The sequence below is a fragment of the Phyllobates terribilis genome, unplaced genomic scaffold (assembly GCF_046119375.1).
Source record: "Phyllobates terribilis strain yellow unplaced genomic scaffold, ASM4611937v1 Scaffold_9__5_contigs__length_417890890, whole genome shotgun sequence".
Taxonomy (NCBI): Eukaryota; Metazoa; Chordata; class Amphibia; order Anura; family Dendrobatidae; genus Phyllobates; species Phyllobates terribilis.
In genome coordinates, this window is record NW_027362769.1 from 302,288,262 (window position 1) to 302,356,475 (window position 68,214).

The following is a 68,214-nucleotide window of genomic DNA, read 5'->3' on the forward strand; positions in this document are numbered from 1 at the left end:
TATAAACAGAAGATCTTGAGCTCAAATCTCAGCACTGCCTTCTTTTCCGAGTAAAGCTTTTAAACCTCAAAATGCTGACTTCAATTGTGTACAACATCGATCTCTACGATAGTGCAATAGTGGGATTAAGAATCTGCTCTAAGTGCTAAAAAGGAAGAAAGATGGGATGAACATTTAAAAAAGTTACAACAGTGTTTTTTTTAACTATTCTACAAATTTCTCATTGTCCTTTTAAATAATGCTCTTCAAAAATTACTTGGTTTCTCAATTGCCAAGACTGAGAGCGACATCTTATTCCATGATTATGCTCTGCATGGAATGGAACTCAAGCTTTATGTTGTTTTGCTCAGTTAAACGCTTGAAATTTTTAATTAGTGATTAAATCCTCACTGCCTTTCCTGTTCTGCTCATCAGTTTGTGGTGCTGTGGCTTAGTTAGTTAAAGCGCCTGTATTGTAAACAGGAGATCTTGAGTTCAAATCTCAGCACTGCCTTCTTTTCCAAGTAAAGCTTTTAAACCTCAAAATGTGGACTTCAATTGTGTACAACATCGATCTCTACGATAGTGCAATAGTGGGATTAATAATCTGCTCTAAGTGCTAAAAAGGAAGAAATATGGGATGAAGCTTTACAAAAGTTACAGCAGTGTTTTTTTTTACTATTCTACAAATTTGTCATTGTCCTTTTAAATAATGCTCTTCAAAAATTAATTGGTTTCTCAACTGCCAAGACTGAGAGCGACATCTTATTCCATGATTATGCTTTGCATGGAATACTACACAAGCTTAATGTTGTTTTGCTCAGTTAACCACTTGAAATTATTGATTAGTTGTTAAATCCTCCCTGGCTTTCCTGTCTGCCTCATCAGCTTGTGGTGGTGTGGCTTAGTTGGTTAAAGCGCCTGTCTTGTAAACAGAAGATCCTGAGCTCGAATCTCAGCACTGCCTTCTTTTCCAAGTAAAGCTTCTAAACCTCAAAATGCTGACTTCAATTGTGTACAACATTGATCTCTTCGATAGTGGGATTAAGAATCTGCTTTAAGTGCTAAAAAGGAAGAAAGACAGGATGAACATTTAAAAAAGTTACAGCAGTGTTTTTTTAAACTATTCTACAAATTTCTCATTGTCCTTTTAAATAATGCTCTTCAAAAATTACTTGGTTTCTCAAGTGCCAAGATTGAGAGCGACATCTTATTCCATGATTATGCTCTGCATGGAATGGAACTCAATCTTTATGTTGTTTTGCTCAGTTAAACGCTTGAAATTTTTAATTAGTGATTAAATCATCACTGGCTTTCCTGTCCTTCTCATCAGCTTGTGGTGGTGTGGCTTAGTTAGTTAAAGTACCTTTCTTATAAACAGGAGATCCTGAATTCAAATCTCAGCACTGTCTTCTTTTCCGAGTAAAGCTTTTAAATCTCAAAATGTGGACTTCAATTGTGTACAACATCGATCTCTACGATAGTGCAATAGTGGGATTAAGAATCTGCTCTAAGTGCTAAAAAGGAAGAAATATGGGATGAAGCTTTACAAAAGTTACAGCAGTGTTTTTTTTTACTATTCTACAAATTTGTCATTGTCCTTTTAAACAATGCTCTTCAAAAATTACTTGGTTTCTGAATTGCCAAGACTGAGATCGACATCTTATTCCATTATTATGCTTTGCATGGAATACTACACAAGCTTAATGTTGTTTTGCTCAGTTAACCACTTGAAATTATTGATTAGTTGTTAAATCCTCCCTGGCTTTCCTGTCCTCCTCATCAGCTTGTGGTGCTGTGGCTTAGTTGGTTAAAGCGCCTGTCTTGTAAACAGAAGATCCTGAGCTCAAATTTCAGCACTGCCTTCTTTTCCAAGTAAAGCTTTTAAACCTCAAAATGCTGACTTCAATTGTGTACAACATCGATCTCTACGATAGTGCAATAGTGGGATTAAGAATCTGCTCTAAGTGCTAAAAAGGAAGAAAGACGGGATGAACATTTAAAAAAGTTACAGCAGTGTTTTTTTAAACTATTCTACAAATTTCTCATTGTCCTTTTAAATAATGCTCTTCAAAAATTACTTGGTTTCTCAATTGCCAAGACTGAGAGCGACATCTTATTCCATGATTATGTTTTGCATGGAATACTTCTCAAGCTTTATGTTGTTTTGCTCAGTTAACCACTTGAAATTTTTAATTAGTGATTAAATCCTTACTGGCTTTCCTATCTTCCTCATCAGCTTGTGGTGCTGTGGCTTAGTTAGTTAAAACACCTTTCTTGTTAACAGGAGATCCTGAATTCAAATCTCAGCACTGTCTTCTTTTCCGAGTAAAGCTTTTAAACCTCAAAATGTGGACTTCAATTGTGTACAACATCGATCTCTACGATAGTGCAATAGTGGGATTAAGAATCTGCTCTAAGTGCTAAAAAGGAAGAAATATGGGATGAAGCTTTACAAAAGTTACAGCAGTGTTTTTTTTTACTATTCTACAAATTTGTCATTGTCCTTTTAAATAATGCTCTTCAAAAATTACTTGGTTTCTCAATTGCCAAGACTGAGATCGACATCTTATTCCATGATTATGCTTTGCATGGAATACTACACAAGCTTAATATTGTTTTGCTCAGTTAACCACTTGAAATTATTGATTAGTTGTTAAATCCTCCCTGGCTTTCCTGTCCTCCTCATCAGCTTGTGGTGCTGTGGCTTAGTTGGTTAAAGCTCCTGTGTTTTAAACAGAAGATCCTGAGCTCAAATCTCAGCAATGCCTTTTTTTGCGAGAAAAGTTTTTAAAACTCAAAATGCTAACTTCAATTGTGTACAACATCGATGTCTACGATAGTGCAATAGTGGGATTAACAATCTGCTCTAAGTGCTAAAAAGGAAGAAAGACGTGATGAACATTTAAAAAAGTTACAGCAGTGTTTTTTTTTACTATTCCACGAATTTCTCATTGTCCTTTTAAATAATGCTCTTCAAAAATTACTTGGTTTCTCAATTGCCAAGACTGAGAGCAACATCTTATTCCATGATTATGCTCTGCATGGAATGGAACTCAAGCTTTATGTTGTTTTGCTCAGTTAAACGCTTGAAATTTTTAATTAGTGATTAAATCCTCACTGGCTCTCCTGTCCTACTCAGCAGCTTGTGGTGCTGTGGCTTATTTAGTTAAAGCGCCTCTCTTGTAAACAGGAGATCCTGAGTTCAAATCTCAGCACTGTCTTCTTTTCCGAGTAAAGCTTTTAAACCTCAAAATGTGGACTTCAATTGTGTACAACATCGATCTCTACGATAGTGCAATAGTGGGAATAAGAATCTGCTCTAAGTGCTAAAAAGGAAGAAATATGGGATGAAGATTTAAAAAAGTTACAGAAGTATTTTTTTTTACTATTCCACAAATTTCTCATTGTCCTTTTAAATAATGCTCTTCAAAAATTACTTGGTTTCTCAATTGCCACGACTGAGAGCGACATCTTATTCCATGATTATGATCTGCATGGAATACTACACAAGCTTAATGTTGTTTTGCTCAGTTAACCACTTGAAATTATTGATTATTTGTTAAATCCTCCCTGGCTTTCCTGTCCTCCTCATCAGCTTGTGGTGCTGTGGCTTACTTGGTTAAAGCACCTGTCTTGTAAATAGGAGATCCTGAGTTCAAATCTCAGCACTGCCTTCTTTTCCGATTAAACCTTTTAAACCTCAAAATGTGGACTTCAATTGTGTACAACATCGGTCTCTACGATAGTGCAATAGTGGGATTAAGAATCTGCTCTAAGTGCTAAAAAGGAAGAAAGACGGGATCAACATGTAAAAAAGTTACAGCAGTGTTTTTTTTAACTATTCTACAAATTTCTCATTGTCCTTTTAAATAATGCTCTTCAAAAATTACTTGGTTTCCCAAGTGCCAAGACTGAGAGCGACATCTTATTCCATGATTATGCTTTGCATGGAATACTACTCAAGCTTAATGTTGTTTTGCTCAGTTAACCACTTGAAATTTTTAATTAGTGATTAAATCCTCACTGGCTTTCCTGTCCTCCTCATCAGCTTGTGGTGCTGTGGCTTAGTTAGTTAAAGCACCTGTCTTGTAAACAGGAGATCCTGAGTTCTTATCTCAGCACTGCCTTCTTTTCCGAGTATATCTTTTAAACCTCAAAATTTGGACTTCAATTGTGTACAACATCGATCTCTACGATAGTGCAATAGTGGGATTAAGAATCTGCTCTAAGTGCTAAAAAGGAAGAAAGATGGGATGAAGCTTTAAAAAAGTTACAGCAGTGTTTTTTTTTTACTATTCTACAAACTTGTCATTGTCCTTTTAAATAATGCTCTTCAAAAATTACTTGGTTTCTCAATTGCCAAGACTGAGAGCGACATCTTATTCCATGATTATGCTCTGCATGGAATGGAACTCAAGCTTTATGTTGTTTTGCTCAGTTAAACGCTTGAAATTTTTAATTAGTGATTAAATCATCACTGGCTTTCCTGTCCTACTCATCAGCTTGTGGTGCTGTGGCTTAGTTGGTTAAAGTGCCTTTCTTGTAAACAAGAGATCCTGAGTTCTAATCTCAGCACTGCCTTCTATTCCGAGTTAAGCTTCTAAACCTCAAAATGTGGATTTCAATTGTGTATAACATTGATCTCTACAATATTGGGATTAAGAATCTGCTCTAAGTGCTAAAAAGGAAGAAATATGGGATGAAGCTTTAAAAAAGTTACAGCAGTGTTTTTTTTACTATGCCACAAATTTCTCATTGTCCTTTTAAATAATGCTCTTCAAAAATTACTTGGTTTCTCAATTGCCAAGACTGAGAGCAACATCTTATTCCATGATTATGCTTTGCATGGAATACTACACAAGCTTAGTGTTGTTTTGCTCAGTTAACCACTTGAAATTATTGATTAGTTGTTAAATCCTCCCTGGCTTTCCTGTCCTCCTCATCAGCTTGTGGTGCTGTGGCTTAGTTGGTTAAAGCGCCTGTGTTTTAAACAGAAGATCCTGAGCTCAAATCTCAGCAATGCCTTTTTTTGCGAGAAAAGTTTTTAAAACTCAAAATGCTAACTTCAATTGTGTACAACATCGATCTCTACGATAGTGCAATAGTGGGATTAACAATCTGCTCTAAGTGCTAAAAAGGAAGAAAGACGTGATGAACATTTAAAAAAGTTACAGCAGTGGTTTTTTTTACTATTCCACAAATTTTTCATTGTCCTTTTAAATAATGCTCTTCAAAAATTACTTGGTTTCTCAATTGCCAAGACTGAGAGCGACATCTTATTCCATGATTATGCTCTGCATGGAATGGAACTCAAGCTTTATGTTGTTTTGCTCAGTTAAACGCTTGAAATTTTTAATTAGTGATTAAATCCTCACTGGCTCTCCTGTCCTACTCATCAGCTTGTGGTGCTGTGGCTTAGTTGGTTAAAGCGCTTGTCTTGTAAACAGGAGATCCTCAGTTCAAATCTCAGCACTGCCTTCTTTTCCGAGTAAAGCTTTTAAACCTCAAAATGTGGACTTCAATTGTGTACAACATCGATCTCTACGATAGTGGGATTAAGAATCTGCTCTAAGTGCCAAAAAGGAAGAAATATGGGATGAAGCTTTAAAAAAGTTACAGCAGTGGTTTTTTTTTACTATTCCACAAATTTCTCATTGTCCTTTTAAATAATGCTCTTCAAAAATTACTTGGTTTCTCAATTGCCAAGACTGAGAGCGACATCTTATTCCATGATTATGCTTTGCATGGAATACTACACAAGCTTAATGTTGTTTTGCTCAGTTAACCACTTGAAATTATTGATTAGTTATTAAATCCTCCCTGGCTTTCCTGTCCTCCTCATCAGCTTGTGGTGCTGTGGCTTAGTTGGTTAAAGCGCCTGTCTTGTAAACAGAAGATCCTGAGCTCAAATCTCAGCACTGCTTTCTTTTCCAAGTAAAGCTTTTAAACCTCAAAATGCTGACTTCAATTGTGTACAACATCGATCTCTACGAAAGTGCAATAGTGGGATTAAGAATCTGCTCTAAGTGCTAAAAAGGAAGAAAAACGGGATGAACCTTTAAAAAAGTTACAGCAGTGTTTTTTTTAACTATTCTACAAATTTCTCATTGTCCTTTTAAATAATGCTCTTCAAAAATTACTTGGTTTCTCAAGTGCCAAGACTGAGAGCGACATCTTATTCCATGATTATGCTTTGCATAGAATACTACTCAAGCTTAATGTTGTTTTGCTCTGTTAATAACTTGAAATTTTATTTAGTGATTAAATCCTCACTGGCTTTCCTGTCCTCTTCATCAGCTTGTGGTGCTGTGGCTTAGTTGGTTAAAGCGCCTATCTTGTAAACAGGAGATCCTGAGTTCAAATCTCAGCACTGCCTTCTTTTCCGAGTAAATCTTTTAAACCTCAAAATTTGGACTTCAATTGTGTACAACATCGATCTCTACGATAGTGCAATAGTGAGATTAAGAATCTGCTCTAAGTCCTAAAAAGGAAGAAAGATGGGATGAAGCTTTAAAAAAGTTACAGCAGTGTTTTTTTTTTACTATTCCACAAATTTCTCATTGTCCTTTTAAATAATGCTCTTCAAAAATTACTTGGTTTCTCAAGTGCCAAGACTGAGAGCGACATCTTATTCCATGATTATGCTTTGCATGGAATACTACTCAAGCTTAATGTTGTTTTGCTCAGTTAACCACTTGAAATTTTTAATTAGTGATTAAATCCTCACTGGCTTTCCTGTACTCCTCATCAGCATGTGGTGCTGTGGCTTAATTGGTTAAAGCTTTTGTCTTGTAAGCAGAAGATCTTGAGTTCAAATCTCAGAACTGATTTCTTTTCCGAGTAAAGCTTTTAAACCTCAAAATGTGGACTTCAATTATGTACAACATCGATCTCTACGATAGTGCAATAGTGGGATTAAGAATCTGCTGTAAGTGCTAAAAAGGTAGAAAGATGGGATGAAGCATTAAAAAAGTTAAAGCAGGATTTTTTTTTTACTATTCTACAAATTTGTCATTGTCCTTTTAAATAATGCTCTTCAAAAATTACTTGGTTACTCAATTGACAAGACTGAGAGCGTCATCTTATTCCATGATTATGCTCTGCATGGAATGAAACTCAAGCCTAATGTAGCTTTGCTCAGTTAACCACTTGAAATTATTGATTAGTTATTAAATCCTCCCTGGCTTTCCTGTCTTCCTCATCAGCTTGTGGTGCTGTGGCTTAGTTGGTTAAAGCGCTTGTCTTGTAAACAGAAGATCCTGAGCTCAAATCTCAGCACTGCCTTCTTTTCCAAGTAAAGCTTTTAAACCGCAAAATGCTGACTTCAATTGTCTACAACATCGATCTCTACGATAGTGTAATAGTGGGATTAAGAATCTGCTCTAAGTGCTAAAAAGGAAGAAAGATGGGATGAAGCTTTAAAAAAGTTACAGCAGTGTTTTTTTTACTATTCTACAAATTTCTCATTGTCATTTTAAATAATGCTCTTCAAAAATTACTTGGTTTCTCAAGTGCCAAGACTGAGAGCGACATCTTATTCCATGATTATGCTTTCCATGGAATATTACTCAAGCTTAATTTTGTTTTGCTCAGTTAACCACTTGAAATTTTTAATTAGTGATTAAATCCTCACTAGCTTTCCTGTACTCCTCATCAGCTTGTGGTGCTGTGGCTTAATTGGTTAAAGTGCCTGTCTTGTAAACAGGAGATCCTGAGTTCAAATCTCAGAGCTGATTTCTTTTCCGAGTAAAGCTTTTCAACCTCAAAATGTGGACTTCAATTGTGTACAACATCGATCTCTATGATAGTGCAATAGTGGGATTAAGAATCTGTTGTAAGGGCTAAAAAGGAAGAAAGATGGGATGAAGCTTTAAAAAAGTTACAGCAGGGTTTTTTTTACTATTCTACAAATTTCTCATTGTCATTTTAAATAATGCTCTTCAAAAATTACTTGGTTTCTCAAGTGCCAAGACTGAGAGCGACATCTTATTCCATGATTATGCTTTCCATGGAATATTACTCAAGCTTAATTTTGTTTTGCTCAGTTAACCACTTGAAATTTTTAATTAGTGATTAAATCCTCACTAGCTTTCCTGTACTCCTCATCAGCTTGTGGTGCTGTGGCTTAATTGGTTAAAGTGCCTGTCTTGTAAACAGGAGATCCTGAGTTCAAATCTCAGAGCTGATTTCTTTTCCGAGTAAAGCTTTTCAACCTCAAAATGTGGACTTCAATTGTGTACAACATCGATCTCTATGATAGTGCAATAGTGGGATTAAGAATCTGTTGTAAGGGCTAAAAAGGAAGAAAGATGGGATGAAGCTTTAAAAAAGTTACAGCAGGGTTTTTTTTGTTACTATTCTACAAATTTGTCATTGTCCTTTTAAATAATGCTCTTCAAAAATTACTTGGTTACTCAATTGACAAGACTGAGAGCGACATCTTAATCCATGATTATGCTCTGCATGGAATGGAACACAAGCTTAATGTAGCTTTGCTCAGTTAACCACTTGAAATTATTGATTAGTTATTAAATCCTCCCTGGCTTTCCTGTCCTCTTCATCAGCCTGTGGTGCTGTGGCTTAGTTGGTTGAAGCGCCTGTCTTGTAAACAGAAGATCCTGAGCTCAAATCTCAGCACTGCTTTCTTTTCTGAGTAAATCTTTTAAACCTCAAAATGCTGACTTCAATTTTTGTAGAACATCGATCTGTACGATAGTGCAATAGTGGGATTAAGTATCTGCTCTAAGTGCTAAAAAGGAAGAAAGATGGGATGAAGCTTTAAAAAAGTTACAGCAGTGTTTTTTTAATATTCTACAAATTTCTCATTGTCCTTTTAAATAATGCTCTTCAAAAATTACTTGGTTTCTCAAGTGCCAAGACTGAGAGCGACATCTTATTCCATGATTATGCTTTGCATGAAATACTACTCAAGCTTAATGTTGTTTTGCTCAGTTAACCACTTGAAATTATTGATTAGTTATTAAATTCTCCCTGGCTTTCCTGTCCTCCTCTTCAGCTTGTGGTGCTGTGGCTTAGTTGGTTAAAGCACCTGTCTTGTAAGCAGAAGATCCTGAGCTCAAATCTCAACACTGCCTTCCTTTCCGAGTTAAGCTTTTAAACCTCAAAATGTTGACTGCAATTGTGTACAACATCGATCTCTACTATAGTGCAATAGTGGGATTAAGAATCTGCTCTAAGTGCTAAGAAGGAAGAAAGATGGGATGAAGCTTTAAAAAAGTTACAGCAGTGTTTTTTTTTTACTAATCTACAAATTTGTCATTGTCCTTTTAAATAATGCTCTTCAAAAATTACTTGGTTTCTCAATTGCCAAGACTGAGAGCGACATCTTATTCCATGATTATGCTCTGCATGGAATGGAACTCAAGCTTTATGTTGTTTTGCTCAGTTAAATGCTTGAAATTTTTAATTAGTGATTAAATCATCACTGGCTTTCCTGTCCTTCTCACCAGCTTTTGGTGCTGTGGCTTAGTTGGTTAAAGTGCCTGTCTTATAAATAGGAGATCCTGATTTCTAATCTCAGCACTTCCTTCTTTTCCGAGTAAAGCTTATAAACCTCAAAATGTGGATTTCAATTGTGTACAACATCGATCTCTACTATAGTGCAATAGTGGGATTAAGAATCTGCTCTAAGTGCTGATAAGGAAGAAATATGGGATGAAGCTTTAAAAAAGTTACAGCAGTGTTTTTTTTTTACTATTCCACAAATTTCTCAATGTCCTTTTAAATAATGCTCTTCAAGAATTACTTGGTTTCTCAATTGCCAAGACTGAGAGCGACATCTTATTCCATGATTATGCTTTGCATGGAATACTACACAAGCTTAATGTTGTTTTGCTCAGTTAACCACTTGAAATTATTCTTTAGTTATTAAATCCTCCCTGGCTTTCCTGTCCTCATCATCAGCTTGTGGTGCTGTGGCTTAGCTGGTTAAAGCAGCTGGTTCAAGCTTTATGTTGTTTTGCTCAGTTAAACGCTTGAAATTTTTAATTAGTGATTAAATCGTCACTGGCTTTCCTGTCCTTCTCGCAAGTTTTGGTGTTGTGGCTTAGTTGGTTAAAGTGCCTGTCTTGCAAACAGGAGATCCTGAGTTCTAATCTCAGCACTGCCTTCTTTTCCGAGTAAAGCTTTTAAACCTCAAAATGTGGATTTCAATTGTGTACAACATCGATCTCTACTATAGTGCAATAGTGAGATTAAGAATCTGCTCTAAGTGCTGATAAGGAAGAAATATGGGATGAAGCTTTAAAAAAGTTACAGCAGTGTTTTTTTTTTACTATTCCACAAATTTCTCATTGTCCTTTTAAATAATGCTCTTCAAGAATTACTTGGTTTCTCAATTGCCAAGACTGAGAGCGACATCTTATTCCATGATTATGCTTTGCATGGAATACTACACATGCTTAATGTTGTTTTGCTCTGTTAACCACTTGAAATTATTGATTAGTTATTAAATCCTCCCTGGCTTTCCTGTCCTCATCAGCTTGTGGTGCTGTGGCTTAGTTAGTTAAAGTGCCTGTCTTGTAAACAGAATATCCTGAGCTCAAATCTCAGCACTGCCTTCTTTTCCAAGTACAGCTTTTAAACCTCAAAATGTGGACTTCAATTGTGTACAACATTGATCTCTACGATAGTGCAATAGTGGGATTAAGAATCTGCTCTAAGTGCTAAAAAGGAAGAAAGATGGGATGAAGATTTAAAAAAGTTACATCAGTGTTTTTTTTTTACTATTCTACAAATTTGTCATTGTCCTTTTAAATAATGCTCTTCAAAAATTACTTGGTTTCTCAATTGCCAAGACTGAGAGCGACATCTTATTCCATGATTATGCTTTGCATGGAATACTACTCAAGCTTAATGTTGTTTTGCTCAGTTAACCACTTGAAATTTTTAATTAGTGATTAAATCCTCACTGGCTTTCCTGTGCTCCTCATCAGTTTGTGGTGCTGTGGCTTAGTTAGTTAAAGCGCCTGTCTTGTAAATAGGAGATTCTGAGTTCAAATCTCAGCACTGCCTTCTTTTCCGAGTAAAGCTTTTAAACCTCAAAATGTGGATTTCAATTGTGTACAACATCGATCTCTACGATAGTGCAATAGTGGGATTAAGAATCTGCTCTAAGTGCTAAAAAGGAAGAAAGATGGGATGAAGCTTTAAAAAAGTTACAGCAGTGTTTTTTTTACTATTCTACAAATTTCTCATTATCCTTTTAAATAATGCTCTTGAAAAATTACTTGGTTACTCAATTGACAAGACTGAGAGCGACATCTTATTCCATGATTATGCTCTGCATGGAATGGAACTCAAGCTTAATGTTGTTTTGCTCAGTTAACCACTTGAAATTTTTAATTAGTGATTAAATCCTCACGGGCTTCCTGTCCTCCTCATCAGCTTGTGGTGCTGTGGCTTAGTTGGTTAAAGTACCTGTCTTGTAAACAGGAGATCCTGAGTTCAGATCTCAGCAGTGCCATCTGTTCCAAATAAAGCTTTTAAACATCAAAATGTGGATTTCAATTGTATACAACATCGATCTCTACGATAGTGCAATAGTGGGATTAAGAATCTGCTCTAAGTGCTAAAAAGGAAGAAATATGGGATGAAGCTTTAAAAAAGTTACAGCAGCGTTTTTTTTTTTACTATTCCACAAATTTCTCGTTTTCCTTTTAAATAATGCTCTTCAAAAATTACTTGGTTTCTCAATTGCCAAGACTGAGAGCGACATCTTATTCCATGATTATGCTTTGCATGGAATACTACACAAGCTTAATTTTGTTTTGCTCAGTTAACCACTTGAAATTATTGATTAGTTATTAAATCCTCCCTGGCTTTCCTGTCCCCCTCATCAGCTTGTGGTGCTGTGGCTTAGTTGGTTAAAGCGCCTGTCTTGTAAACAGAAGATACTGAGCTCAAATCTCAGCAATGCCTTCTTTTCCGAGTAAAGCTTTTAAACCTCAAAATGTGGACTTCAATTGTGTACAACATCGATCTCTACGATAGTGCAATAGTGGGATTAAGAATCTGCTCTAAGTGCTAAAAATGAAGAAATATGGCATGAAGCTTTAAAAAAGTTACAGCAGTGTTTTTTTAGCTATTCTACAAATTTCTCATTGTCCTTTTAAATAATGCTCTTCAAAACTTACTTGCTTTCTCAAGTTCCAAGACTGAGAGCGACATCTTACTCCATGATTATGCTTTGCATGGAATACTACTCAAGCTTAATGTTGTTTTGCTCAGTTAACCACTTGAAATTTTTAATTAGTGATTAAATCCTCACTGGCTTTCCTGTCCTCCTCATCAGCTTGTGGTGCTGTGGCTTAGTTAGTTAAAGCGCCTGTCTTGTAAACAGGAGATCTTGAGTTTAAATCTCAGCACTGCCTTCTTTTCCAAATAAAGCTTTTAAACATCAAAATGTGGATTTCAATTGTATATACCATCGATCTCTATGATAGTGCAATAGTGAGATTAAGAATCTGCTCTAAGTGCTAAAAAGGAAGAAATATGTGATGAAGTTTTAAAAAAGTTACAGCAGTGTTTTTTTTTTACTATTCCACAAATTTCTCGTCCTTTTAAATAATGCTATTCAAAAATTCCTTGATTTCTCAATTGCCAAGACTGAGAGCGACATCTTATTCCATGATTATGCTTTGCATGGAATACTACACAAGATTAATGTTGTTTTGCTCAGTTAAGCACTTGAAATTATTGATTAGTTTTTAAGTCCTCCCTGGCTTTCATGTCCTCCTCGTCAGCTTGTGGTGCTGTGGCTTAGTTGGTTAAAGTGCCTGTCTTGTAAACAGGAGATCCTGAGTTCAAATCTCAGCAGTGCCAACTGTTCCAAATAAATCTTTTAAACATCAAAATGTGGATTTCAATTGTGTACAACATCGATCTCTACGATAGTGTAATAATGGGATTAAGAATCTCCTCTAAGTGCTAAAAAGGAAGAAATATGGGATGAAGCTTTAAAAAAGTTACAGCAGTGTTTTTTTTTTTACGATTCCACAAATTTCTCATTATCCTTTTAAATAATGCTCTTGAAAAATTACTTGGTTACTCAATTGACAAGACTGAGAGCGACATCTTATTCCATGATTATGCTCTGCATGGAATGGAACTCAAGCTTAATGTTGTTTTGCTCAGTTAAACGCTTGAAATTTTTAATTAGTGATTAAATCGTCACTGGCCTTCCTGTCCTACTCATCAGCTTGTGGTGCTGTGGCTTAGTTGGTTAAAGCACCTGTCTTGTAAACAGGAGATCCTGAGTTCAAATCTCAGCAGTGCCATCTGTTCCAAATAAAGCTTTTAAACATCAAAATGTGGATTTCAATTGTATACAACAACGATCTCTACGATAGTGCAATAGTGGGATTAAGAATCTGCTCTAAGTGCTAAAAAGGAAGAAAGATGGGATGAAGCTTTAAAAAAGTTACAGCAGGGTTTTTTTTACTATTCTACAAATTTCTCATTATCCTTTTAAATAATGCTCTTGAAAAATTACTTGGTTACTCAATTGACAAGACTGAGAGCGACATCTTATTCCATGATTATGCTCTGCATGGAATGGAACTCAAGCTTAATGTTGTTTTGCTCAGTTAACCACTTAAAATTTTTAATTAGTGATTAAATCCTCCCTGGCTTTCCTGTCCTCCTCATCAGCTTGTGGTGCTGTGGCTTAGTTGGTTAAAGCGCCTGTCTTGTAAACAGAAGATACTGAGCTCAAATCTCAGCAATGCCTTCTTTTCCGAGTAAAGCTTTTAAACCTCAAAATGTGGACTTCAATTGTGTACAACATCGATCTCTACGATAGTGCAATAGTGGGATTAAGAATCTGCTCTAAGTGCTAAAAAGGAAGAAAGATGGGATGAAGCTTTAAAAAAGTTACAGCAGTGTTTTTTTTTTTACTATTCTACAAATTTGTCATTGTCCTTTTAAATAATGCTCTTCAAAAATTACTTGGTTTCTCAATTGCCAAGACTGAGAGTGACATCTTATTCCATGATTATGCTTTGCATGGAATACTACACAAGCCTAATGTTGTTTTGCTCAGTTAACCACTTGAAATTATTGATTAGTTATTAAATCCTCCCTGGCTTTCCTGTCCCCCTCATCAGCTTGTGGTGCTGTGGCTTAGTTGGTTAAAGCGCCTGTCTTGTAAACAGTAGATCCTGAGTTCAAATCTCAGCAGTGCCAACTGTTCCAAATAAATCTTTTAAACCTCAAAATATGGACTTCAATTGTGTACAACATTGATCTCTACGATAGTGCAATAGTGGGATTAAGAATCTGCTCTAAGTGCTAAAAAGGAAGAAAGATGGGATGAAGTTTTAAAAAAGTTACAGCGGTTTTTTTTTTTAACTATTCTACAAATTTCTCATTGTCCTTTTAAATAATGCTCTTCAAAAATTACTTGAGTTCTCAAGTGCCAAGACTGAGAGCGACATCTTACTCCATAATTATGCTTTGCGTGGAATACTACTCAAGCTTAATGTTGTTTTGCTCAGTTAACCACTTGAAATTTTTAATTAGTGATTAAATCCTCACTGGCTTTCCTGTTCTCCTCATCAGCTTGTGGTGTTGTGGCTTAGTTAGTTAAAGCGCCTGTCTTGTAAACAGGAGATCTTGAGTTTAAATCTCAGCACTGCCTTCTTTTCCGAGTAAAGTTTTTAAACCTCAAAATGTGGACTTCAATTGTGTACAACATCGATCTCTACGATAGTGCAATAGTGGGATTAAGATTCTGCTCTAAGTGCTAAAAAGGAAGAAAGATGGGATGAAGCTTTAAAAAAGTTACAGCAGTGTTTTTTTTACTATTCTACAAATTTCTCATTATACTTTTAAATAATGCTCTTGAAAAATTACTTGATTACTCAATTGACAAGACTGAGAGCGACATCTTATTCCATGATTATGCTCTGCATGGAATGGAACACAAGCTTAATGTTGTTTTGCTCAGTTAACCACTTGAAATTTTTAATTAGTGATTAAATCCTCACTGGCTTTCCTGTCCTTTTCATCAGCTTGTGGTGTTGTGGCTTAGTTGGTTAAAGCGCCTGTCTTGTAAACAAGAGATCCTGAGTTCAAATCTCAGCAGTACCATCTGTTCCAAATAAAGCTTTTAAACATCAAAATGTGGATTTCAATTGTGTACTACATCGATCTCTACGATAGTGCAATAGTGGGATTAAGAATCTGCTCTAAGTGCTAAAAAGGAAGAAAGATGGGATGAAGCTTTAAAAAAGTTATAGCAGTGTTTTTTTTACTATTCTACAAATTTCTCATTATCCTTTTAAATAATGCTCTTGAAAAATTACTTGGTTACTCAATTGACAATACTGAGAGCGACATCTTATTCCATGATTATGCTCTGCATGGAATGGAACTCAAGCTTAATGTTGTTTTGCTCAGTTAACCACTTAAAATTTTTAATTAGTGATTAAATCCTCACTGGCTTTCCTGTCCTCCTCATCAGCTTGTGGTGCTGTAGCTTATTTGGTTAAAGTGCCTGTCTTGTAAACAGGAGAACCTGAGTTCAAATCTCAGCAGTGCCATCTGTTCCAAATAAAGCTTTTAAACATCAAAATGTGGATTTCAATTGTATACACCATCGATCTCTACGATAGTGCAATAGTGGGATTAAGAATCTGCTCTAAGTGCTAAAAAGGAAGAAAGATGGGATGAAGCTTTAAAAAAGTTACAGCAGTGTTTTTTTTTTTACTATTCCACAAATTTCTCGTTGTCCTTTTAAATAATGCTCTTCAAAAATTACTTGGTTTCTCAATTGCCAAGACTGAGAGCGACATCTTATTCCATGATTATGCTCTGCATGGAATGGAACTCAAGCTTTATGTTGTTTTGCTCAGTTAAACGCTTGAAATTTTTAATTAGTGATTAAATCATCACTGGCTTTCCTGTCCTACTCATCAGCTTGTGGTGCTGTGGCTTAGTTGGTTAAAGTGCCTTTCTTGTAAACAAGAGATCCTGAGTTCTAATCTCAGCACTGCCTTCTATTCCGAGTTAAGCTTCTAAACCTCAAAATGTGGATTTCAATTGTGTATAACATTGATCTCTACAATATTGGGATTAAGAATCTGCTCTAAGTGCTAAAAAGGAAGAAATATGGGATGAAGCTTTAAAAAAGTTACAGCAGTGTTTTTTTTACTATGCCACAAATTTCTCATTGTCCTTTTAAATAATGCTCTTCAAAAATTACTTGGTTTCTCAATTGCCAAGACTGAGAGCAACATCTTATTCCATGATTATGCTTTGCATGGAATACTACACAAGCTTAGTGTTGTTTTGCTCAGTTAACCACTTGAAATTATTGATTAGTTGTTAAATCCTCCCTGGCTTTCCTGTCCTCCTCATCAGCTTGTGGTGCTGTGGCTTAGTTGGTTAAAGCGCCTGTGTTTTAAACAGAAGATCCTGAGCTCAAATCTCAGCAATGCCTTTTTTTGCGAGAAAAGTTTTTAAAACTCAAAATGCTAACTTCAATTGTGTACAACATCGATCTCTACGATAGTGCAATAGTGGGATTAACAATCTGCTCTAAGTGCTAAAAAGGAAGAAAGACGTGATGAACATTTAAAAAAGTTACAGCAGTGTTTTTTTTTACTATTCCACAAATTTTTCATTGTCCTTTTAAATAATGCTCTTCAAAAATTACTTGGTTTCTCAATTGCCAAGACTGAGAGCGACATCTTATTCCATGATTATGCTCTGCATGGAATGGAACTCAAGCTTTATGTTGTTTTGCTCAGTTAAACGCTTGAAATTTTTAATTAGTGATTAAATCCTCACTGGCTCTCCTGTCCTACTCATCAGCTTGTGGTGCTGTGGCTTAGTTGGTTAAAGCGCTTGTCTTGTAAACAGGAGATCCTCAGTTCAAATCTCAGCACTGCCTTCTTTTCCGAGTAAAGCTTTTAAACCTCAAAATGTGGACTTCAATTGTGTACAACATCGATCTCTACGATAGTGGGATTAAGAATCTGCTCTAAGTGCCAAAAAGGAAGAAATATGGGATGAAGCTTTAAAAAAGTTACAGCAGTGGTTTTTTTTTACTATTCCACAAATTTCTCATTGTCCTTTTAAATAATGCTCTTCAAAAATTACTTGGTTTCTCAATTGCCAAGACTGAGAGCGACATCTTATTCCATGATTATGCTTTGCATGGAATACTACACAAGCTTAATGTTGTTTTGCTCAGTTAACCACTTGAAATTATTGATTAGTTATTAAATCCTCCCTGGCTTTCCTGTCCTCCTCATCAGCTTGTGGTGCTGTGGCTTAGTTGGTTAAAGCGCCTGTCTTGTAAACAGAAGATCCTGAGCTCAAATCTCAGCACTGCTTTCTTTTCCAAGTAAAGCTTTTAAACCTCAAAATGCTGACTTCAATTGTGTACAACATCGATCTCTACGAAAGTGCAATAGTGGGATTAAGAATCTGCTCTAAGTGCTAAAAAGGAAGAAAAACGGGATGAACCTTTAAAAAAGTTACAGCAGTGTTTTTTTTAACTATTCTACAAATTTCTCATTGTCCTTTTAAATAATGCTCTTCAAAAATTACTTGGTTTCTCAAGTGCCAAGACTGAGAGCGACATCTTATTCCATGATTATGCTTTGCATAGAATACTACTCAAGCTTAATGTTGTTTTGCTCTGTTAATAACTTGAAATTTTATTTAGTGATTAAATCCTCACTGGCTTTCCTGTCCTCTTCATCAGCTTGTGGTGCTGTGGCTTAGTTGGTTAAAGCGCCTATCTTGTAAACAGGAGATCCTGAGTTCAAATCTCAGCACTGCCTTCTTTTCCGAGTAAATCTTTTAAACCTCAAAATTTGGACTTCAATTGTGTACAACATCGATCTCTACGATAGTGCAATAGTGAGATTAAGAATCTGCTCTAAGTCCTAAAAAGGAAGAAAGATGGGATGAAGCTTTAAAAAAGTTACAGCAGTGTTTTTTTTTTACTATTCCACAAATTTCTCATTGTCCTTTTAAATAATGCTCTTCAAAAATTACTTGGTTTCTCAAGTGCCAAGACTGAGAGCGACATCTTATTCCATGATTATGCTTTGCATGGAATACTACTCAAGCTTAATGTTGTTTTGCTCAGTTAACCACTTGAAATTTTTAATTAGTGATTAAATCCTCACTGGCTTTCCTGTACTCCTCATCAGCATGTGGTGCTGTGGCTTAATTGGTTAAAGCTTTTGTCTTGTAAGCAGAAGATCTTGAGTTCAAATCTCAGAACTGATTTCTTTTCCGAGTAAAGCTTTTAAACCTCAAAATGTGGACTTCAATTATGTACAACATCGATCTCTACGATAGTGCAATAGTGGGATTAAGAATCTGCTGTAAGTGCTAAAAAGGTAGAAAGATGGGATGAAGCATTAAAAAAGTTAAAGCAGGATTTTTTTTTTACTATTCTACAAATTTGTCATTGTCCTTTTAAATAATGCTCTTCAAAAATTACTTGGTTACTCAATTGACAAGACTGAGAGCGTCATCTTATTCCATGATTATGCTCTGCATGGAATGAAACTCAAGCCTAATGTAGCTTTGCTCAGTTAACCACTTGAAATTATTGATTAGTTATTAAATCCTCCCTGGCTTTCCTGTCTTCCTCATCAGCTTGTGGTGCTGTGGCTTAGTTGGTTAAAGCGCTTGTCTTGTAAACAGAAGATCCTGAGCTCAAATCTCAGCACTGCCTTCTTTTCCAAGTAAAGCTTTTAAACCGCAAAATGCTGACTTCAATTGTCTACAACATCGATCTCTACGATAGTGTAATAGTGGGATTAAGAATCTGCTCTAAGTGCTAAAAAGGAAGAAAGATGGGATGAAGCTTTAAAAAAGTTACAGCAGTGTTTTTTTTACTATTCTACAAATTTCTCATTGTCATTTTAAATAATGCTCTTCAAAAATTACTTGGTTTCTCAAGTGCCAAGACTGAGAGCGACATCTTATTCCATGATTATGCTTTCCATGGAATATTACTCAAGCTTAATTTTGTTTTGCTCAGTTAACCACTTGAAATTTTTAATTAGTGATTAAATCCTCACTAGCTTTCCTGTACTCCTCATCAGCTTGTGGTGCTGTGGCTTAATTGGTTAAAGTGCCTGTCTTGTAAACAGGAGATCCTGAGTTCAAATCTCAGAGCTGATTTCTTTTCCGAGTAAAGCTTTTCAACCTCAAAATGTGGACTTCAATTGTGTACAACATCGATCTCTATGATAGTGCAATAGTGGGATTAAGAATCTGTTGTAAGGGCTAAAAAGGAAGAAAGATGGGATGAAGCTTTAAAAAAGTTACAGCAGGGTTTTTTTTACTATTCTACAAATTTCTCATTGTCATTTTAAATAATGCTCTTCAAAAATTACTTGGTTTCTCAAGTGCCAAGACTGAGAGCGACATCTTATTCCATGATTATGCTTTCCATGGAATATTACTCAAGCTTAATTTTGTTTTGCTCAGTTAACCACTTGAAATTTTTAATTAGTGATTAAATCCTCACTAGCTTTCCTGTACTCCTCATCAGCTTGTGGTGCTGTGGCTTAATTGGTTAAAGTGCCTGTCTTGTAAACAGGAGATCCTGAGTTCAAATCTCAGAGCTGATTTCTTTTCCGAGTAAAGCTTTTCAACCTCAAAATGTGGACTTCAATTGTGTACAACATCGATCTCTATGATAGTGCAATAGTGGGATTAAGAATCTGTTGTAAGGGCTAAAAAGGAAGAAAGATGGGATGAAGCTTTAAAAAAGTTACAGCAGGGTTTTTTTTGTTACTATTCTACAAATTTGTCATTGTCCTTTTAAATAATGCTCTTCAAAAATTACTTGGTTACTCAATTGACAAGACTGAGAGCGACATCTTAATCCATGATTATGCTCTGCATGGAATGGAACACAAGCTTAATGTAGCTTTGCTCAGTTAACCACTTGAAATTATTGATTAGTTATTAAATCCTCCCTGGCTTTCCTGTCCTCTTCATCAGCCTGTGGTGCTGTGGCTTAGTTGGTTGAAGCGCCTGTCTTGTAAACAGAAGATCCTGAGCTCAAATCTCAGCACTGCTTTCTTTTCTGAGTAAATCTTTTAAACCTCAAAATGCTGACTTCAATTTTTGTAGAACATCGATCTGTACGATAGTGCAATAGTGGGATTAAGTATCTGCTCTAAGTGCTAAAAAGGAAGAAAGATGGGATGAAGCTTTAAAAAAGTTACAGCAGTGTTTTTTTAATATTCTACAAATTTCTCATTGTCCTTTTAAATAATGCTCTTCAAAAATTACTTGGTTTCTCAAGTGCCAAGACTGAGAGCGACATCTTATTCCATGATTATGCTTTGCATGAAATACTACTCAAGCTTTATGTTGTTTTGCTCAGTTAAATGCTTGAAATTTTTAATTAGTGATTAAATCATCACTGGCTTTCCTGTCCTTCTCACCAGCTTTTGGTGCTGTGGCTTAGTTGGTTAAAGTGCCTGTCTTATAAATAGGAGATCCTGATTTCTAATCTCAGCACTTCCTTCTTTTCCGAGTAAAGCTTATAAACCTCAAAATGTGGATTTCAATTGTGTACAACATCGATCTCTACTATAGTGCAATAGTGGGATTAAGAATCTGCTCTAAGTGCTGATAAGGAAGAAATATGGGATGAAGCTTTAAAAAAGTTACAGCAGTGTTTTTTTTTTACTATTCCACAAATTTCTCAATGTCCTTTTAAATAATGCTCTTCAAGAATTACTTGGTTTCTCAATTGCCAAGACTGAGAGCGACATCTTATTCCATGATTATGCTTTGCATGGAATACTACACAAGCTTAATGTTGTTTTGCTCAGTTAACCACTTGAAATTATTCTTTAGTTATTAAATCCTCCCTGGCTTTCCTGTCCTCATCATCAGCTTGTGGTGCTGTGGCTTAGCTGGTTAAAGCAGCTGGTTCAAGCTTTATGTTGTTTTGCTCAGTTAAACGCTTGAAATTTTTAATTAGTGATTAAATCGTCACTGGCTTTCCTGTCCTTCTCGCAAGTTTTGGTGTTGTGGCTTAGTTGGTTAAAGTGCCTGTCTTGCAAACAGGAGATCCTGAGTTCTAATCTCAGCACTGCCTTCTTTTCCGAGTAAAGCTTTTAAACCTCAAAATGTGGATTTCAATTGTGTACAACATCGATCTCTACTATAGTGCAATAGTGAGATTAAGAATCTGCTCTAAGTGCTGATAAGGAAGAAATATGGGATGAAGCTTTAAAAAAGTTACAGCAGTGTTTTTTTTTTACTATTCCACAAATTTCTCATTGTCCTTTTAAATAATGCTCTTCAAGAATTACTTGGTTTCTCAATTGCCAAGACTGAGAGCGACATCTTATTCCATGATTATGCTTTGCATGGAATACTACACATGCTTAATGTTGTTTTGCTCTGTTAACCACTTGAAATTATTGATTAGTTATTAAATCCTCCCTGGCTTTCCTGTCCTCATCAGCTTGTGGTGCTGTGGCTTAGTTAGTTAAAGTGCCTGTCTTGTAAACAGAATATCCTGAGCTCAAATCTCAGCACTGCCTTCTTTTCCAAGTACAGCTTTTAAACCTCAAAATGTGGACTTCAATTGTGTACAACATTGATCTCTACGATAGTGCAATAGTGGGATTAAGAATCTGCTCTAAGTGCTAAAAAGGAAGAAAGATGGGATGAAGATTTAAAAAAGTTACATCAGTGTTTTTTTTTTACTATTCTACAAATTTGTCATTGTCCTTTTAAATAATGCTCTTCAAAAATTACTTGGTTTCTCAATTGCCAAGACTGAGAGCGACATCTTATTCCATGATTATGCTTTGCATGGAATACTACTCAAGCTTAATGTTGTTTTGCTCAGTTAACCACTTGAAATTTTTAATTAGTGATTAAATCCTCACTGGCTTTCCTGTGCTCCTCATCAGTTTGTGGTGCTGTGGCTTAGTTAGTTAAAGCGCCTGTCTTGTAAATAGGAGATTCTGAGTTCAAATCTCAGCACTGCCTTCTTTTCCGAGTAAAGCTTTTAAACCTCAAAATGTGGATTTCAATTGTGTACAACATCGATCTCTACGATAGTGCAATAGTGGGATTAAGAATCTGCTCTAAGTGCTAAAAAGGAAGAAAGATGGGATGAAGCTTTAAAAAAGTTACAGCAGTGTTTTTTTTACTATTCTACAAATTTCTCATTATCCTTTTAAATAATGCTCTTGAAAAATTACTTGGTTACTCAATTGACAAGACTGAGAGCGACATCTTATTCCATGATTATGCTCTGCATGGAATGGAACTCAAGCTTAATGTTGTTTTGCTCAGTTAACCACTTGAAATTTTTAATTAGTGATTAAATCCTCACGGGCTTCCTGTCCTCCTCATCAGCTTGTGGTGCTGTGGCTTAGTTGGTTAAAGTACCTGTCTTGTAAACAGGAGATCCTGAGTTCAGATCTCAGCAGTGCCATCTGTTCCAAATAAAGCTTTTAAACATCAAAATGTGGATTTCAATTGTATACAACATCGATCTCTACGATAGTGCAATAGTGGGATTAAGAATCTGCTCTAAGTGCTAAAAAGGAAGAAATATGGGATGAAGCTTTAAAAAAGTTACAGCAGCGTTTTTTTTTTTACTATTCCACAAATTTCTCGTTTTCCTTTTAAATAATGCTCTTCAAAAATTACTTGGTTTCTCAATTGCCAAGACTGAGAGCGACATCTTATTCCATGATTATGCTTTGCATGGAATACTACACAAGCTTAATTTTGTTTTGCTCAGTTAACCACTTGAAATTATTGATTAGTTATTAAATCCTCCCTGGCTTTCCTGTCCCCCTCATCAGCTTGTGGTGCTGTGGCTTAGTTGGTTAAAGCGCCTGTCTTGTAAACAGAAGATACTGAGCTCAAATCTCAGCAATGCCTTCTTTTCCGAGTAAAGCTTTTAAACCTCAAAATGTGGACTTCAATTGTGTACAACATCGATCTCTACGATAGTGCAATAGTGGGATTAAGAATCTGCTCTAAGTGCTAAAAATGAAGAAATATGGCATGAAGCTTTAAAAAAGTTACAGCAGTGTTTTTTTAGCTATTCTACAAATTTCTCATTGTCCTTTTAAATAATGCTCTTCAAAACTTACTTGCTTTCTCAAGTTCCAAGACTGAGAGCGACATCTTACTCCATGATTATGCTTTGCATGGAATACTACTCAAGCTTAATGTTGTTTTGCTCAGTTAACCACTTGAAATTTTTAATTAGTGATTAAATCCTCACTGGCTTTCCTGTCCTCCTCATCAGCTTGTGGTGCTGTGGCTTAGTTAGTTAAAGCGCCTGTCTTGTAAACAGGAGATCTTGAGTTTAAATCTCAGCACTGCCTTCTTTTCCAAATAAAGCTTTTAAACATCAAAATGTGGATTTCAATTGTATATACCATCGATCTCTATGATAGTGCAATAGTGAGATTAAGAATCTGCTCTAAGTGCTAAAAAGGAAGAAATATGTGATGAAGTTTTAAAAAAGTTACAGCAGTGTTTTTTTTTTACTATTCCACAAATTTCTCGTCCTTTTAAATAATGCTATTCAAAAATTCCTTGATTTCTCAATTGCCAAGACTGAGAGCGACATCTTATTCCATGATTATGCTTTGCATGGAATACTACACAAGATTAATGTTGTTTTGCTCAGTTAAGCACTTGAAATTATTGATTAGTTTTTAAGTCCTCCCTGGCTTTCATGTCCTCCTCGTCAGCTTGTGGTGCTGTGGCTTAGTTGGTTAAAGCGCCTGTCTTGTAAACAGGAGATCCTGAGTTCAAATCTCAGCAGTGCCAACTGTTCCAAATAAATCTTTTAAACATCAAAATGTGGATTTCAATTGTGTACAACATCGATCTCTACGATAGTGTAATAATGGGATTAAGAATCTCCTCTAAGTGCTAAAAAGGAAGAAATATGGGATGAAGCTTTAAAAAAGTTACAGCAGTGTTTTTTTTTTTACGATTCCACAAATTTCTCATTATCCTTTTAAATAATGCTCTTGAAAAATTACTTGGTTACTCAATTGACAAGACTGAGAGCGACATCTTATTCCATGATTATGCTCTGCATGGAATGGAACTCAAGCTTAATGTTGTTTTGCTCAGTTAAACGCTTGAAATTTTTAATTAGTGATTAAATCGTCACTGGCCTTCCTGTCCTACTCATCAGCGTGTGGTGCTGTGGCTTAGTTGGTTAAAGCACCTGTCTTGTAAACAGGAGATCCTGAGTTCAAATCTCAGCAGTGCCATCTGTTCCAAATAAAGCTTTTAAACATCAAAATGTGGATTTCAATTGTATACAACAACGATCTCTACGATAGTGCAATAGTGGGATTAAGAATCTGCTCTAAGTGCTAAAAAGGAAGAAAGATGGGATGAAGCTTTAAAAAAGTTACAGCAGGGTTTTTTTTACTATTCTACAAATTTCTCATTATCCTTTTAAATAATGCTCTTGAAAAATTACTTGGTTACTCAATTGACAAGACTGAGAGCGACATCTTATTCCATGATTATGCTCTGCATGGAATGGAACTCAAGCTTAATGTTGTTTTGCTCAGTTAACCACTTAAAATTTTTAATTAGTGATTAAATCCTCCCTGGCTTTCCTGTCCTCCTCATCAGCTTGTGGTGCTGTGGCTTAGTTGGTTAAAGCGCCTGTCTTGTAAACAGAAGATACTGAGCTCAAATCTCAGCAATGCCTTCTTTTCCGAGTAAAGCTTTTAAACCTCAAAATGTGGACTTCAATTGTGTACAACATCGATCTCTACGATAGTGCAATAGTGGGATTAAGAATCTGCTCTAAGTGCTAAAAAGGAAGAAAGATGGGATGAAGCTTTAAAAAAGTTACAGCAGTGTTTTTTTTTTTACTATTCTACAAATTTGTCATTGTCCTTTTAAATAATGCTCTTCAAAAATTACTTGGTTTCTCAATTGCCAAGACTGAGAGTGACATCTTATTCCATGATTATGCTTTGCATGGAATACTACACAAGCCTAATGTTGTTTTGCTCAGTTAACCACTTGAAATTATTGATTAGTTATTAAATCCTCCCTGGCTTTCCTGTCCCCCTCATCAGCTTGTGGTGCTGTGGCTTAGTTGGTTAAAGCGCCTGTCTTGTAAACAGGAGATCCTGAGTTCAAATCTCAGCAGTGCCAACTGTTCCAAATAAATCTTTTAAACCTCAAAATATGGACTTCAATTGTGTACAACATTGATCTCTACGATAGTGCAATAGTGGGATTAAGAATCTGCTCTAAGTGCTAAAAAGGAAGAAAGATGGGATGAAGTTTTAAAAAAGTTACAGCGGTTTTTTTTTTTAACTATTCTACAAATTTCTCATTGTCCTTTTAAATAATGCTCTTCAAAAATTACTTGAGTTCTCAAGTGCCAAGACTGAGAGCGACATCTTACTCCATAATTATGCTTTGCGTGGAATACTACTCAAGCTTAATGTTGTTTTGCTCAGTTAACCACTTGAAATTTTTAATTAGTGATTAAATCCTCACTGGCTTTCCTGTTCTCCTCATCAGCTTGTGGTGTTGTGGCTTAGTTAGTTAAAGCGCCTGTCTTGTAAACAGGAGATCTTGAGTTTAAATCTCAGCACTGCCTTCTTTTCCGAGTAAAGTTTTTAAACCTCAAAATGTGGACTTCAATTGTGTACAACATCGATCTCTACGATAGTGCAATAGTGGGATTAAGATTCTGCTCTAAGTGCTAAAAAGGAAGAAAGATGGGATGAAGCTTTAAAAAAGTTACAGCAGTGTTTTTTTTACTATTCTACAAATTTCTCATTATACTTTTAAATAATGCTCTTGAAAAATTACTTGATTACTCAATTGACAAGACTGAGAGCGACATCTTATTCCATGATTATGCTCTGCATGGAATGGAACACAAGCTTAATGTTGTTTTGCTCAGTTAACCACTTGAAATTTTTAATTAGTGATTAAATCCTCACTGGCTTTCCTGTCCTTTTCATCAGCTTGTGGTGTTGTGGCTTAGTTGGTTAAAGCGCCTGTCTTGTAAACAAGAGATCCTGAGTTCAAATCTCAGCAGTACCATCTGTTCCAAATAAAGCTTTTAAACATCAAAATGTGGATTTCAATTGTGTACTACATCGATCTCTACGATAGTGCAATAGTGGGATTAAGAATCTGCTCTAAGTGCTAAAAAGGAAGAAAGATGGGATGAAGCTTTAAAAAAGTTATAGCAGTGTTTTTTTTACTATTCTACAAATTTCTCATTATCCTTTTAAATAATGCTCTTGAAAAATTACTTGGTTACTCAATTGACAATACTGAGAGCGACATCTTATTCCATGATTATGCTCTGCATGGAATGGAACTCAAGCTTAATGTTGTTTTGCTCAGTTAACCACTTAAAATTTTTAATTAGTGATTAAATCCTCACTGGCTTTCCTGTCCTCCTCATCAGCTTGTGGTGCTGTAGCTTATTTGGTTAAAGTGCCTGTCTTGTAAACAGGAGAACCTGAGTTCAAATCTCAGCAGTGCCATCTGTTCCAAATAAAGCTTTTAAACATCAAAATGTGGATTTCAATTGTATACACCATCGATCTCTACGATAGTGCAATAGTGGGATTAAGAATCTGCTCTAAGTGCTAAAAAGGAAGAAAGATAGGATGAAGCTTTAAAAAAGTTACAGCAGTGTTTTTTTTTTTACTATTCCACAAATTTCTCGTTGTCCTTTTAAATAATGCTCTTCAAAAATTCCTTGATTTCTCAATTGCCAAGACTGAGAGCGACATCTTATTCCATGATTATGCTTTGCATGGAATACTACACAAGATTAATGTTGTTTTGCTCAGTTAAGCACTTGAAATTATTGATTAGTTTTTAAGTCCTCCCTGGCTTTCATGTCCTCCTCGTCCGCTTGTGGTGCTGTGGCTTAGTTGGTTAAAGCGCCCGTCTTGTAAACAGGAGATCCTGAGTTCAAATCTCAGCAGTGCCATCTGTTCCAAATAAAACTTTTAAACATCAAAATGTGGATTTCAATTGTGTACAACATCGATCTCTACGATAGTGCAATAATGGGATTAAGAATCTGCTCTAAGTGCTAAAAAGGAAGAAATATGGGATGAAGCTTTAAAAAAGTTACAGCAGTGTTTTTTTTAACTATTCTACAAATTTCTCATTGTCCTTTTAAATAATGCTCTTCAAAAATTACTTGGTTTCTCAAGTGCCAAGACTGAGAGCGACATCTTATTCCATGATTATGCTTTGCATGGAATACTACTCAAGCTTAATGTTGTTTTGCTCAGTTAACCACTTGAAATTTTTAATTAGTGATTAAATCCTCACTGGCTTTCCTGTCCTCCTCATCGGCTTGTGGTGCAGTGGCTTAGTTGGTTAAAGCGCCTGTCTTGTAAACAGAAGATACTGAGCTCAAATCTCAGCAATGCCTTCTTTTCCGAGTAAAGCTTTTAAACCTCAAAATGTGGACTTCAATTGTGTACAACATCGATCTCTACTATAGTGCAATAGTGGGATTAAGAATCTGCTCTAAGTGCTAAAAAGGAAGAAATATGTGATGAAGTTTTAAAAAAGTTACAGCAGTGTTTTTTTTTTACTATTCCACAAATTTCTCGTTGTCCTTTTAAATAATGCTATTCAAAAATTCCTTGATTTCTCAATTGCCAAGACTGAGAGCGACATCTTATTCCATGATTATGCTTTGCATGGAATACTACACAAGATTAATGTTGTTTTGCTCAGTTAAGCACTTGAAATTATTGATTAGTTTTTAAGTCCTCCCTGGCTTTCATGTCCTCCTCGTCAGCTTGTGGTGCTGTGGCTTAGTTGGTTAAAGCGCCTGTCTTGTAAACAGGAGATCCTGAGTTCAAATCTCAGCAGTGCCAACTGTTCCAAATAAATCTTTTAAACCTCAAAATATGGACTTCAATTGTGTACAACATTGATCTCTACGATAGTGCAATAGTGGGATTAAGCATCTGCTCTAAGTGCTAAAAAGGAAGAAAGATGGGATGAAGTTTTAAAAAAGTTACAGCGGTTTTTTTTTTTAACTATTCTACAAATTTCTCATTGTCCTTTTAAATAATGCTCTTCAAAAATTACTTGAGTTCTCAAGTGCCAAGACTGAGAGCGACATCTTACTCCATAATTATGCTTTGCATGGAATACTACTCAAGCTTAATGTTGTTTTGCTCAGTTAACCACTTGAAATTTTTAATTAGTGATTAAATCCTCACTGGCTTTCCTGTTCTCCTCATCAGCTTGTGGTGCTGTGGCTTAGTTAGTTAAAGCGCCTGTCTTGTAAACAGGAGATCTTGAGTTTAAATCTCAGCACTGCCTTCTTTTCCGAGTTAAGTTTTTAAACCTCAAAATGTGGACTTCAATTGTGTACAACATCGATCTCTACGATAGTGCAATAGTGGGATTAAGATTCTGCTCTAAGTGCTAAAAAGGAAGAAAGATGGGATGAAGCTTTAAAAAAGTTACAGCAGTGTTTTTTTTACTATTCTACAAATTTCTCATTATACTTTTAAATAATGCTCTTGAAAAATTACTTGATTACTCAATTGACAAGACTGAGAGCGACATCTTATTCCATGATTATGCTCTGCATGGAATGGAACACAAGCTTAATGTTGTTTTGCTCAGTTAATCAATTGAAATTTTTAATTAGTGATTAAATCCTCACTGGCTTTCCTGTCCTTTTCATCAGCTTGTGGTGTTGTGGCTTAGTTGGTTAAAGCGCCTGTCTTGTAAACAAGAGATCCTGAGTTCAAATCTCAGCAGTACCATCTGTTCCAAATAAAGCTTTTAAACATCAAAATGTGGATTTCAATTGTGTACAACATCGATCTCTACGATAGTGCAATAGTGGGATTAAGAATCTGCTCTAAGTGCTAAAAAGGAAGAAAGATGGGATGAAGCTTTAAAAAAGTTACAGCAGTGTTTTTTTTTTTACTATTCTACAAATTTGTCATTGTCCTTTTAAATAATGCTCTTCAAAAATTACTTGGTTTCTCAATTGCCAAGACTGAGAGTGACATCTTATTCCATGATTATGCTTTGCATGGAATACTACACAAGCCTAATGTTGTTTTGCTCAGTTAACCACTTGAAATTATTGATTAGTTATTAAATCCTCCCTGGCTTTCCTGTCCCCCTCATCAGCTTGTGGTGCTGTGGCTTAGTTGGTTAAAGCGCCTGTCTTGTAAACAGGAGATCCTGAGTTCAAATCTCAGCAGTGCCAACTGTTCCAAATAAATCTTTTAAACCTCAAAATATGGACTTCAATTGTGTACAACATTGATCTCTACGATAGTGCAATAGTGGGATTAAGAATCTGCTCTAAGTGCTAAAAAGGAAGAAAGATGGGATGAAGTTTTAAAAAAGTTACAGCGGGTTTTTTTTTTAACTATTCTACAAATTTCTCATTGTCCTTTTAAATAATGCTCTTCAAAAATTACTTGAGTTCTCAAGTGCCAAGACTGAGAGCGACATCTTACTCCATAATTATGCTTTGCGTGGAATACTACTCAAGCTTAATGTTGTTTTGCTCAGTTAACCACTTGAAATTTTTAATTAGTGATTAAATCCTCACTGGCTTTCCTGTTCTCCTCATCAGCTTGTGGTGTTGTGGCTTAGTTAGTTAAAGCGCCTGTCTTGTAAACAGGAGATCTTGAGTTTAAATCTCAGCACTGCCTTCTTTTCCGAGTAAAGTTTTTAAACCTCAAAATGTGGACTTCAATTGTGTACAACATCGATCTCTACGATAGTGCAAAAGTGGGATTAAGATTCTGCTCTAAGTGCTAAAAAGGAAGAAAGATGGGATGAAGCTTTAAAAAAGTTACAGCAGTGTTTTTTTTACTATTCTACAAATTTCTCATTATACTTTTAAATAATGCTCTTGAAAAATTACTTGATTACTCAATTGACAAGACTGAGAGCGACATCTTATTCCATGATTATGCTCTGCATGGAATGGAACACAAGCTTAATGTTGTTTTGCTCAGTTAACCACTTGAAATTTTTAATTAGTGATTAAATCCTCACTGGCTTTCCTGTCCTTTTCATCAGCTTGTGGTGTTGTGGCTTAGTTGGTTAAAGCGCCTGTCTTGTAAACAAGAGATCCTGAGTTCAAATCTCAGCAGTACCATCTGTTCCAAATAAAGCTTTTAAACATCAAAATGTGGATTTCAATTGTGTACTACATCGATCTCTACGATAGTGCAATAGTGGGATTAAGAATCTGCTCTAAGTGCTAAAAAGGAAGAAAGATGGGATGAAGCTTTAAAAAAGTTATAGCAGTGTTTTTTTTACTATTCTACAAATTTCTCATTATCCTTTTAAATAATGCTCTTGAAAAATTACTTGGTTACTCAATTGACAATACTGAGAGCGACATCTTATTCCATGATTATGCTCTGCATGGAATGGAACTCAAGCTTAATGTTGTTTTGCTCAGTTAACCACTTAAAATTTTTAATTAGTGATTAAATCCTCACTGGCTTTCCTGTCCTCCTCATCAGCTTGTGGTGCTGTAGCTTATTTGGTTAAAGTGCCTGTCTTGTAAACAGGAGAACCTGAGTTCAAATCTCAGCAGTGCCATCTGTTCCAAATAAAGCTTTTAAACATCAAAATGTGGATTTCAATTGTATACACCATCGATCTCTACGATAGTGCAATAGTGGGATTAAGAATCTGCTCTAAGTGCTAAAAAGGAAGAAAGATGGGATGAAGCTTTAAAAAAGTTACAGCAGTGTTTTTTTTTTTACTATTCCACAAATTTCTCGTTGTCCTTTTAAATAATGCTCTTCAAAAATTCCTTGATTTCTCAATTGCCAAGACTGAGAGCGACATCTTATTCCATGATTATGCTCTGCATGGAATGGAACTCAAGCTTAATGTTGTTTTGCTCAGTTAACCACTTAAAATTTTTAATTAGTGATTAAATCCTCACTGGCTTTCCTGTCCTCCTCATCAGCTTGTGGTGCTGTGGCTTATTTGGTTAAAGCGCCTGTCTTGTAAACAGGAGAACCTGAGTTCAGATCTCAGCAGTGCCATCTGTTCCAAATAAAGCTTTAAACATCAAAATGTGGATTTCAATTGTATACAACATCGATCTCTACGATAGTGCAATAGTGGGATTAAGAATCTGCTCTAAGTGCTAAAAAGGAAGAAATATGGGATGAAGCTTTAAAAAAGTTACAGCAGCGTTTTTTTTTTTACTGTTCCACAAATTTCTCGTTGTCCTTTTAAATAATGCTCTTCAAAAATTCCTTGGTTTCTCAATTGCCAAGACTGAGAGCGACATCTTATTCCATGATTATGCTTTGCATGGAATACTACACATGCTTAATTTTGTTTTGCTCAGTTAACCACTTGAAATTATTGATTAGTTATTAAATCCTCCCTGGCTTTCCTGTCCTCCTCATCAGCTTGTGGTGCTGTGGCTTAGTTGGTTAAAGCGCCTGTTTTGTAAACAGAAGATACTGAGCTCAAATCTCAGCAATGCCTTCTTTTCCGAGTAAAGCTTTTAAACCTCAAAATGTGGACTTCAATTGTGTACAACTTCGATCTCTACGATAGTGCAATAGTGGGATTAAGAATCTGCTCTAAGTGCTAAAAAGGAAGAAAGATGGGATGAAGCTTTAAAAAAGTTACAGCAGTGTTTTTTTTTTACTATTCTACAAATTTGTCATTGTACTTTTAAATAATGCTCTTCAAAAATTACTTGGTTTCTCAATTGCCAAGACTGAGAGTGACATCTTATTCCATGATTATGCTTTGCATGGAATACTACACAAGCTTAATGTTGTTTTGCTCAGTTAACCACTTGAAATTATTGATTAGTTACTAAATCCTCCCTGGCTTTCCTGTCCCCCTCATCAGCTTGTGGTGCTGTGGCTTAGTTGGTTAAAGCGCCTGTCTTGTAAACAGAAGATACTGAGCTCAAATCTCAGCAATGCCTTCTTTTCCGAGTAAAGCTTTTAAACCTCAAAATGTGGACTTCAATTGTGTACAACATCGATCTCTACGATAGTGCAATAGTGGGATTAAGAATCTGCTCTAAGTGCTAAAAATGAAGAAATATGGCATGAAGCTTTAAAAAAGTTACAGCAGTGTTTTTTTAGCTATTCTACAAATTTCTCATTGTCCTTTTAAATAATGCTCTTCAAAAATTACATGCTTTCTCAAGTTCCAAGACTGAGAGCGACATCTTACTCCATGATTATGCTTTGCATGGAATACTACTCAAGCTTAATGTTGTTTTGCTCAGTTAACCACTTGAAATTTTTAATTAGTGATTAAATCCTCACTGGCTTTCCTGTTCTCCTCATCAGCTTGTGGTGCTGTGGCTTAGTTAGTTAAAGCGCCTGTCTTGTAAACAGGGGATCTTGAGTTTAAATCTCAGCACTGCCTTCTTTTCCGAGTAAAGCTTTTAAACCTCAAAATGTGGACTTCAATTGTGTACAACATCGATCTCTACGATAGTACGATAGTGCAATAGTGGGATTAAGATTCTGCTCTAAGTGCTAAAAAGGAAGAAAGATGGGATGAAGCTTTAAAAAAGTTACAGCAGTGTTTTTATTACTATTCTACAAATTTCTCATTATACTTTTAAATAATGCTCTTGAAAAATTACTTGATTACTCAATTGACAAGACTGAGAGCGACATCTTATTCCATGATTATGCTCTGCATGGAATGGAACTCAAGCTTAATGTTGTTTTGCTCAGTTAACCACTTGAAATTTTTAATTAGTGATTAAATCCTCACTGGCTTTCCTGTCGTTTCCATCAGCTTGTGGTGTTGTGGCTTAGTTGGTTAAAGCGCCTGTCTTGTAAACAAGAGATCCTGAGTTCAAATCTCAGCAGTACCATCTGTTCCAAATAAAGCTTTTAAACATCAAAATGTGGATTTCAATTGTGTACAACATCGATCTCTACGATAGTGCAATAGTGGGATTAAGAATCTGCTGTAAGTGCTAAAAAGGAAGAAAGATGGGATGAAGCTTTAAAAAAGTTACAGCAGTGTTTTTTTTACTATTCTACAAATTTCTCATTATCCTTTTAAATAATGCTCTTGAAAAATTACTTGGTTACTCAATTGACTAGACTGAGAGCGACATCTTATTCCATGATTATGCTCTGCATGGAATGGAACTCAAGCTTAATGTTGTTTTGCTCAGTTAACCACTTAAAATTTTTAATTAGTGATTAAATCCTCACTGGCTTTCCTGTCCTCCTCATCAGCTTGTGGTGCTGTGGCTTATTTGGTTAAAGCGCCTGTCTTGTAAACAGGAGAACCTGAGTTCAAATCTCAGCAGTGCCATCTGTTCCAAATAAAGCTTTTAAACATCAAAATGTGGATTTCAATTGTATACACCATCGATCTCTACGATAGTGCAATAGTGGGATTAAGAATCTGCTCTAAGTGCTAAAAAGGAAGAAATATGTGATGAAGTTTTAAAAAAGTTACAGCAGTGTTTTTTTTTTTACTATTCCACAAATTTCTCGTTGTCCTTTTAAATAATGCTCTTCAAAAATTCCTTGATTTCTCAATTGCCAAGACTGAGAGCGACATCTTATTCCATGATTATGCTTTGCATGGAATACTACACAAGATTAATGTTGTTTTGCTCAGTTAAGCACTTGAAATTATTGATTAGTTTTTAAGTCCTCCCTGGCTTTCATGTCCTCCTCGTCAGCTTGTGGTGCTGTGGCTTAGTTGGTTAAAGCGCCCGTCTTGTATACAGGAGATCCTGAGTTCAAATCTCAGCACTGCCATCTGTTCCAAATAAATCTTTTAAACATCAAAATGTGGATTTCAATTGTGTACAACATCGATCTCTACGATAGTGCAATAATGGGATTAAGAATCTGCTCTAAGTGCTAAAAAGGAAGAAATATGGGATGAAGCTTTAAAAAAGTTACAGCAGTGTTTTTTTAACTATTCTACAAATTTCTCATTGTCCTTTTAAATAATGCTGTTCAAAAATTACTTGGTTTCTCAAGTGCCAAGACTGAGAGCGACATCTTATTCCATGATTATGCTTTGCATGGAATACTACTCAAGCTTAATGTTGTTTTGCTCAGTTAACCACTTGAAATTTTTAATTAGTGATTAAATCCTCACTGGCTTTCCTGTCCTCCTCATCGGCTTGTGGTGCAGTGGCTTAGTTAGTTAAAGCGCATGTCTTGTAAACAGGAGATCCTGAGTTCAAATCTCAGCACTGCCTTCTTTTCCGAGTGAAGCTTTTAAACCTCAAAATGTGGTCTGCAATTGTGTACAACATCGATCTCTACGATAGTGCAATAGTGGGATTAAGAATCTGCTCTAAGTGCTAAAAAGGAAGAAAGATGGGATGAAGTTTTAAAAAAGTTACAGCAGTGTGTTTTTTACTATTCTACAAATTTCTCATTATCCTTTTAAATAATGCTCTTGAAAAATTACTTGGTTACTCAATTGACAAGACTGAGAGCGACATCTTATTCCATGATTATGCTCTGCATGGAATGGAACTCAAGCTTAATGTTGTTTTGCTCAGTTAACCACTTGAAATTTTTAATTAGTGATTAAATCCTCACGGGCTGTCCTGTCCTCCTCATCAGCTTGTGGTGCTGTGGCTTAGTTGGTTAAAGCACCTGTCTTGTAAACAGGAGATCCTGAGTTCAGATCTCAGCAGTGCCATCTGTTCCAAATAAAGCTTTTAAACATCAAAATGTGGATTTCAATTGTATACAACATCGATCTCTACGATAGTGCAATAGTGGGATTAAGAATCTGCTCTAAGTGCTAAAAAGCAAGAAATATGGGATGAAGCTTTAAAAAAGTTACAGCAGCGTTTTTTTTTTTACTGTTCCACAAATTTCTCGTTGTCCTTTTAAATAATGCTCTTCAAAAATTACTTGGTTTCTCAATTGCCAAGACTGAGAGCGACATTTTATTCCATGATTATGCTTTGCATGGAATACTACACATGCTTAATTTTGTTTTGCTCAGTTAACCACTTGAAATTATTGATTAGTTATTAAATCCTCCCTGGCTTTCCTGTCCTCTTCATCAGCTTGTGGTGCTGTGGCTTAGTTGGTTAAAGCGCCTGTTTTGTAAACAGAAGATACTGAGCTCAAATCTCAGCAATGCCTTCTTTTCCGAGTAAAGCTTTTAAACCTCAAAATGTGGACTTCAATTGTGTACAACATCGATCTCTACGATAGTGCAATAGTGGGATTAAGAATCTGCTCTAAGTGCTAAAAAGGAAGAAAGATGGGATGAAGCTTTAAAAAAGTTACAGCAGTGTTTTTTTTTTACTATTCTACAAATTTGTCATTGTACTTTTAAATAATGCTCTTCAAAAATTACTTGGTTTCTCAATTGCCAAGACTGAGAGTGACATCTTATTCCATGATTATGCTTTGCATGGAATACTACACAAGCTTAATGTTGTTTTGCTCAGTTAACCACTTGAAATTATTGATTAGTTACTAAATCCTCCCTGGCTTTCCTGTCCCCCTCATCAGCTTGTGGTGCTGTGGCTTAGTTGGTTAAAGCGCCTGTCTTGTAAACAGAAGATACTGAGCTCAAATCTCAGCAATGCCTTCTTTTCCGAGTAAAGCTTTTAAACCTCAAAATGTGGACTTCAATTGTGTACAACATCGATCTCTACGATAGTGCAATAGTGGGATTAAGAATCTGCTCTAAGTGCTAAAAATGAAGAAATATGGCATGAAGCTTTAAAAAAGTTACAGCAGTGTTTTTTTAGCTATTCTACAAATTTCTCATTGTCCTTTTAAATAATGCTCTTCAAAAATTACATGCTTTCTCAAGTTCCAAGACTGAGAGCGACATCTTACTCCATGATTATGCTTTGCATGGAATACTACTCAAGCTTAATGTTGTTTTGCTCAGTTAACCACTTGAAATTTTTAATTAGTGATTAAATCCTCACTGGCTTTCCTGTTCTCCTCATCAGCTTGTGGTGCTGTGGCTTAGTTAGTTAAAGCGCCTGTCTTGTAAACAGGAGATCTTGAGTTTAAATCTCAGCACTGCCTTCTTTTCCGAGTAAAGCTTTTAAACCTCAAAATGTGGACTTCAATTGTGTACAACATCGATCTCTACGATAGTACGATAGTGCAATAGTGGGATTAAGATTCTGCTCTAAGTGCTAAAAAGGAAGAAAGATGGGATGAAGCTTTAAAAAAGTTACAGCAGTGTTTTTATTACTATTCTACAAATTTCTCATTATACTTTTAAATAATGCTCTTGAAAAATTACTTGATTACTCAATTGACAAGACTGAGAGCGACATCTTATTCCATGATTATGCTCTGCATGGAATGGAACTCAAGCTTAATGTTGTTTTGCTCAGTTAACCACTTGAAATTTTTAATTAGTGATTAAATCCTCACTGGCTTTCCTGTCCTTTCCATCAGCTTGTGGTGTTGTGGCTTAGTTGGTTAAAGCGCCTGTCTTGTAAACAAGAGATCCTGAGTTCAAATCTCAGCAGTACCATCTGTTCCAAATAAAGCTTTTAAACATCAAAATGTGGATTTCAATTGTGTACAACATCGATCTCTACGATAGTGCAATAGTGGGATTAAGAATCTGCTCTAAGTGCTAAAAAGGAAGAAAGATGGGATGAAGCTTTAAAAAAGTTACAGCAGTGTTTTTTTTACTATTCTACAAATTTCTCATTATCCTTTTAAATAATGCTCTTGAAAAATTACTTGGTTACTCAATTGACTAGACTGAGAGCGACATCTTATTCCATGATTATGCTCTGCATGGAATGGAACTCAAGCTTAATGTTGTTTTGCTCAGTTAACCACTTAAAATTTTTAATTAGTGATTAAATCCTCACTGGCTTTCCTGTCCTCCTCATCAGCTTGTGGTGCTGTGGCTTATTTGGTTAAAGCGCCTGTCTTGTAAACAGGAGAACCTGAGTTCAAATCTCAGCAGTGCCATCTGTTCCAAATAAAGCTTTTAAACATCAAAATGTGGATTTCAATTGTATACACCATCGATCTCTACGATAGTGCAATAGTGGGATTAAGAATCTGCTCTAAGTGCTAAAAAGGAAGAAATATGTGATGAAGTTTTAAAAAAGTTACAGCAGTGTTTTTTTTTTTACTATTCCACAAATTTCTCGTTGTCCTTTTAAATAATGCTCTTCAAAAATTCCTTGATTTCTCAATTGCCAAGACTGAGAGCGACATCTTATTCCATGATTATGCTTTGCATGGAATACTACACAAGATTAATGTTGTTTTGCTCAGTTAAGCACTTGAAATTATTGATTAGTTTTTAAGTCCTCCCTGGCTTTCATGTCCTCCTCGTCAGCTTGTGGTGCTGTGGCTTAGTTGGTTAAAGCGCCCGTCTTGTATACAGGAGATCCTGAGTTCAAATCTCAGCACTGCCATCTGTTCCAAATAAATCGTTTAAACATCAAAATGTGGATTTCAATTGTGTACAACATCGATCTCTACGATAGTGCAATAATGGGATTAAGAATCTGCTCTAAGTGCTAAAAAGGAAGAAATATGGGATGAAGCTTTAAAAAAGTTACAGCAGTGTTTTTTTTAACTATTCTACAAATTTCTCATTGTCCTTTTAAATAATGCTCTTCAAAAATTACTTGGTTTCTCAAGTGCCAAGACTGAGAGCGACATCTTATTCCATGATTATGCTTTGCATGGAATACTACTCAAGCTTAATGTTGTTTTGCTCAGTTAACCACTTGAAATTTTTAATTAGTGATTAAATCCTCACTGGCTTTCCTGTCCTCCTCATCGGCTTGTGGTGTTGTGGCTTAGTTGGTTAAAGCGCCTGTCTTGTAAACAAGAGATCCTGAGTTCAAATCTCAGCAGTACCATCTGTTCCAAATAAAGCTTTTAAACATCAAAATGTGGATTTCAATTGTGTACAACATCGATCTCTACGATAGTGCAATAGTGGGATTAAGAATCTGCTCTAAGTGCTAAAAAGGAAGAAAGATGGGATGAAGCTTTAAAAAAGTTACAGCAGTGTTTTTTTTACTATTCTACAAATTTCTCATTATCCTTTTAAATAATGCTCTTGAAAAATTACTTGGTTACTCAATTGACAAGACTGAGAGCGACATCTTATTCCATGATTATGCTCTGCATGGAATGGAACTCAAGCTTAATGTTGTTTTGCTCAGTTAACCACTTAAAATTTTTAATTAGTGATTAAATCCTCACTGGCTTTCCTGTCCTCCGCATCAGCTTGTGGTGCTGTGGCTTATTTGGTTAAAGCGCCTGTCTTGTAAACAGGAGAACCTGAGTTCAAATCTCAGCTGTGCCATCTGTTCCAAATAAAGCTTTTAAACATCAAAATGTGGATTTCAATTGTATACACCATCGATCTCTACGATAGTGCAATAGTGGGATTAAGAATCTGCTCTAAGTGCTAAAAAGGAAGAAATATGTGATGAAGTTTTAAAAAAGTTACAGCAGTGTTTTTTTTTTTACTATTCCACAAATTTCTCATTGTCCTTTTAAATAATGCTCTTCAAAAATTCCTTGATTTCTCAATTGCCAAGACTGAGAGCGACATCTTATTCCATGATTATGCTTTTCATGGAATGCTACTCAAGCTTAATGTTGTTTTGCTCAGTTAACCACTTGAAATTATTGATTAGTTATTAAGTCCTCCCTGGCTTTCCTGTCCTCCTCATCAGCTTGTGGTGCTGTGGCTTAGTTGGTTAAAGTGCCTGTCTTGTAAACAGAAGATCCTGAGCTCAAATCTCACCACTGCCTTCTTTTCCCAGTAAAGCTTTTAAACCTCAAAATGTGGACTTCAATTGTGTACAACGTCGATCTCTACGATAGTGCAATAGTGGGATTAAGAATCTGCTCTAAGTGCTAAAAAGGAAGAAATATGGGATGAAGCTTTAAAAAAGTTACAGCAGTGGTTTTTTTTGTACATTCCACAAATTTCTCGTTGTCCTTTTAAATAATGCTCTTCAAAAATTACTTGGTTTCTCAATTGACAAGACTGAGAGCGACATCTTATTCCATGATTATGCTCTGCATGGAATGGAACTCAAGCTTAATGTTGTTTTGCTCAGTTAACCACTTGAAATTTTTAATTAGTGAATAAATCCTCACTGGCTTTCCTGTCTTCCTCATCAGCTTGTGGTGCTGTGGCTTTGTTGGTTGAAATGCCTGTCTTGTAAACAGGAGATCCTGAGTTCAAATCTCAGCAGTGCCATCTGTTACAAATAAAGCTTTTAAACATCAAAATGTGGATTTCAATTGTATACAACATCGATTTCTACGATAGTGCAATAGTGGGATTAAGAATCTGCTCTAAGTGCTAAAAAGGAAGAAATATGGGATGAAGCTTTAAAAAAGTTACAGCAGTGTTTTTTTTTTTTTACTATTCAACAAATTTCTCATTGTCCTTTTAAATAATGCTCTTCAAAAAGTACTTGGTTTCTCAATTGCCAATACTGAGAGCGACAACTTATTCCATGATTATGCTTTGCATGGAATACTACACAAGCTTAATGTTGTTTTGCTCAGTTAACCACTTGAAATTATTGATTAGTTATTAAATTCTCCCTGGCTTTCCTGTCCTCCTTATCAGCTTGTGGTGCTGTGGCTTAGTTGGTTAAGGCGCCTGTCTTGTAAACAGAAGATCCTGAGCTCAAATCTCAGCACTGCCTTCTTTTCCGAGTAAAGCTTTTAAACCTCAAAATGTGGACTTCAATTGTGTACAACATCGATCTCTACGATAGTGCAATAGTGGGATTAAGAATCTGCTCCAAGTGCTAAAAAGGAAGAAAGATGGGATGAAGCTTTAAAAAAGTTACAGCAGTGGTTTTTTTTTTACTATTCTACAAATTTGTCATTGTCCTTTTAAATAATGCTCTTCAAAAATTACTTGGTTTCTCAATTGCCAAGACTGAGAGCGACATCTTATTCCATGATTATGCTCTGCATGGAATGGAACTCAAGCTTTATATTGTTTTGCTCAGTTAAACGCTTAAAATTTTTAATTAGTGATTAAATCATCACTGGCCTTCCTGTCCTACTCATTAGCTTGTGGTGCTGTGGCTTAGTTGGTTAAAGTGCCTGTCTTGTAAATAGGAGATCCTGAGTTCTAATCTCAGCACTGCCTTCTTTTCCAAGTAAAGCTTCTAAACCTCAAAATGTGGATTTCAATTGTGTACAACATTGATATCTACGATAGTGCAATAGTGGGAATAAGAATCTGCTGTAAGTGCTAAAAAGGAAGAAATATGGGATGAAGCTTTAAAAAAGTTACAGCAGTGTTTTTTTTTACTATTCCACAAATTTCTCATTGTCCTTTTAAATAATTCTCTTCAAAAATTACTTGGTTTCTCAATTGCCAAGACTGAGAGCGACATCTTATTCCATGATTATGCTTTGCATGGAATACTACTCAAGCTTAATGTTGTTTTGCTCAGTTAACCACTTGAAATTATTGATTAGTTATTAAGTCCTCCCTGGCTTTCCTGTCTTTCTCATCAGCTTGTGGTGCTGTGGCTTAGTTGGTTAAAGCGCCTGTCTTGTAAACAAAAGATCCTGAGCTCAAATCTCACCACTGCCTTCTTTTCCCAGTAAAGCTTTTAAACCTCAAAATGTGGACTTCAATTGTGTACAACATCGATCTCTACGATAGTGCAATAGTGGGATTAAGAATCTGCTCTAAGTGCTAAAAAGGAAGAAATATGGGATGAAGCTTTAAAAAAGTTACAGCAATGGTTTTTTGTTTACTATTCCACAAATTTCTCGTTGTACTTTTAAATAATGCTCTTCAAAAATTACTTGGTTTCTCAATTGCCAAGACTGAGAGCGACATCTTATTCCATGATTATGCTTTGCATGGAATACTACACAAGCTTAATGTTGTTTTGCTCAGTTAACCACTTGAAATTATTGATTAGTTATTAAATCCTCCCTGGCTTTCCTGTACTCCTCATAAGCTTGTGGTGCTGTGGCTTAGTTGGTTAAAGCGCCTGTCTTGTAAACAGAAGATCCTGAGCTCAAATCTCAGCACTGCCTTATTTTCCGAGTAAAGCTTCTAAACCTCAAAATGTGGATTTCAATTGTGTACAACATCGATCTCTACGATAGTGGGATTAAGAATCTGCTATAAGTGCTAAGAAGGAAGAAAGACGGGATGAACTTTTAAAAAAGTTACAGCAGTGTATTTTTCAACTATTCTACAAATTTCTCATTGTCCTTTTAAATAATGCTTTTCAAAAATTGCTTGGTTTCTCAAGTACCAAGACTGAGAGCGACATCTTATTCCATGATTATGCTTTTCATGGAATACTACTCAAGCTTAATGTTGTTTTGCTCAGTTAACCACTTGAAATTATTGATTAGTTATTAAGTCCTCCCTGGCTTTCCTGTCTTCCTCATCAGCTTGTGGTGCTGTGGCTTAGTTGGTTAAAGCGCTTGTCTTGTAAACAGAAGATCCTGAGCTCAAATCTCTCCACTGCCTTCTTTTCCCAGTAAAGCTTTTAAACCTCAAAATGTGGACTTCAATTGTGTACAACATCGATCTCTACGATAGTGCAATAGTGGGATTAAGAATCTGCTCTAAGTGCTAAAAAGGAAGAAATATGGGATGAAGCTTTAAAAAAGTTACAGCAGTGGTTTTTTGTTTACTATTCCACAAATTTCTCTTTGTACTTTTAAATAATGCTCTTCAAAAATTACTTGGTTTCTCAATTGCCAAGATTGAGAGCGACATCTTATTCCATGATTATGCTTTGCATGGAATACTACACAAGCTTAATGTTGTTTTGCTCAGTTAACCACTTGAAATTATTGATTAGTTATTAAATCCTCCCTGGCTTTCCTGTACTCCTCATCAGCTTGTGGTGCTGTGGCTTAGTTGGTTAAAGCGCCTGTCTTGTAAACAGAAGATCCTGAGCTCAAATCTCAGCACTGCCTTATTTTCCGAGTAAAGCTTCTAAACCTCAAAATGTGGATTTCAATTGTGTACAACATCGATCTCTACGATAGTGGGATTAAGAATCTGCTATAAGTGCTAAGAAGGAAGAAAGACGGGATGAACCTTTAAAAAAGTTACAGCAGTGTATTTTTCAACTATTCTACAAATTTCTCATTGTCCTTTTAAATAATGCTTTTCAAAAATTGCTTGGTTTCTCAAGTACCAAGACTGAGAGCGACATCTTATTCCATGATTATGCTTTTCATGGAATACTACTCAAGCTTAATGTTGTTTTGCTCAGTTAACCACTTGAAATTATTGATTAGTTATTAAGTCCTCCCTGGCTTTCCTGTCTTCCTCATCAGCTTGTGGTGCTGTGGCTTAGTTGGTTAAAGCGCTTGTCTTGTAAACAGAAGATCCTGAGCTCAAATCTCACCACTGCCTTCTTTTCCCAGTAAAGCTTTTAAACCTCAAAATGTGGACTTCAATTGTGTACAACATCGATCTCTACGATAGTGCAATAGTGGGATTAAGAATCTGCTCTAAGTGCTAAAAAGGAAGAAATATGGGATAAAGCTTTAAAAAAGTTACAGCAGTGGTTTTTTTTTTACTATTCCACAAATTTCTCGTTGTACTTTTAAATAATGCTCTTCAAAAATTACTTGGTTTCTCAATTGCCAAGACTGAGAGCGACATCTTATTCCATGATTATGCTTTGCATGGAATACTACACAAGCTTAATGTTGTTTTGCTCAGTTAAACACTTGAAATTATTGATTAGTTATTAAATCCTCCCTGGCTTTCCTGTCCTCCTCATCAACTTGTGGTGCTGTGGCTTAGTAGGTTAAAGCACCTGTCTTGTAAACAGAAGATCCTGAGCTCAAATCTCACCACTGCCTTGTTTTCCGAGTAAAGCTTTTAAACCTCAAAATGTGGACTTCAATTGTGTACAACGTCGATCTCTACGATAGTGCAATAGTGGGATTAAGAATCTGCTCTAAGTGCTAAAAAGGAAGAAAGATGGGATGAAGCTTTAAAAAAGTTACAGCAGTGTTTTTTTTTACTATTCCACAAATTTCTCATTGTCCTTTTAAATAATTCTCTTCAAAAATTACTTGGTTTCTCAACTGCCAAGACTGAGAGCGACATCTTATTCCATGATTATGCTTTGCATGGAATACTACACAAGCTTAATGTTGTTTTGCTCAGTTAACCACTTGAAATTATTGATTAGTTATTAAATCCTTCCTGGCTTTCCTGTACTCCTCATCAGCTTGTTGTGCTGTGGCTTAGTTGGTTAAAGCGCCTGTCTTGTAAACAGAAGATCCTGAGCTCAAATCTCAGCACTGCCTTATTTTCCGAGTAAAGCTTCTAAACCTCAAAATGTGGGTTTCAATTGTGTACAACATCGATCTCTACGATAGTGGGATTAAGAATCTGCTCTAAGTGCTAAGAAGGAAGAAAGACGGGATGAACCTTCAAAAAAGTTACAGCAGTGTATTTTTTAACTATTCTACAAATTTCTCATTGTCCTTTTAAATAATGCTTTTCAAAAATTGCTTGGTTTCTCAAGTACCAAGACTGAGAGCGACATCTTATTCCATGATTATGCTTTTCATGGAATACTACTCAAGCTTAATGTTGTTTTGCTCAGTTAACCACTTGAAATTATTGATTAGTTATTAAATCCTCCCTGGCTTTCCTGTCCTCCTCATCAGCTTGTGGTGCTGTGGCTTAGTTGGTTAAAGCGCCTGTCTTGTAAACAGAAGATCCTGAGCTCAAATCTCACCACTGCCTTCTTTTCCGAGTAAACCTTTTAAACCTCAAAATGTGGACTTCAATTGTGTACAACATCGATCTCTACGATAGTGCAATAGTGGGATTAAGAATCTGCTCTAAGTGCTAAAAAGGAAGAAATATGGGATGAAGCTTTAAAAAAGTTACAGCAGTGTTTTTTTTTGTACTATTCCACAAATTTCTCGTTGTCCTTTTAAATAATGCTCTTCAAAAATTACTTGGTTTCTCAATTGCCAAGACTGAGAGTGACATCTTATTCCATGATTATGCTTTGCATGGAATACTACACAAGCTTAATGTTGTTTTGCTCAGTTAACCACTTGAAATTATTGATTAGTTATTAAATCCTCCCTGGTTTTCCTGTCCTCCTCATCATCTTGTGGTGCTGTGGCTTAGTTGGTTAAAGCGCCTGTCTTGTAAACAGAAGATCCTGAGCTCAGATTTCACCACTGCCTTCTTTTCCGAGCAAAGCTTTTAAACCTCAAAATGTGGACTTCAATTGTGTACAACATCGATCTCTACGATAGTGCAATAGTGGGATTAAGAATCTGCTCTAAGTGCTAAAAAGGAAGAAAGATGGGATAAAGCTTTAAAAAAGTTACAGCAGTGTTTTATTTACTATTCTACAAATTTCTCATTATCCTTTTAAATAATGCTCTTAAAAAATTACTTGGTTACTCAATTGACAAGACTGAGAGCGACATCTTATTCCATGATTATGCTCTGCATGGAATGGAACTCAAGCTTAATGTTGTTTTGCTCAGTTAACCACTTGAAATTTTTAATTTGTGATTAAATCCTCACTGGCTTTCCTGTCTTCCTCATCAGCTTGAGGTGCTGTGGCTTAGTTGGTTGAAGCGCCTGTCTTGTAAACAGGAGATCCTGAGTTCAAATCTCAGCAGTGACATCTGTTACAAATAAAGCTTTTAAACATCAAAATGTGGGTTTCAATTGTATACAACGTCGATCTCTACGATAGTGCAATAGTGGGATTAAGAATCTGCTCTAAGTGCTAAAAAGGAAGAAATATGGGATGAAGCTTTAAAAAAGTTACAGCAGTGTTTTGTTTTTTTAACTATTCAACAAATTTCTCGTTGTCCTTTTAAATAATGCTCTTCAAAAAGTACTTGGTTTCTCAATTGCCAAGACTGAGAGCGACAACTTATTCCATGATTATGCTTTGCATGGAATACTACAGAAGCTTAATGCTGTTTTGCTCAGTTAACGACTTGAAATTATTGATTAGTTATTAAATCCTCCCTGGCTTTCCTGTCCTCCTCATCAGCTTGTCGTGCTGTGGCTTAGTTGGTTAAGGCGCCTGTCTTGTAAACAGAAGATCCTGAGCTCAAATCTCAGCACTGCCTTCTTTTCCGAGTAAAGCTTTTAAACCTCAAAATGTGGACTTCAATTGTGTACAACATCGATCTCTACGATAGTGCAATAGTGGGATTAAGAATCTGCTCTAAGTGCTAAAAAGGAAGAAAGATGGGATGAAGCTTTAAAAAAGTTACAGCAGTGTTTTTTTACTATTCTACATATTTGTCATTGTCCTTTTAAATAATGCTCTTCAAAAATTACTTGGTTTCTCAAGTGCCAAGACTGAGAGCGACATCTTATTCCATGATTATGCTTTGCATGGAATACTACTCAAGCTTAATGTTGTTTTGCTTAGTTAAACGCTTAAAATTTTTAATTAGTGATTAAATCATCACTGGCCTTCCTGTCCTACTCATTAGCTTGTGGTGCTGTGGCTTAGTTGGTTAAAGTGCCTGTCTTGTAAGTAGGAGATCCTGAGTTCTAATCTCAGCACTGCCTTCTTTTCCGAGTAAAGCTTCTAAACCTCAAAATGTGGATTTCAATTGTGTATAACATTGATCTCTACGATAGTGCAATAGTGGGATTAAGAATCTGCTGTAAGTGCTAAAAAGGAAGAAATATGGGATGAAGCTTTAAAAAAGTTACAGCAGTGTTTTTTTTTACTATTCCACAAATTTCTCATTGTCCTTTTAAATAATTCTCTTCAAAAATTACTTGGTTTCTCAATTGCCAAGACTGAGAGCGACATCTTATTCCATGATTATGCTTTGCATGGAATACTACTCAAGCTTAATGTTGTTTTGCTCAGTTAACCACTTGAAATTATTGATTAGTTATTAAGTCCTCCCTGGCTTTCCTGTCTTTCTCATCAGCTTGTGGTGCTGTGGCTTAGTTGGTTAAAGCGCCTGTCTTGTAAACAGAAGATCCTGAGCTCAAATCTCACCACTGCCTTGTTTTCCGAGTAAAGCTTTTAAACCTCAAAATGTGGACTTCAATTGTGTACAACGTCGATCTCTACGATAGTGCAATAGTGGGATTAAGAATCTGCTCTAAGTGCTAAAAAGGAAGAAATATGGGATGAAGCTTTAAAAAAGTTACAGCAGTGTTTTGTTTTTTTAACTATTCAACAAATTTCTCGTTGTCCTTTTAAATAATGCTCTTCAAAAAGTACTTGGTTTCTCAATTGCCAAGACTGAGAGCGACAACTTATTCCATGATTATGCTTTGCATGGAATACTACAGAAGCTTAATGCTGTTTTGCTCAGTTAACGACTTGAAATTATTGATTAGTTATTAAATCCTCCCTGGCTTTCCTGTCCTCCTCATCAGCTTGTCGTGCTGTGGCTTAGTTGGTTAAGGCGCCTGTCTTGTAAACAGAAGATCCTGAGCTCAAATCTCAGCACTGCCTTCTTTTCCGAGTAAAGCTTTTAAACCTCAAAATGTGGACTTCAATTGTGTACAACATCGATCTCTACGATAGTGCAATAGTGGGATTAAGAATCTGCTCTAAGTGCTAAAAAGGAAGAAAGATGGGATGAAGCTTTAAAAAAGTTACAGCAGTGTTTTTTTACTATTCTACATATTTGTCATTGTCCTTTTAAATAATGCTCTTCAAAAATTACTTGGTTTCTCAAGTGCCAAGACTGAGAGCGACATCTTATTCCATGATTATGCTTTGCATGGAATACTACTCAAGCTTAATGTTGTTTTGCTTAGTTAAACGCTTAAAATTTTTAATTAGTGATTAAATCATCACTGGCCTTCCTGTCCTACTCATTAGCTTGTGGTGCTGTGGCTTAGTTGGTTAAAGTGCCTGTCTTGTAAATAGGAGATCCTGAGTTCTAATCTCAGCACTGCCTTCTTTTCCGAGTAAAGCTTCTAAACCTCAAAATGTGGATTTCAATTGTGTACAACATTGATCTCTACGATAGTGCAATAGTGGGATTAAGAATCTGCTGTAAGTGCTAAAAAGGAAGAAATATGGGATGAAGCTTTAAAAAAGTTACAGCAGTGTTTTTTTTTACTATTCCACAAATTTCTCATTGTCCTTTTAAATAATTCTCTTCAAAAATTACTTGGTTTCTCAATTGCCAAGACTGAGAGCGACATCTTATTCCATGATTATGCTTTGCATGGAATACTACTCAAGCTTAATGTTGTTTTGCTCAGTTAACCACTTGAAATTATTGATTAGTTATTAAGTCCTCCCTGGCTTTCCTGTCTTTCTCATCAGCTTGTGGTGCTGTGGCTTAGTTGGTTAAAGCGCCTGTCTTGTAAACAGAAGATCCTGAGCTCAAATCTCACCACTGCCTTGTTTTCCGAGTAAAGCTTTTAAATCTCAAAATGTGGACTTCAATTGTGTACAACGTCGATCTCTACGATAGTGCAATAGTGGGATTAAGAATCTGCTCTTAGTGCTAAAAAGGAAGAAAGATGGGATGAAGCTTTAAAAAAGTTACAGCAGTGTTTTTTTTTTTACTATTCTACATATTTGTCATTGTCCTTTTAAATAATGCTCTTCAAAAATTACTTGATTTTTCAATTGCCAAGACTGAGAGCGACATCTTATTCCATGATTATGCTCTACATGGAATGGAACTCAAGCTTTATGTTGTTTTGCTCAGTTAAACGCTTGAAATTTTTAATTAGTGATTAAATCATCACTGGCCTTCCTGTCCTACTCATCAGCTTGTGGTGCTGTGGCTTATTTGGTTAAAGTGCCTGTCTTGTAAGCAGAAGATCCTGAGTTCTAATCTCAGCGCTGCCTTCTTTTCCATTAAAGCTTCTAAACCTCAAAATGTGGATTTCAATTGTTTACAACATCAATCTCTACAATAGTGCAATAGTGGGATTAAGAATCTGCTCTAAGTGCTAAAAAGGAAGAAAGATGGGATGAAGCTTTAAAAAAGTTACAGCAGTGTTTTTTTTTACTATTCTACATATTTCTCATTGTCCTTTTAAATAATGCTCTTCAAAAATTACTTGGTTACTCAATTGACAAGACTTAGAGCGACATCTTATTCCATGATTATGCTCTGCATGGAATGGAACTCAAGCTTAATGTTGTTTAGCTCAGTTAACCACTTGAAATTTTTAATTAGTGATTAAATCCTCACTGGCTTTCCTGTCCTCCTCATCAGCTTGTGGTGCTGTGGCTTAGTTGGTTAAAGCGCCTGTCTTGTAAACAGGAGATCCTGAGCTCAATTCTCAGCAGTGCCATCTGTTCCAAATAAAGCTTTTAAAGATCAAAATGTGGATTTCAATTGTGTACAACATCGATCTCTACGATAGTGCAATAGTGGGATTAAGAATCTGCTCTAAGTGCTAAAAAGGAAGAAAGATGGGATGAAGCTTTAAAAAAGTTACAGCAGTGTTTTTTTTAACTATTCTACAAATTTCTCATTGTCCTTTTAAATAATGCTCTTCAAAAATTACTTGGTTTCTCAAGTGCCAAGACTGAGAGCGACATCTTATTCCATGATTATGCTTTGCATGGAATACTACTCAAGCTTAATGTTGTTTTGCTCAGTTAACCACTTGAAATTTTTAATTAGTGATTTTAATCCTCACTGGCTTTCCTGTCCTCCTCATCAGCTTGTGGTGCTGTGGCTTAGTTAGTTAAAGCTCCTGTCTTGTAAACAGGAGATCCTGAGTTCAAATCTCAGCACTGCCTTCTTTTCCATTAAAGCTTCCAAACCTCAAAATGTGGATATCCATTGCTTACGACATCAATCTCTACACTAGTGCAATAGTGGGATTAAGAATCTGCTCTAAGTGCTAAAAAGGAAGAAAGATGGGATGAAACTTTAAAAAAGTTACAGCAGTGTTTTTTTTACTATTCTACAAATTTCTCATTATCCTTTTAAATAATGCTCTTGAAAAATTACTTGGTTACTCAATTGACAAGACTGAGAGCGACATCTTATTCCATGATTATGCTCTGCATGGAATGGAACTCAAGCTTAATGTTGTTTTGCTCAGTTAACAACTTGAAATTTTTAATTAGTGATTAAATCCTCACTGGCTTTCCTGTACTCCTCATCAGCTTGTGGTGCTGTGGCTTAGTTGGTTAAAGCGCCTGTCTTATAAACAGGAGATCCTGAGTTCTTATCTCAGCACTGCTTTCTTTTCTGAGTTAAGCTTCTAAACCTCAAAATGTGGATTTCAATTGTGTACAACATCGATCTCTACGATAGTGCAATAGTGGGATTAAGAATCTGCTCTAAGTGCTAAAAAGGAAGAAATATGGGATGAACCTTTAAAAAAGTTACAGCAGTGTTTTTTTTTTTTACTATTCCACAAATTGTCATTGTCCTTTTAAATAATGCTCTTCAAAAATTACTTGGTTTCTCAAGTGTCAAGACTGAGAGCGACATCTTATTCCATGATTATGCTTTTCATGGAATACTACTCAAGTTTAATGTTGTTTTGCTCAGTTAACCACTTGAAATTTTTAATTAGTGATTAAATCCTCACTGGCTTTCCTGTCCTCCTCATCAGCTTGTGGTGCTGTGGCTTAGTTGGTTAAAGCGCCTGTCTTGTAAACAGGAGATCCTGAGTTCAAATCTCAGAACTGCTTTCTGTTTCGAGTAAAGCTTTTAAACCTCAAAATGTGGACTTCAATTATGTACAACATCGATCTCTACGATAGTTCAATAGTGGGATTAAGAATCTGCTGTAAGTGCTAAAAAGGAAGAAAGATGGGATGAAGCTTTAAAAAAGTTACAGCAGTGTTTTTTTTACTATTATACAAATTTCTCATTGTCCTTTTAAATAATGCTCTTCAAAAATTACTTGGTTTCTCAAGTGCCAAGACTGAGAGCGACATCTTATTCCATGATTATTCTTTGCATGGAATACTATTCAAGCTTAATGTTGTTTTGCTCAGTTAACCACTTGAAATTTTTAATTAGTGATTAAATCGTCACTGGCTTTCCTGTCCTCCTCACCAGCTTTTGGTGCTGTGGCTTAGTTGGTTAAAGTGCCTGTCTTGTAAACAGGAGATCCTGAGTTCTAATCTCAGCACTGCCTTCTTTTCCGAGTAAAGCTTCTAAACCTCAAAATGTGGATTTCAATTGTGCACAATATCGATCTCTACTATAGTGCAATAGTGGGATTAAGAATCTGCTCTAAGTGCTGATAAGAAAGAAAGATGGGATGAAGTTTTAAAAAAGTTACAGCAGTGTTTTTTTTACTATTCTACAAATTTCTCATTGTCCTTTTAAATAATGCTCTTCAAAAATTACTTGGTTTCTCAATTGCCAAGACTGAGAGCGACATCTTATTCGATGATTATGCTCTGCATGGAATGGAACTCAAGCTTTATGTTGTTTTGCTCAGTTAAACGCTTGAAATTTTTAATTAGTGATTAAATCCTCACTGGCTCTCATGTACTGCTCATCAGCTTTCGGTGTTGTGGCTTAGTTGGTTAAAGTGCCTGTCTTGTAAACAGGAGATCCTGAGTTCTAATCTCAGCACTGCTTTCTTTTCCAAGTAAAGCTTCTAAATCTCAAAATGTGGATTTCAATTGTGTACAACATCGATCTCTACGATAGTGCAATAGTGGGATTAAGAATCTGATCTAAGTGCTAAAAAGGAAGAAAGATGGGATGAAGCTTTAAAAAAGTTACAGCAGTGTTTTTTTTACTATTCTACAAATTTCTCATTGTCCTTTTAAATAATGCTCTTCAAAAATTACTTGGTTACTCAATTGACAAGACTGAGAGCGACATCTTATTCCATGATTATGCTCTGCATAGAATGGAACTCAAGCTTAATGTAGTTTTGCTCAGATAACCACTTGAAATTATTGATTAGTTATTAAATCCTCCCTGGCTTTCCTGTCCTCCTCTTCAGTTTGTGGTGCTGTGGCTTAGTTGGTTAAAGCGCCTGTCTTGTAAACAGGAGATCCTGAGTTCAAATCTCAGCAGTGCCATCTGTTCCAAATAAAGTTTTTAAACATCAAAATGTGGATTTCAATTGTGTACAACATCGATCTCTACGATAGTGCAATAGTGGGATTAAGAATCTGCTCTAAGTGCTAAAAAGGAAGAAAGATGGGATGAAGCTTTAAAAAAGTTACAGCAGTGTTTTTTTTTTACTATTCTACAAATTTGTCATTGTCCTTTTAAATAATGCTCTTCAAAAATTACTTGGTTTCTCAATTGCCAAGACTGAGAGCGACATCTTATTCCATGATTATGCTCTGCATGGAATGAAACTCAAGCTTTATGTTGTTTTGCTCAGTTAAACGCTTGAAATTTTTAATTAGTGATTAAATCGTCACTGGCTTTCCTGTACTCCTCATCAGCTTGTGGTGCTGTGGCTTAGTTGGTTAAAGTGCCTGTCTTGTAAAAAGGAGATCCTGAGTTCTAATCTCAGCACTGCTTTCTTTTCCGAGTAAAGCTTCTAAATCTCAAAATGTGGACTTCAATTATGTACAACATCGATCTCTACGATAGTTCAATAGTGGGATTAAGAATCTGCTCTAAGTGCTAAAAAGGAAAAAAGATGGGATGAAGCTTTAAAAAAGTTACAGCAGGGTTTTTTTTACTATTCTACAAATTTCTCATTGTCCTTTTAAATAATGCTCTTCAAAAATTACTTGGTTTCTCAAGTGCCAAGACTGAGAGCGACATCTTATTCCATGATTATGCTTTGCATGGAATACTACTCAAGCTTAATGTTGTTTTGCTCAGTTAACCACTTGAAATTTTTAATTAGTGATTAAATCCTCACTGGCTTTCCAGTACTTTTCACCAGCTTGTGTGCTGTGGCTTAGTTGGTTAAAGAGCCTGTCTTGTAAGCAGGAGATCCTGAGTTCAAATCTCGGCAGTGCCATCTGTTTCAAATAAAATTTTTAAACATCAAAATGTGGATTTCAATTGTGTACAACATCGATCTCTACGATAGTGCAATAGTGGGATTAAGAATCTGCTCTAAGTGCTAAAAAGGAAGAAAGATGGGATGAAGCTTTAAAAAAGTTACAGTAGTGTTTTTTTTTTACTATTCTACAAATTTGTCATTGTCCTTTTAAATAATGCTCTTCAAAAATTACTTGGTTTCTCAATTGCCAAGACTGAGAGCGACATCTTATTTCATGATTATGCTCTACATGGAATGGAACTCAAGCTTTATGTTGTTTTGCTCAGTTAAACGCTTGAAATTTTTAATTAGTGATTAAATCATCACTGGCCTTCCTGTCCTACTCATCAGCTTGTGGTGCTGTGGCTTAGTTGGTTAAAGTGCCTGTCTTGTAAGCAGAAGATCCTGAGTTCTAATCTCAACACTGCCTTCTTTTCCATTAAAGCTTCTAAACCTCAAAATGTGGATTTCAATTGTTTACAACATCAATCTCTACGATAGTGGGATTAAGAATCTGCTCTAAGTGCTAAAAAGGAAGAAAGATGGGATGAAGCTTTAAAAAAGTTACAGCAGTGTTTTTTTTTACTATTCTACATATTTCTTATTGTCCTTTTAAATAATGCTCTTCAAAAATTACTTGGTTACTCAATTGACAAGACTGAGAGCGACATCTTATTCCATGATTATGCTCTGCATGGAATCGAACTCAAGCTTAATGTTGTTTTGCTCAGTTAACCACTTGAAATTTTTAATTAGTGATTAAATCCTCACTGGCTTTCCTGTCCTCCTCATCAGCTTGTGGTGCTGTGGTGCTGTGGCTTAGTTGGTTAAAGTGCCTGTCTTGTAAATAGGAGATCCTGAGTTCTAATCTCAGCACTGCCTTCTTTTCCAAGGAAAGCTTCTAAACCTCAAAATGTGGATTTCAATTGTGTACAAAATCGATCTCTACAATAGTGCAATAGTGGGATTAAGAATCTGCTGTAAGTGCTAAAAAGGAAGAAATATGAGATGAAGCTTTAAAAAAGTTACAGCAGTGTTTTTTTTTACTATTCCACAAATTTCTCATTGTCCTTTTAAATAATTCTCTTCAAAAATTACTTGGTTTCTCAATTGCCAAGACTGAGAGCGACATCTTATTCCATGATTATGATTTGCATGGAATACTACACAAGCTTAATGTTGTTTTGCTCAGTTAACCACTTGAAATTATTGATTAGTTATTAAATCCTCCCTGGCTTTCCTGTACTCCTCATCAGCTTGTGGTGCTGTGGCTTAGTTGGTTAAAGCGCCTGTCTTGTAAACAGAAGATCCTGAGCTCAAATCTCAGCACTGCCTTATTTTCCGAGTAAAGCTTCTAAACCTCAAAATGTGGATTTCAATTGTGTACAACATCGATCTCTACGATAGTGGGATTAAGAATCTGCTCCAAGTGCTAAGAAGGAAGAAAGACAGGATGAACCTTTAAAAAAGTTACAGCAGTGTATTTTTTAACTATTCTACAAATTTCTCATTGTCCTTTTAAATAATGCTCTTCAAAAATTGCTTGGTTTCTCAAGTACCAAGACTGAGAGCGACATCTTATTCCATGATTATGCTTTTCATGGAATACTACTCAAGCTTAATGTTGTTTTGCTCAGTTAAACACTTGAAATTATTGATTAGTTATTAAATCCTCCCTGGCTTTCCTGTCCTCCTCATCAGCTTGTGGTGCTGTGGCTTAGTTGGTTAAAGCGCCTGTCTTGTAAACAGAAGATCCTGAGCTCAAATCTCACCACTTCCTTCTTTTCCGAGTAAACCTTTTAAACCTCAAAATGTGGACTTCAATTGTGTACAACATCGATCTCTACGATAGTGCAATAGTGGGATTAAGAATCTGCTCTAAGTGCTAAAAAGGAAGAAATATGGGATGAAGCTTTAAAAAAGTTACAGCAGTGTTTTTTTTTGTACTATTCCACAAATTTCTCGCTGTCCTTTTAAATAATGCTCTTCAAAAATTACTTGGTTTCTCAATTGCCAAGACTGAGAGTGACATCTTATTCCATGATTATGCTTTGCATGGAATACTACACAAGCTTAATGTTTTTTTTGCTCAGTTAACCACTTGAAATTATTGATTAGTTATTAAATCCTCCCTGGTTTTCCTATCCTCCTCATCATCTTGTGGTGCTGTGGCTTCGTTGGTTAAAGCGCCTGTCTTGTAAACAGAAGATCCTGAGCTCAAATCTCACCACTGCCTTCTTTTCCGAGCAAAGCTTTTAAACCTCAAAATGTGGATTTCAATTGTGTACAACATCGATCTCTACGATAGTGCAATAGTGGGATTAAGAATCTGCTCTAAGTGCTAAAAAGGAAGAAAGATGGGATAAAGCTTTAAAAAAGTTACAGCAGTGTTTTATTTACTATTCTACAAATTTCTCATTATCCTTTTAAATAATGCTCTTAAAAAATTACTTGGTTACTCAATTGACAAGACTGAGAGCGACATCTTATTCCATGATTATGCTCTGCATGGAATGGAACTCAAGCTTAATGTTGTTTTGCTCAGTTAACCACTTGAAATTTTTAATTTGTGATTAAATCCTCACTGGCTTTCCTGTCTTCCTCATCAGCTTGAGGTGCTGTGGCTTAGTTGGTTGAAGCGCCTGTCTTGTAAACAGGAGATCCTGAGTTCAAATCTCAGCAGTGCCATCTGTTACAAATAAAGCTTTTAAACATCAAAATGTGGGTTTCAATTGTATACAACATCGATCTCTACGATAGTGCAATAGTGGGATTAAGAATCTGCTCTAAGTGCTAAAAAGGAAGAAATATGGGATGAAGCTTTAAAAAAGTTACAGCAGTGTTTTGTTTTTTTTACTATTCAACAAATTTCTCGTTGTCCTTTTAAATAATGCTCTTCAAAAATTACTTGGTTTCTCAATTGCCAAGACTGAGAGTGACATCTTATTCCATGATTATGCTTTGCATGGAATACTACAGAAGCTTAATGTTGTTTTGCTCAGTTAACGACTTGAAATTATTGATTAGTTATTAAATCCTCCCTGGCTTTCCTGTCCTACTCATCAGCTTGTCGTGCTGTGGCTTAGTTGGTTAAGGCGCCTGTCTTGTAAACAGAAGATCCTGAGCTCAAATCTCAGCACTGCCTTCTTTTCCGAGTAAAGCTTTTAAACCTCAAAATGTGGACTTCAATTGTGTACAACATCGATCTCTACGATAGTGCAATAGTGGGATTAAGAATCTGCTCTAAGTGCTAAAAAGGAAGAAAGATGGGATGAAGCTTTAAAAAAGTTACAGCAGTGTTTTTTTACTATTCTACATATTTGTCATTGTCCTTTTAAATAATGCTCTTCAAAAATTACTTGGTTTCTCAAGTGCCAAGACTGAGAGCGACATCTTATTCCATGATTATGCTCTACATGGAATGGAACTCAAGCTTTATGTTGTTTTGCTCAGTTAAACGCTTGAAATTTTTAATTAGTGATTAAATCATCACTGGCCTTCCTGTCCTACTCATCAGCTTGTGGTGCTGTGGCTTAGTTGGTTAAAGTGCCTGTCTTGTAAGCAGAAGATCCTGAGTTCTAATCTCAGCGCTGCCTTCTATTCCATTAAAGCTTCTAAACCTCAAAATGTGAATTTCAATTGTTTACAACATCAATCTCTACAATAGTGCAATAGTGGGATTAATAATCTGCTCTAAGTGCTAAAAAGGAAGAAAGATGGGATGAAGCTTTAAAAAAGTTACAGCAGTGTTTTTTTTTTACTATTCTACATATTTCTCATTGTCCTTTTAAATAATGCTCTTCAAAAATTACTTGGTTACTCAATTGACAAGACTGAGAGCGACATCTTATTCCAAGATTATGCTCTGCATGGAATGGAACTCAAGCTTAATGTTGTTTTGCTCAGTTAACCACTTGAAATTTTTAATTAGTGATTAAATCCTCACTGGCTTTCCTGTCCTCCTCATCAGCTTGTGGTGCTGTGGCTTAGTTGGTTAAAGCGCCTGTCTTGTAAACAGGAGATCCTGAGCTCAATTCTCAGCAGTGCCATCTGTTCCAAACAAAGCTTTTAAACATCAAAATGTGGATTTCAATTGTGTACAACATCGATCTCTACGATAGTGCAATAGTGGGATTAAGAATCTGCTCTAAGTACTTAAAAGGAAGAAAGATGGGATGAAGCTTTAAAAAAGTATCAGCAGTGTTTTTTTTAACTATTCTACAAATTTCTCATTGTCCTTTTAAATAATGCTCTTCAAAAATTACTTGGTTTCTCAAGTGCCAAGACTGAGAGCGACATCTTATTCCATGATTATGCTTTGCATGAAATACTACTCAAGCTTAATGTTGTTTTGCTCAGTTAACCACTTGAAATTTTTAATTAGTGATTTTAATCCTCACTGGCTTTCCTGTCCTCCTCATCAGCTTGTGGTGCTGTGGCTTAGTTGGTTAAAGCGCCTGTCTTGTAAACAGGAGATCCTGAGTTCTAATCTCAGCACTGCCTTCTTTTCTGAGTAAAGCTTCTAAACCTCAAAATGTGGATTTCAATTGTGTACAACATCGATCTCTACGATAGTGCAATAGTGGGATTAAGAATCTGCTCTAAGTGCTAAAAAGGAAGAAATATAGGATGAAGCTTTAAAAAAGTTACAGCAGTGTTTTTTTTTACTATTCCACAAATTTCTCATTGTCCTTTTAAATAATTCTCTTCAAAAATTACTTGGTTTCTCAATTGCCAAGACTGAGAGCGACATCTTATTCCATGATTATGCTTTGCATGGAATACTACACAAGCTTAATGTTGTTTTGCTCAGTTAACCACTTGAAATTATTGATTAGTTATTAAATCCTCCCTGGCTTTCGTGTCCTCCTCATCAGCTTGTGGTGCTGTGGCTTAGTTGGTTAAAGGGCCTGTCTTGTAAACAGAAGATCCTGAGCTCAAATCTCAGCACTGCCTTGTTTTCCGAGTAAAGCTTCTAAACCTCAAAATGTGGATTTCAATTGTGTACAACATCAATCTCTACAATAGTGCAATAGTGGGATTAAGAATCTGCTCTAAGTGCTAAGAAGGAAGAAAGACAGGATGAACCTTTAAAAAAGTTACAGCAGTGTATTTTTTAACTATTCTACAAATTTCTCATTGTCCTTTTAAATAATGCTTTACAAAAATTGCTTGGTTTCTCAAGTACCAAGACTGAGAGCGACATCTTATTCCATGATTATGCTTTTCATGGAATACTACTCAAGCTTAATGTTGTTTTGCTCAGTTAACCACTTGAAATTTTTAATTAGTGATTAAATCCTCACTGGCTTTCCTGTCTTTCTCATCAGCTTGTGGTGCTGTGGCTTAGTTGGTTAAAGCGCCTGACTTGTAAACAGGAGATCCTGAGTTCAAATCGCAGCACTGCTTTCTTTTCCGAGTAAAGCTTTTAAACCTCAAAATGTGGTCTTCAATTGTGTACAACATCGATCTCTACGATAGTGCAATACTGGGATTAATAATCTGCTCTAAGTGCTAAAAAGGAAGAAAGATGGGATGAAGTTTTAAAAAAGTTACAGCAGTGTTTTTTTTTTTACTATTCTACAAATTTGTCATTGTCCTTTTCAATAATGCTCTTCAAAAATTACTTGGTTTCTCAATTGCCAAAACTGAGAGCGACATCTTATTTCATGATTATGCTCTGCATGGAATGGAACTCAAGCTTTATGTTGTTTTGCTCAGTTAAACGCTTGAAATTTTTAATTAGTGATTAAATCGTCACTGGCTTTCCTGTCCTCCTCACCAGCTTTTGGTGTTGTGGCTTAGTTGGTTAAAGTGCCTGTCTTGTAAACAGGAGATCCTGAGTTCTAATCTCAGCACTGCTTTCTTTTCCAAGTAAAGCTTCTAAATCTCAAAATGTGGATTTCAATTGTGTACAACATCAATCTCTACGATAGTGCAATAGTGGGATTAAGAATCTGCTCTAAGTGCTAAAAAGGAAGAAATATGGGATGAAGCTTTAAAAAAGTTACAGCAGTGTTTTTTTTTTTACTATTCCACAAATTGTCATTGTCCTTTTAAATAATGCTCTTCAAAAATTACTTGGTTTCTCAAGTGTCAAGACTGAGAGCGACATCTTATTCCATGATTATGCTTTGCATGGAATACTACACAAGCTTAATGTTGTTTTGCTCAGTTAACCACTTGAAATTATTGATTAGTTATTAAATCCTCCCTGGCTTTCCTGTCCTCCTCATCAGCTTGTGGTGCTGTGGCTTAGTTGGTTAAAGCACCTGTCTTGTAAACAGAAGATTCTGAGCTCAAATCTCAGCACTGCCTTGTTTTCCGAGTAAAGCTTCTAAACCTCAAAATGTGGATTTCAATTGTGTACAACATCGATCTCTACGATAGTGCAATAGTGGGATTAAGAATCTGCTCTAAGTGCTAAAAAGGAAGAAATATGGGATGAAGCTTTAAAAAAGTTACAGCAGTGTTTTGTTTTTTTTACTATTCAACAAATTTCTCGTTGTCCTTTTAAATAATGCTCTTCAAAAAGTACTTGGTTTCTCAATTGCCAAGACTGAGAGCGACAACTTATTCCATGATTATGCTTTGCATGGAATACTACAGAAGCTTAATGTTGTTTTGCTCAGTTAACGACTTGAAATTATTGATTAGTTATTAAATCCTCCCTGGCTTTCCTGTCCTCCTCATCAGCTTGTCGTGCTGTGGCTTAGTTGGTTAAGGCGCCTGTCTTGTAAACAGAAGATCCTGAGCTCAAATCTCAGCACTGCCTTCTTTCCCGAGTAAAGCTTTTAAACCTCAAAATGTGGACTTCAATTGTGTACAACATCAATCTCTACGATAGTGCAATAGTGGGATTAAGAATCTGCTCTAAGTGCTAAAAAGGAAGAAAGATGGGATGAAGCTTTAAAAAAGTTACAGCAGTGTTTTTTTACTATTCTACATATTTGTCATTGTCCTTTTAAATAATGCTCTTCAAAAATTACTTGGTTTCTCAAGTGCCAAGACTGAGAGCGACATGTTATTCCATGATTATGCTCTACATGGAATGGAACTCAAGCTTTATGTTGTTTTGCTCAGTTAAACGCTTGAAATTTTTAATTAGTGATTAAATCATCACTGGCCTTCCTGTCCTACTCATCAGCTTGTGGTGCTGTGGCTTAGTTGGTTAAAGTGCCTGTCTTGCAAGCAGAAGATCCTGAGTTCTAATCTCAGCGCTGCCTTCTATTCCATTAAAGCTTCTAAACCTCAAAATGTGAATTTCAATTGCTTACAACATCAATCTCTACAATAGTGCAATAGTGGGATTAATAATCTGCTCTAAGTGCTAAAAAGGAAGAAAGATGGGATGAAGCTTTAAAAAAGTTACAGCAGTGTTTTTTTTTTACTATTCTACATATTTCTCATTGTCCTTTTAAATAATGCTCTTCAAAAATTACTTGGTTACTCAATTGACAAGACTGAGAGCGACATCTTATTCCATGATTATGCTCTGCATGGAATGGAACTCAAGCTTAATGTTGTTTTGCTCAGTTAGCCACTTGAAATTTTTAATTAGTGATTAAATCCTCACTGGCTTTCCTGTCCTCCTCATCAGCTTGTGGTGCTGTGGCTTAGTTGGTTAAAGCGCCTGTCTTGTAAACAGGAGATCCTGAGCTCAATTCTCAGCAGTGCCATCTGTTCCAAATAAAGCTTTTAAACAACAAAATGTGGATTTCAATTGTGTACAACATCGATCTCTACGATAGTGCAATAGTGGGATTAAGAATCTGCTCTAAGTGCTAAAAAGGAAGAAAGATGGGATGAAGCTTTAAAAAAGTTACAGCAGTGTTTTTTTTAACTATTCTACAAATTTCTCATTGTCCTTTTAAATAATGCTCTTCAAAAATTACTTGGTTTCTCAAGTGCCAAGACTGAGAGCGACATCTTATTCCATGATTATGCTTTGCATGACATACTACTCAAGCTTAATGTTGTTTTGCTCAGTTAACCACTTGAAATTTTTAATTAGTGATTTTAATCCTCACTGGCTTTCCTGTCCTCCTCATCAGCTTGTGGTGCTGTGGCTTAGTTGGTTAAAGCGCCTGTCTTGTAAACAGGAGATCCTGAGTTCTAATCTCAGCACTGCCTTCTTTTCTGAGTAAAGCTTCTAAACCTCAAAATGTGGATTTCAATTGTGTACAACATCGATCTCTACGATAGTGCAATAGTGGGATTAAGAATCTGCTCTAAGTGCTAAAAAGGAAGAAATATAGGATGAAGCTTTAAAAAAGTTACAGCAGTGTTTTTTTTTACTATTCCACAAATTTCTCATTGTCCTTTTAAATAATTCTCTTCAAAAATTACTTGGTTTCTCAATTGCCAAGACTGAGAGCGACATCTTATTCCATGATTATGCTTTGCATGGAATACTACACAAGCTTAATGTTGTTTTGCTCAGTTAACCACTTGAAATTATTGATTAGTTATTAAATCCTCCCTGGCTTTCGTGTCCTCCTCATCAGCTTGTGGTGCTGTGGCTTAGTTGGTTAAAGGGCCTGTCTTGTAAACAGAAGATCCTGAGCTCAAATCTCAGCACTGCCTTGTTTTCCGAGTAAAGCTTCTAAACCTCAAAATGTGGATTTCAATTGTGTACAACATCAATCTCTACAATAGTGCAATAGTGGGATTAAGAATCTGCTCTAAGTGCTAAGAAGGAAGAAAGACAGGATGAACCTTTAAAAAAGTTACAGCAGTGTATTTTTTAACTATTCTACAAATTTCTCATTGTCCTTTTAAATAATGCTTTACAAAAATTGCTTGGTTTCTCAAGTACCAAGACTGAGAGCGACATCTTATTCCATGATTATGCTTTTCATGGAATACTACTCAAGCTTAATGTTGTTTTGCTCAGTTAACCACTTGAAATTTTTAATTAGTGATTAAATCCTCACTGGCTTTCCTGTCTTTCTCATCAGCTTGTGGTGCTGTGGCTTAGTTGGTTAAAGCGCCTGACTTGTAAACAGGAGATCCTGAGTTCAAATCGCAGCACTGCTTTCTTTTCCGAGTAAAGCTTTTAAACCTCAAAATGTGGTCTTCAATTGTGTACAACATCGATCTCTACGATAGTGCAATAGTGGGATTAAGAATCTGCTCTAAGTGCTAAAAAGGAAGAAATATGGGATGAAGCTTTAAAAAAGTTACAGCAGTGTTTTGTTTTTTTTACTATTCAACAAATTTCTCGTTGTCCTTTTAAATAATGCTCTTCAAAAAGTACTTGGTTTCTCAATTGCCAAGACTGAGAGCGACAACTTATTCCATGATTATGCTTTGCATGGAATACTACAGAAGCTTAATGTTGTTTTGCTCAGTTAACGACTTGAAATTATTGATTAGTTATTAAATCCTCCCTGGCTTTCCTGTCCTACTCATCAGCTTGTCGTGCTGTGGCTTAGTTGGTTAAGGCGCCTGTCTTGTAAACAGAAGATCCTGAGCTCAAATCTCAGCACTGCCTTCTTTTCCGAGTAAAGCTTTTAAACCTCAAAATGTGGACTTCAATTGTGTACAACATCGATCTCTACGATAGTGCAATAGTGGGATTAAGAATCTGCTCTAAGTGCTAAAAAGGAAGAAAGATGGGATGAAGCTTTAAAAAAGTTACAGCAGTGTTTTTTTACTATTCTACATATTTGTCATTGTCCTTTTAAATAATGCTCTTCAAAAATTACTTGGTTTCTCAAGTGCCAAGACTGAGAGCGACATCTTATTCCATGATTATGCTCTACATGGAATGGAACTCAAGCTTTATGTTGTTTTGCTCAGTTAAACGCTTGAAATTTTTAATTAGTGATTAAATCATCACTGGCCTTCCTGTCCTACTCATCAGCTTGTGGTGCTGTGGCTTAGTTGGTTAAAGTGCCTGTCTTGTAAGCAGAAGATCCTGAGTTCTAATCTCAGCGCTGCCTTCTATTCCATTAAAGCTTCTAAACCTCAAAATGTGAATTTCAATTGTTTACAACATCAATCTCTACAATAGTGCAATAGTGGGATTAATAATCTGCTCTAAGTGCTAAAAAGGAAGAAAGATGGGATGAAGCTTTAAAAAAGTTACAGCAGTGTTTTTTTTTTACTATTCTACATATTTCTCATTGTCCTTTTAAATAATGCTCTTCAAAAATTACTTGGTTACTCAATTGACAAGACTGAGAGCGACATCTTATTCCAAGATTATGCTCTGCATGGAATGGAACTCAAGCTTAATGTTGTTTTGCTCAGTTAACCACTTGAAATTTTTAATTAGTGATTAAATCCTCACTGGCTTTCCTGTCCTCCTCATCAGCTTGTGGTGCTGTGGCTTAGTTGGTTAAAGCGCCTGTCTTGTAAACAGGAGATCCTGAGCTCAATTCTCAGCAGTGCCATCTGTTCCAAACAAAGCTTTTAAACATCAAAATGTGGATTTCAATTGTGTACAACATCGATCTCTACGATAGTGCAATAGTGGGATTAAGAATCTGCTCTAAGTACTAAAAAGGAAGAAAGATGGGATGAAGCTTTAAAAAAGTTACAGCAGTGTTTTTTTTAACTATTCTACAAATTTCTCATTGTCCTTTTAAATAATGCTCTTCAAAAATTACTTGGTTTCTCAAGTGCCAAGACTGAGAGCGACATCTTATTCCATGATTATGCTTTGCATGAAATACTACTCAAGCTTAATGTTGTTTTGCTCAGTTAACCACTTGAAATTTTTAATTAGTGATTTTAATCCTCACTGGCTTTCCTGTCCTCCTCATCAGCTTGTGGTGCTGTGGCTTAGTTGGTTAAAGCGCCTGTCTTGTAAACAGGAGATCCTGAGTTCTAATCTCAGCACTGCCTTCTTTTCTGAGTAAAGCTTCTAAACCTCAAAATGTGGATTTCAATTGTGTACAACATCGATCTCTACGATAGTGCAATAGTGGGATTAAGAATCTGCTCTAAGTGCTAAAAAGGAAGAAATATAGGATGAAGCTTTAAAAAAGTTACAGCAGTGTTTTTTTTTACTATTCCACAAATTTCTCATTGTCCTTTTAAATAATTCTCTTCAAAAATTACTTGGTTTCTCAATTGCCAAGACTGAGAGCGACATCTTATTCCATGATTATGCTTTGCATGGAATACTACACAAGCTTAATGTTGTTTTGCTCAGTTAACCACTTGAAATTATTGATTAGTTATTAAATCCTCCCTGGCTTTCGTGTCCTCCTCATCAGCTTGTGGTGCTGTGGCTTAGTTGGTTAAAGGGCCTGTCTTGTAAACAGAAGATCCTGAGCTCAAATCTCAGCACTGCCTTGTTTTCCGAGTAAAGCTTCTAAACCTCAAAATGTGGATTTCAATTGTGTACAACATCAATCTCTACAATAGTGCAATAGTGGGATTAAGAATCTGCTCTAAGTGCTAAGAAGGAAGAAAGACAGGATGAACCTTTAAAAAAGTTACAGCAGTGTATTTTTTAACTATTCTACAAATTTCTCATTGTCCTTTTAAATAATGCTTTACAAAAATTGCTTGGTTTCTCAAGTACCAAGACTGAGAGCGACATCTTATTCCATGATTATGCTTTTCATGGAATACTACTCAAGCTTAATGTTGTTTTGCTCAGTTAACCACTTGAAATTTTTAATTAGTGATTAAATCCTCACTGGCTTTCCTGTCTTTCTCATCAGCTTGTGGTGCTGTGGCTTAGTTGGTTAAAGCGCCTGACTTGTAAACAGGAGATCCTGAGTTCAAATCGCAGCACTGCTTTCTTTTCCGAGTAAAGCTTTTAAACCTCAAAATGTGGTCTTCAATTGTGTACAACATCGATCTCTACGATAGTGCAATACTGGGATTAATAATCTGCTCTAAGTGCTAAAAAGGAAGAAAGATGGGATGAAGTTTTAAAAAAGTTACAGCAGTGTTTTTTTTTTTACTATTCTACAAATTTGTCATTGTCCTTTTCAATAATGCTCTTCAAAAATTACTTGGTTTCTCAATTGCCAAGACTGAGAGCGACATCTTATTCCATGATTATGCTCTGCATGGAATGGAACTCAAGCTTTATGTTGTTTTGCTCAGTTAAACGCTTGAAATTTTTAATTAGTGATTAAATCGTCACTGGCTTTCCTGTCCTCCTCACCAGCTTTTGGTGTTGTGGCTTAGTTGGTTAAAGTGCCTGTCTTGTAAACAGGAGATCCTGAGTTCTAATCTCAGCACTGCTTTCTTTTCCAAGTAAAGCTTCTAAATCTCAAAATGTGGATTTCAATTGTGTACAACATCAATCTCTACGATAGTGCAATAGTGGGATTAAGAATCTGCTCTAAGTGCTAAAAAGGAAGAAATATGGGATGAAGCTTTAAAAAAGTTACAGCAGTGTTTTTTTTTTTTACTATTCCACAAATTGTCATTGTCCTTTTAAATAATGCTCTTCAAAAATTACTTGGTTTCTCAAGTGTCAAGACTGAGAGCGACATCTTATTCCATGATTATGCTTTGCATGGAATACTACACAAGCTTAATGTTGTTTTGCTCAGTTAACCACTTGAAATTATTGATTAGTTATTAAATCCTCCCTGGCTTTCCTGTCCTCCTCATCAGCTTGTGGTGCTGTGGCTTAGTTGGTTAAAGCACCTGTCTTGTAAACAGAAGATTCTGAGCTCAAATCTCAGCACTGCCTTGTTTTCCGAGTAAAGCTTCTAAACCTCAAAATGTGGATTTCAATTGTGTACAACATCGATCTCTACGATAGTGCAATAGTGGGATTAAGAATCTGCTCTAAGTGCTAAAAAGGAAGAAATATGGGATGAAGCTTTAAAAAAGTTACAGCAGTGTTTTATTTTTTTTACTATTCAACAAATTTCTCGTTGTCCTTTTAAATAATGCTCTTCAAAAAGTACTTGGTTTCTCAATTGCCAAGACTGAGAGCGACAACTTATTCCATGATTATGCTTTGCATGGAATACTACAGAAGCTTAATGTTGTTTTGCTCAGTTAACGACTTGAAATTATTGATTAGTTATTAAATCCTCCCTGGCTTTCCTGTCCTCCTCATCAGCTTGTCGTGCTGTGGCTTAGTTGGTTAAGGCGCCTGTCTTGTAAACAGAAGATCCTGAGCTCAAATCTCAGCACTGCCTTCTTTTCCGAGTAAAGCTTTTAAACCTCAAAATGTGGACTTCAATTGTGTACAACATCGATCTCTACGATAGTGCAATAGTGGGATTAAGAATCTGCTCTAAGTGCTAAAAAGGAAGAAAGATGGGATGAAGCTTTAAAAAAGTTACAGCAGTGTTTTTTTACTATTCTACATATTTGTCATTGTCCTTTTAAATAATGCTCTTCAAAAATTACTTGGTTTCTCAAGTGCCAAGACTGAGAGCGACATGTTATTCCATGATTATGCTCTACATGGAATGGAACTCAAGCTTTATGTTGTTTTGCTCAGTTAAACGCTTGAAATTTTTAATTAGTGATTAAATCATCACTGGCCTTCCTGTCCTACTCATCAGCTTGTGGTGCTGTGGCTTAGTTGGTTAAAGTGCCTGTCTTGTAAGCAGAAGATCCTGAGTTCTAATCTCAGCACTGCCTTCTATTCCATTAAAGCTTCTAAACCTCAAAATGTGAATTTCAATTGTTTACAACATCAATCTCTACAATAGTGCAATAGTGGGATTAATAATCTGCTCTAAGTGCTAAAAAGGAAGAAAGATGGGATGAAGCTTTAAAAAAGTTACAGCAGTGTTTTTTTTTTACTATTCTACATATTTCTCATTGTCCTTTTAAATAATGCTCTTCAAAAATTACTTGGTTACTCAATTGACAAGACTGAGAGCGACATCTTATTCCATGATTATGCTCTGCATGGAATGGAACTCAAGCTTAATGTTGTTTTGCTCAGTTAGCCACTTGAAATTTTTAATTAGTGATTAAATCCTCACTGGCTTTCCTGTCCTCCTCATCAGCTTGTGGTGCTGTGGCTTAGTTGGTTAAAGCGCCTGTCTTGTAAACAGGAGATCCTGAGCTCAATTCTCAGCAGTGCCATCTGTTCCAAATAAAGCTTTTAAACAACAAAATGTGGATTTCAATTGTGTACAACATCGATCTCTACAATAGTGGGATTAAGAATCTGCTCTAAGTACTAAAAAGGAAGAAAGATGGGATGAAGCTTTAAAAAAGTTACAGCAGTGTTTTTTTTAACTATTCTACAAATTTCTCATTGTCCTTTTAAATAATGCTCTTCAAAAATTACTTGGTTTCTCAAGTGCCAAGACTGAGAGCGACATCTTATTCCATGATTATGCTTTGCATGAAATACTACTCAAGCTTAATGTTGTTTTGCTCAGTTAACCACTTGAAATTTTTAATTAGTGATTTTAATCCTCACTGGCTTTCCTGTCCTCCTCATCAGCTTGTGGTGCTGTGGCTTAGTTGGTTAAAGCGCCTGTCTTGTAAACAGGAGATCCTGAGTTCTAATCTCAGCACTGCCTTCTTTTCTGAGTAAAGCTTCTAAACCTCAAAATGTGGATTTCAATTGTGTACAACATCGATCTCTACGATAGTGCAATAGTGGGATTAAGAATCTGCTCTAAGTGCTAAAAAGGAAGAAATATAGGATGAAGCTTTAAAAAAGTTACAGCAGTGTTTTTTTTTACTATTCCACAAATTTCTCATTGTCCTTTTAAATAATTCTCTTCAAAAATTACTTGGTTTCTCAATTGCCAAGACTGAGAGCGACATCTTATTCCATGATTATGCTTTGCATGGAATACTACACAAGCTTAATGTTGTTTTGCTCAGTTAACCACTTGAAATTATTGATTAGTTATTAAATCCTCCCTGGCTTTCGTGTCCTCCTCATCAGCTTGTGGTGCTGTGGCTTAGTTGGTTAAAGGGCCTGTCTTGTAAACAGAAGATCCTGAGCTCAAATCTCAGCACTGCCTTGTTTTCCGAGTAAAGCTTCTAAACCTCAAAATGTGGATTTCAATTGTGTACAACATCAATCTCTACAATAGTGCAATAGTGGGATTAAGAATCTGCTCTAAGTGCTAAGAAGGAAGAAAGACAGGATGAACCTTTAAAAAAGTTACAGCAGTGTATTTTTTAACTATTCTACAAATTTCTCATTGTCCTTTTAAATAATGCTTTACAAAAATTGCTTGGTTTCTCAAGTACCAAGACTGAGAGCGACATCTTATTCCATGATTATGCTTTTCATGGAATACTACTCAAGCTTAATGTTGTTTTGCTCAGTTAACCACTTGAAATTTTTAATTAGTGATTAAATCCTCACTGGCTTTCCTGTCTTTCTCATCAGCTTGTGGTGCTGTGGCTTAGTTGGTTAAAGCGCCTGACTTGTAAACAGGAGATCCTGAGTTCAAATCGCAGCACTGCTTTCTTTTCCGAGTAAAGCTTTTAAACCTCAAAATGTGGTCTTCAATTGTGTACAACATCGATCTCTACGATAGTGCAATACTGGGATTAATAATCTGCTCTAAGTGCTAAAAAGGAAGAAAGATGGGATGAAGTTTTAAAAAAGTTACAGCAGTGTTTTTTTTTTTACTATTCTACAAATTTGTCATTGTCCTTTTCAATAATGCTCTTCAAAAATTACTTGGTTTCTCAATTGCCAAGACTGAGAGCGACATCTTATTCCATGATTATGCTCTGCATGGAATGGAACTCAAGCTTTATGTTGTTTTGCTCAGTTAAACGCTTGAAATTTTTAATTAGTGATTAAATCGTCACTGGCTTTCCTGTCCTCCTCACCAGCTTTTGGTGTTGTGGCTTAGTTGGTTAAAGTGCCTGTCTTGTAAACAGGAGATCCTGAGTTCTAATCTCAGCACTGCTTTCTTTTCCAAGTAAAGCTTCTAAATCTCAAAATGTGGATTTCAATTGTGTACAACATCAATCTCTACGATAGTGCAATAGTGGGATTAAGAATCTGCTCTAAGTGCTAAAAAGGAAGAAATATGGGATGAAGCTTTAAAAAAGTTACAGCAGTGTTTTTTTTTTTACTATTCCACAAATTGTCATTGTCCTTTTAAATAATGCTCTTCAAAAATTACTTGGTTTCTCAAGTGTCAAGACTGAGAGCGACATCTTATTCCATGATTATGCTTTGCATGGAATACTACACAAGCTTAATGTTGTTTTGCTCAGTTAACCACTTGAAATTATTGATTAGTTATTAAATCCTCCCTGGCTTTCCTGTCCTCCTCATCAGCTTGTGGTGCTGTGGCTTAGTTGGTTAAAGCACCTGTCTTGTAAACAGAAGATTCTGAGCTCAAA

At 35.9% G+C, this 68,214-nt stretch overlaps 32 non-coding genes across 32 annotated transcripts; all 32 read left to right on the forward strand.

Annotated features, from left to right (window-relative positions):
- The first annotated feature begins 11,393 nt into the window (after positions 1 to 11,393).
- Positions 11,394 to 11,467, forward strand: TRNAT-UGU (transfer RNA threonine (anticodon UGU)). Its single transcript has one exon. It is a non-coding gene; the product is annotated as a tRNA-Thr (tRNA).
- A 1,284-nt stretch (positions 11,468 to 12,751) lies between these two features.
- On the forward strand, positions 12,752 to 12,825 carry TRNAT-UGU (transfer RNA threonine (anticodon UGU)). Its single transcript has one exon. It is a non-coding gene; the product is annotated as a tRNA-Thr (tRNA).
- A 381-nt stretch (positions 12,826 to 13,206) lies between these two features.
- On the forward strand, positions 13,207 to 13,280 carry TRNAT-UGU (transfer RNA threonine (anticodon UGU)). Its single transcript has one exon. It is a non-coding gene; the product is annotated as a tRNA-Thr (tRNA).
- Positions 13,281 to 14,113: 833 nt separating this feature from the next.
- Positions 14,114 to 14,187, forward strand: TRNAT-UGU (transfer RNA threonine (anticodon UGU)). Its single transcript has one exon. It is a non-coding gene; the product is annotated as a tRNA-Thr (tRNA).
- Positions 14,188 to 15,019: 832 nt separating this feature from the next.
- TRNAT-UGU (transfer RNA threonine (anticodon UGU)) lies at positions 15,020 to 15,093 on the forward strand. The gene has a single exon. It is a non-coding gene; the product is annotated as a tRNA-Thr (tRNA).
- Positions 15,094 to 15,471: 378 nt separating this feature from the next.
- Positions 15,472 to 15,545, forward strand: TRNAT-UGU (transfer RNA threonine (anticodon UGU)). The gene has a single exon. It is a non-coding gene; the product is annotated as a tRNA-Thr (tRNA).
- Positions 15,546 to 22,376: 6,831 nt separating this feature from the next.
- Positions 22,377 to 22,450, forward strand: TRNAT-UGU (transfer RNA threonine (anticodon UGU)). Its single transcript has one exon. It is a non-coding gene; the product is annotated as a tRNA-Thr (tRNA).
- Positions 22,451 to 23,734: 1,284 nt separating this feature from the next.
- On the forward strand, positions 23,735 to 23,808 carry TRNAT-UGU (transfer RNA threonine (anticodon UGU)). The gene has a single exon. It is a non-coding gene; the product is annotated as a tRNA-Thr (tRNA).
- A 381-nt stretch (positions 23,809 to 24,189) lies between these two features.
- On the forward strand, positions 24,190 to 24,263 carry TRNAT-UGU (transfer RNA threonine (anticodon UGU)). Its single transcript has one exon. It is a non-coding gene; the product is annotated as a tRNA-Thr (tRNA).
- Positions 24,264 to 25,096: 833 nt separating this feature from the next.
- TRNAT-UGU (transfer RNA threonine (anticodon UGU)) lies at positions 25,097 to 25,170 on the forward strand. Its single transcript has one exon. It is a non-coding gene; the product is annotated as a tRNA-Thr (tRNA).
- Positions 25,171 to 26,002: 832 nt separating this feature from the next.
- TRNAT-UGU (transfer RNA threonine (anticodon UGU)) lies at positions 26,003 to 26,076 on the forward strand. The gene has a single exon. It is a non-coding gene; the product is annotated as a tRNA-Thr (tRNA).
- Positions 26,077 to 26,454: 378 nt separating this feature from the next.
- Positions 26,455 to 26,528, forward strand: TRNAT-UGU (transfer RNA threonine (anticodon UGU)). The gene has a single exon. It is a non-coding gene; the product is annotated as a tRNA-Thr (tRNA).
- Positions 26,529 to 26,909: 381 nt separating this feature from the next.
- Positions 26,910 to 26,983, forward strand: TRNAT-UGU (transfer RNA threonine (anticodon UGU)). The gene has a single exon. It is a non-coding gene; the product is annotated as a tRNA-Thr (tRNA).
- An 833-nt stretch (positions 26,984 to 27,816) lies between these two features.
- Positions 27,817 to 27,890, forward strand: TRNAT-UGU (transfer RNA threonine (anticodon UGU)). The gene has a single exon. It is a non-coding gene; the product is annotated as a tRNA-Thr (tRNA).
- Positions 27,891 to 28,722: 832 nt separating this feature from the next.
- Positions 28,723 to 28,796, forward strand: TRNAT-UGU (transfer RNA threonine (anticodon UGU)). Its single transcript has one exon. It is a non-coding gene; the product is annotated as a tRNA-Thr (tRNA).
- A 381-nt stretch (positions 28,797 to 29,177) lies between these two features.
- Positions 29,178 to 29,251, forward strand: TRNAT-UGU (transfer RNA threonine (anticodon UGU)). The gene has a single exon. It is a non-coding gene; the product is annotated as a tRNA-Thr (tRNA).
- Positions 29,252 to 30,083: 832 nt separating this feature from the next.
- On the forward strand, positions 30,084 to 30,157 carry TRNAT-UGU (transfer RNA threonine (anticodon UGU)). Its single transcript has one exon. It is a non-coding gene; the product is annotated as a tRNA-Thr (tRNA).
- A 378-nt stretch (positions 30,158 to 30,535) lies between these two features.
- TRNAT-UGU (transfer RNA threonine (anticodon UGU)) lies at positions 30,536 to 30,609 on the forward strand. Its single transcript has one exon. It is a non-coding gene; the product is annotated as a tRNA-Thr (tRNA).
- Positions 30,610 to 32,810: 2,201 nt separating this feature from the next.
- On the forward strand, positions 32,811 to 32,884 carry TRNAT-UGU (transfer RNA threonine (anticodon UGU)). The gene has a single exon. It is a non-coding gene; the product is annotated as a tRNA-Thr (tRNA).
- Positions 32,885 to 33,262: 378 nt separating this feature from the next.
- TRNAT-UGU (transfer RNA threonine (anticodon UGU)) lies at positions 33,263 to 33,336 on the forward strand. Its single transcript has one exon. It is a non-coding gene; the product is annotated as a tRNA-Thr (tRNA).
- A 1,285-nt stretch (positions 33,337 to 34,621) lies between these two features.
- TRNAT-UGU (transfer RNA threonine (anticodon UGU)) lies at positions 34,622 to 34,695 on the forward strand. The gene has a single exon. It is a non-coding gene; the product is annotated as a tRNA-Thr (tRNA).
- A 1,747-nt stretch (positions 34,696 to 36,442) lies between these two features.
- On the forward strand, positions 36,443 to 36,516 carry TRNAT-UGU (transfer RNA threonine (anticodon UGU)). Its single transcript has one exon. It is a non-coding gene; the product is annotated as a tRNA-Thr (tRNA).
- Positions 36,517 to 36,894: 378 nt separating this feature from the next.
- TRNAT-UGU (transfer RNA threonine (anticodon UGU)) lies at positions 36,895 to 36,968 on the forward strand. Its single transcript has one exon. It is a non-coding gene; the product is annotated as a tRNA-Thr (tRNA).
- An 834-nt stretch (positions 36,969 to 37,802) lies between these two features.
- Positions 37,803 to 37,876, forward strand: TRNAT-UGU (transfer RNA threonine (anticodon UGU)). Its single transcript has one exon. It is a non-coding gene; the product is annotated as a tRNA-Thr (tRNA).
- A 378-nt stretch (positions 37,877 to 38,254) lies between these two features.
- Positions 38,255 to 38,328, forward strand: TRNAT-UGU (transfer RNA threonine (anticodon UGU)). The gene has a single exon. It is a non-coding gene; the product is annotated as a tRNA-Thr (tRNA).
- A 9,889-nt stretch (positions 38,329 to 48,217) lies between these two features.
- TRNAT-UGU (transfer RNA threonine (anticodon UGU)) lies at positions 48,218 to 48,291 on the forward strand. The gene has a single exon. It is a non-coding gene; the product is annotated as a tRNA-Thr (tRNA).
- Positions 48,292 to 50,933: 2,642 nt separating this feature from the next.
- On the forward strand, positions 50,934 to 51,007 carry TRNAT-UGU (transfer RNA threonine (anticodon UGU)). The gene has a single exon. It is a non-coding gene; the product is annotated as a tRNA-Thr (tRNA).
- Positions 51,008 to 54,550: 3,543 nt separating this feature from the next.
- TRNAT-UGU (transfer RNA threonine (anticodon UGU)) lies at positions 54,551 to 54,624 on the forward strand. Its single transcript has one exon. It is a non-coding gene; the product is annotated as a tRNA-Thr (tRNA).
- A 1,287-nt stretch (positions 54,625 to 55,911) lies between these two features.
- On the forward strand, positions 55,912 to 55,985 carry TRNAT-UGU (transfer RNA threonine (anticodon UGU)). Its single transcript has one exon. It is a non-coding gene; the product is annotated as a tRNA-Thr (tRNA).
- Positions 55,986 to 59,541: 3,556 nt separating this feature from the next.
- Positions 59,542 to 59,615, forward strand: TRNAT-UGU (transfer RNA threonine (anticodon UGU)). Its single transcript has one exon. It is a non-coding gene; the product is annotated as a tRNA-Thr (tRNA).
- A 2,647-nt stretch (positions 59,616 to 62,262) lies between these two features.
- TRNAT-UGU (transfer RNA threonine (anticodon UGU)) lies at positions 62,263 to 62,336 on the forward strand. The gene has a single exon. It is a non-coding gene; the product is annotated as a tRNA-Thr (tRNA).
- Positions 62,337 to 65,893: 3,557 nt separating this feature from the next.
- TRNAT-UGU (transfer RNA threonine (anticodon UGU)) lies at positions 65,894 to 65,967 on the forward strand. Its single transcript has one exon. It is a non-coding gene; the product is annotated as a tRNA-Thr (tRNA).
- The last annotated feature ends 2,247 nt before the right edge of the window (positions 65,968 to 68,214 follow it).